A 72,089-nucleotide genomic window follows, 5' to 3' on the forward strand; every position below is an offset into this window, starting at 1 on the left:
GGGCCAGCTTCTGATGAAAAAGCAAAAGCGTTTAAGATGCGCTCCCTGTATTCAGTGCCTACGCTATCTATCACATAACTGTCCTCAAGACCCCTACGAGGACTGCAACTTCCCATGAAAGTCACATTAAAAATGTCTAAAATCCCCAGATCAACTTGAGTGTCGCGTCCCTGTTGACCTTGGAGAAGAAGGGACGTCATCATTGGGGTTCAATGAAGAAGGGTTCAGTCCCCTTCTTCAGGCAGAGAGGCGGCCGGGCAGGTGGAGAGAATCTGGCCAGTATTTTGAGCACCGGGATGTGTGCTTTCAAAGCTCTTAGACTCTGAGGAACTCAGGGTCCATACCTCAGTTTCCTCCTATGCAATACGGAAATTAGAAATAGCTACCTCATAGGACTTTGGTGAGGTTTAAGTGCGAATAGCAACGCTTTTCATTAACTCTGAGATGCACAAATGTCTGGAAGTTCAGCCTCAGACATTTCATAGGAAAATTCACTTTATGGAAGAATTCACCATCATTTCCCTGAGTTGGAGTTCAGAGATATGATGCAATTGGTTGTACTGACATAAATATCTGCACCTCTCTGGAGCTCTTGTCATCATACTCATATATGGATTTAAGGAAAAGCTTTGAAATTGAAGGTTTTGTAGAGTTGAGTCTTTTTTGCAAAATTAGAATAGCAAGAATTAGATAATCACTTAGGGCTACTTGGAAGTAGATCTTAGGAAAAGTATCATATATTTACCAGTAATCAAAATTTTATAAACAACCAGAGAACACAAGAGAATGTCCCCCCATATCAACTTCAGTATCTGGTATTTAGACTGCACTGTCTAAGTTTGCCAGGTCATTAATTACTTACTGGGCTTCTCTGGTGGCTCAGCTGGTAAAGAATCTGCCTGCAATGAGGGAGACCTGGGTTTGATCCCTGGGTTTGGAAGATTCTCCTGGAGAAGGGAAAGGCTACCCACTCCAGTGTTCTGGCCTGGAGAATTCCACGGGGTCTCAAAGAGTCAGACACGACTGAGTGACTTTCACTTTTAATTACTTATGAAGGAACTGTTATGAGAGAGAGAGACCAGAGTGAGACAGAGCATGCACGAGTATGTCTGCTTTTTAATCTGATGGTGGAGTATCAATAATAAATAATAATTGACAGTGAGGGGTATTCACAAAATAGTCACTGTTTCAGCACGTTCTGAACAAAACTTTGAGTGTATTCCATTTGATTATTCTGTATTACTGATGCACGAGCGAAACAAATCATTAGTCCTGCATATTTCTTTCTTTCTTTTGGCTACTCTTTCCCTCGTGAGAGCTTGGGTTCAGCTTTTACTCAGCCACTGTTAATCCACCGACAGCTCCAGGGTTTCTGGGGGCAGCTCAGAGTGGCGTTATCTTCAGACCGTGATGGTCCTTTTCTGCCTCGTTTGTAAATGATAATTCCCAAATGACAATAATAATGACTGAAATAGGCCAGGTGATTTCATAAACAACAGAATGGCAAGTTAGCACACAAACAGTGAAATGCTATTTTCCTCCAATATTTCAAGCAAGACTTCCTCGTCCTGCTCAGGAAGTCATTTGAACAGTGTTTATGTGACAGAATAGGAGGATTGCATTCTGGTTTGTGAATGTACCACCCGGGTCACGCTTCAGCATAAGCAGTGTTGACAGCATGTGTACACTGGAGGGCAGGTGAGCGTTCACCTGCTCACCTCCTGCAGCACCATTTAGCCTTCCCCTCTTTAGCCGAGTCAGCACCTACCGACACACATCCTCCGAGCACCTCAGCCAGCTGTGCTCATTGGGTTGCCTGCCAGGAGAGGGCTCATTTCCTCAGTCCCTAAAATTGACTCCCAGAACTGGACTCTGGTTTGGATGTCGCTTGTCAAGCCTGGCGTGCTGCAGTCCATGGGGGTCGCAAAGAGTCGGACTCGACTGAGCAACTGAACTGAGCTGAACTGGTCAGGTGTAGAATATTATTACCTTTCTCCCCACCAAACAATGACATTCTCATTGGGACAGGCTGAAATTGCATCTGTTGCTTTTGCACAACACATTATCGATTCCTAGGGTGATTGAAATTGTCCCCCGGATGTATATACCCTTGTTCCCTGTTTTGCATAAAAGTGACAAAATATTTGGACATGTGAATTGCTCATTACTTTGGAAAACGACAAGGTGAACTGCTTTGGTCACGAGGTAATGTCATTTTTTTTTCTTTCTTTCTGCGAAATTTTCATTGTTTCTTTGATTAGTGATATAGAACACTGGGTGTTAAATTTAGTCAGATTAGGATTTGATTCTTGGTTTATCCATTTACTTGGAGAAGGAAATGGCAACCCACTCCAGTATTCTTGCCTGGAAAATCCCATGGACGGAGGAGCCTGGTAGGCCACAGAGAGTCGGACACGACTGAACGACTTCGACTTTCATCCACTTACTAGATAAATATGGCTAATTTAAAAACAGGCTTCCCTGATGGGTCAAACAGTAAAGAATCTGCCTGCAATTGCAGGGGACCTGGGCTCAATCCCTGGGTCAGAAAGATCCGTTGGAGAAGGAAATGGCAACCCACTCCAGTATTCCTATCTGGAAAATCCCATGGACAGAGGAGCCTGGTGGGTTACAGTCCATGGGGTCACAAAAGAGTCGGACATGACTGAGCAACTTTCTTCTTTATGGCTAATTTACACATTTCCCATAACACATTTTTCATTTGCAAAGCAGAGATATTTTATTAGTGTCTCAAAGGGTTGTTGTAAGGAAGAAAGTGATAACAGATGGAAAGTGCTTACATAATAATTACTTAATGCAAGTTGTAAACGCTTCTTTTTTTGATGATCTTCATGGCTTCCTTGAGAATATCAATTCCTTTTCACTGAGTCTCTATTTCTATCTTCTGTGCTGTTATTATTATTTTTTTTAATCTACCTCTTATTTCTGTTCCTTTTCTCTGAATTCTGAGAGTATCTCGTTTGTTTCATACATCCTTGACTTGGGTTTTTCTCCCTGTTGGTTTTGATCTTCTGCTCCGGCTCCTTTGCACGTCTTCCTCATCGACTTTTCATTTTCACTTGTTCTCTCTTTGTGGACTTCTCTCCTCTTTTGCACAGAAGCCATGTCTTCTCAATGGCAACATCAGAGGCAGAGTCTTCTTTTTCCCCCAGTTCCTACAGGGAATACTTTTTCTCCCAGAAGTCCCCATATTTGAAGGCTTCCTGTTCATCCTCTCGTATTCTTGAGAAGCAGTTCACATCCAGCTTTGGTTAACTGCTCACCATACCAAAGACTGGAGTCCCCGAGGTTTTACTGCCTTGCTGTGCAAAGGTCTGTACCACGGGTGAGCATGCCTCTTAAAATAAGGGACCAGGAAGTAAATACTGTCGACTTTGTGGGCCACACGGTCAGCTCTGCCCTCATTGTGCAGAAGCAGCTGTAGCCTGTGTCAACATATGGCCACAAAACTGAAAGTGTGAGTCGCTCAGTCATGTCTGACTCTTTTCAACCCCATGGATTGTAGCCCCCCAGGCTCCTCTGTCCATGGGATTTTCCAGGCAAGAGTACTGGAGTGGGTAGCCATGTCTTCCTCCAAGGGATCGTCCTGACCCAGAAATCAAACCTGGGTCTCCTGCATTGCAGGCAGACTCTGAGTCACCAGGTAAGACAGTATGTCAACATATGGGCATGCTGTGTTTCAATAAAACTTTATTTACAAAAGTAGGAGGCAGACCAGACAGGGCTTTAGTGTGCTGACCCCTAGTCTTGACTGTCAGTCCTAGGAGGGCAAGGATCATTTCTGTTTGGTTCCTGTCTGTGTCCATAGCCCTCAGCATGGTGCGTAGCTGAGTAAACATTTGATCAGGAGCTGCCGCAAGAAAGGAGCCTGTTGGGGTTCCTTGGTGGCTCAGATGGGAAAGATTCCGCCTACAATATGGGAGACCTGAGTTTGATCCCTGGGGTCGGGAAGATCCCCTGGAGAAGGAAATGGCAACCCACTCCAGTATTCTTGCCTGGAGATTCCCACGGACAGAGGAGCCTGGCGGGCTATAGTCCATGGGGTCACAAGAGTCAGACATGACTTAGTGACTTAAACCACCACCTCTACCCCACAGCTCCTACCCAATCTCCTGCCCTACACAGTTCCACCTTTCTGGCCACCACAGTTACCTCCCTGGTGGCTCAGATGTTGAAAGAATCCGCCTACAGTGCAGGAGACATGGGTTCAATCCCTGCATCAGGAAGATCTCCTGGAGAAGTGAATAGCAACCCACTCCAGTACTCTTGCCTGGGAAATCCCATGGACAGAGGAGCCTGGTGGGCTACTGTCCATGATGTCACAAAAGAGTCAGGCACGACTGAACACGCATAAACACACACACAAAGGGTAAGATCTCCTAACATTTACGGAAGCCTTCTGTGCTGTTTTCATCTGCAATCTGGTATAAGCTTGTGTACTTTTCTGTAATAGTCCTTATCACAGTCAGTGCAGCACCCGCTAACCAGAACACTCCTTCAGAGGGACAGCTTCCCTAGGAGTCCTTCTATGTACCGTGCGTCTGCAGTAGTGACCGGCTTGGGTGGTAGCAGTGTAAGCAGTTGCTGAATGAATGGATGGATGGTTGGATAGGCGAATACTTCTACAAGGATTTTTTTCTCTAGTAACTTAGTAAGCGAGGACGTTTGCATTCTTTCTTTAAAAATAGCTGATCGGGAATGAGTGTGATGCTAAAAAAATCAGGTGGTTGAATATACCCGTAATTCCTCTTTAGAAAACTGCAGTGTTTGCCTAAAGTCTGAAACTGGACCCGTTCTCTGTCATCCTCAGACTGTGATGCTGGTATTTCCGTGCTCTGGTCTTTACGTCTTCTCAGTAGCTGGGATATAGTTTGTGCAGGTGTGGACATAACGGATTCTAAACCAGCAAGCATTCTCTTAATCACAGTGGCCCTGGGTTTCCTGTGAGTCATGGTTTCCTACATATCCACTCTGAAAGCTTCTGAGCTGCACGCTCAAGACACAGTGATAAAGAACTCAAGCTCTCCTTCTGCTTGGTCACTGCTTGCCTCATAGCCGCAAGCTCTAGGTCTGTGCTTCCTTCGCTCCACTGCGTGCTGGGCTAAGTCGCTTCAGTCTTGTCTGACTCTTTGCAGCCTCATGGACTACAGCCCACCAGTCTCCTCTGTCTGTGGGATTCTCCAGGCCAGAGTACTGGAGCGGGTGGCCATGCCTTCCTCCAGGGGACCTTCCCAGCCCCAGGGATTGAACCCGGGTCTCCCACATTGAAGGTGGATTCTTTACCCCTGAGACACTGGGAAAGTCCCCCCCTTTGCACCACATTTTCCTGCAAATCTAACTTTCAAAACAGTTACGGCCCCTGACCTTTTACCACATCTGTCAGCTGACTCCTAGAATTTACCATTCGGCACATTATTTGTAGATAGAAGCAAAGAGATGGACATTGTGACCATGTGTGATTTGATGATGATTTGGGATACAAGGCAAAAACACCCTTCACGTCTCCTCCATCCCTAGTGATGTCGAGTTCCCTTTCACAGCTCTCTCTGCTGGAGGAAAAAGTGAAAGAAAGTGAAAGTCCCTCAGTTGTGTCCGACTCTTTGCCACCCCACCGACTATACAGTATCCATGGAATTCTCCAGGCCAGAATACTGGAGTGGGTAGCTCTTCCCTTCTCCAGGGGATCTTCCCCACTCAGGGATCAAACCCAGGTCTCCTGCATTGCAGAAAGATTCTTTGCCAACTGAGCCTATCTGCTGGAGAGAAGTGCTGAGTTAGGTATGGAAATAGGGGAGAGAAAGACATACACGCTGCCCCCCCCACCCCACAACCACTCCTATCAGAGTTCTTCCAAAGGCAGCTTGAAGAGGCAGCATTACCCATCCGACAACAAGCTTCTGACTCAACTCATGTCATTTGTTGGAAAACCTATACGAAGGCAGGTTTACCCTGAAGCCAGTTCCTCTTTAAATCACCTGTAAGAACTTCATTGGGGATGGGTGGTGGGGCGGAATCTGGAAATTTCCATGTGAAATGGGCTTGACTTCATTAGCATTTCCTAGACTTGCCTCTTCTTGGCAGCGGAGAGAGCAGAGAGTGGAGAGAGAGAGAACTTATCAGCTGAAGTGGAAATCACGCTCTCTATTTGCAGTCTGAGAATGAGCAGCCTTCTTTACTCCCTCCACATGGCTCTCTTTCTGTTGCAGGAAGGGGGTCCCCTTCCAGGGCCCGGAAACTGGGCTGTTGTCTAACACTTAGAAATGAATTGTCTGAGGAGGCACTTGTGCTAACAAAGTGAAAGATTTTAATGGGAAAAGGTGCCCGGGTGGAGAGCCCTAGGGTAAGGGAACCCAGGAGAACTGCTCTGCCACGTGGCTCACGGTCTTGGGTTTTATGGTGATGGGATTAGTTTCCAGGTTGTCTTTAGCCAGCCTTCTGACTCAGAGTCCTTCCTGGTGATGCACGTCTTGTTCAGGGAGAGGGGTTCTGGGAGGCGGTTGGACATGCGGTGTCTCCTTTTGACCTTTCTGGGACTCTTCCGGTTGGTGGTGGCTTATTAGTTCCATGTTCCTTACCAGGACCTCCTGTCGTAAAACAACTCATGCAAATGGTTGCTATGGTGCCTGGCCAGGGTGGGCGGTTTCTGTCAGTGTGCTTCCCCTGACACGTCTTTGGCAGAAAGTCGTGCTCAGTGGGGTTTGCTAATGGGGTGAAAAAGAAGTGCTTTTGAAACGAGGGAAATCTCTGCTTTTCTCTCCAGGGGAATTGTAGAGGCAGCTCTTTGTTGGGTTCAGTACTGTGTGTGGGATGTGGGAGGTCTAATCTACTAAAACCCCAGGCACATTTGGGGGTGTGCCTCCCAGAGGCATGACTTGTTCAAGCTCTTCTTGGCTGACAAATAACCAACATGCTGCAAATGGCAATTTCAGGGGGCAGAGAAATCGAATCATATCATAAATTAACCATATTTGGCGCCATGTTTCCAGAATAAGGGAATGAACCTTTTTCTGAACACTTAGTGATTGAAAGGTCACGTGCAAGATACTTCCAGATAAGCTGACTCATACCATCTTTACAAATCTCCTCATGTGGTATGGCTACCACTGTATCTGGTGCAGAGACAGTAAAAATGCTTTTCATGCGAGGTGTAGACATCAAATGGTACATTAGGATGTAAACCAGCTCTTAAGATTCCAAGTCCTGCCTCGTTGACCAGGCCTTTAGAGATTCTCAGATCTGTTTTGAGAGATGGCTTCTCAGATGGTGCAGAGGTAAAGAATCTGCCTGCCGATGCAGGAGATGCAAGAGACGTGGGTTCAATCCCTGGGTTGGGAAGATTCCCCTGGAGTAAGGCATGGCAGCCCATTCCAGTGTTCTTGCCTGGGAAACCCCATGCAAAGAGGAGCATGGTGGGCTATAGTCCATGGGGTCATGAAGAGTCGACAGGACTGAACACTTGAGCACATGCTGGAGAGACAGAACCCTCCTTTCCTGAAAGATGGGTAATTCCATGAGTCCGTCATTGTGCACAAGATCCAGAGAGTGAGAGAGACCACAGGGAGATGACAGGGCAGGAAGCCAGTGGTTCAGACAGGGTGCAGTGCACCTCCCTGCTACCTGGGCTGGTCTAGCATCTAAGGGAACACATCAGCATCCCCTTACGTGGGGAGACTGGAGGCAACATTTATTCTGCCAAAATGGAACTCTTCCAGCTTCTCGTTCTCCTGAGACCACACCTTCTTTTCATTTAGAAAGCATCCCCCTTGCTCTGTAGCACACTTAAGGTTATAAACTATGAATAACATAGTTGACTTTCACTTGTTTAGCTAGCTGAGGAATGCTTTTCTGCAATGTGGTGGATTTATTTTCTCTTGCTGCATAACCTACGACCACCAACTTAGCAGCTTGCAAGCACACAAGTGACTATTTCCCAGTGTCCATGAGTCAGGAACCCAGGCATAGATGAGGCTCTCTCTCCTCTGCTCAGGTCTTAACCAGGTAGAAATCATGGTGTTGGCCGGGCTCTGTTCCATTCTCATACACAAGGTCTTCTTCTAAGCTCAGAGGGTTGTTGAGAGAGTGGATTTCCTTGCAGCTGTGCGCTTGAGGTCCTTGTTTTCCTGCTGGCCACCATCCAGGGCTGCTGCCAGCTTTAGCAGTGTGAGTCGCTCAGTCGTGTCCAACTCTTTACGACGCCATGGAATGGAACACCCGCCTGCCCAGACGCCTCTGTCTGTGGGGTTCTCCAGGCAAGAAGACTGGAGTGGGTGGTCATTTCCTTCTCCAAGACAAAGCTTTGGGAAGCTGCCTGCAGTTCCTTCCACATGGGCCCTGTGTGTACGTCACAACGTGGCTTTTGCGTCCCTCTCTGACCAGGACCATGTCTGCTGCTGCTCCTTGTCACTCTTTTCAAGGCCAGCACAGATGGTCTCCCGTTAGATTAACACAGAGTTATTTTGATTAGGGACTTAGGGGACTGATGTCCTCCACAGTTATTGGTTCTGCCCGTAGTCTTAGGGAGTGGATGACGTAAGATGCACGCACGTTGTATGTGGCAGTAGGGGTGGGAAGGGGGTGGGAATCTTGGAGTCCCTGCTAGACTTCTGCACATCATGGGTGGAAAATGAGAATTGAAAAAGGTATATGTCACTGATGGGGCTGGAGACAACTTCCACTTTGTGTGTCTAGATGGGGCTGCCTGGAGAAGGGTGGTGAGACTGAGTCCAGGCTTCATGGGAAATACTGCAGCCAGGACTGAAGGGAGTTGTTTTCATATCCACTCTTGCCTATTGGTCACAGCAAATAGCATATTCAAAAGCAGAGACATTACTTTGCCAACAAAGGTCCATCTAGTCAAGGCTATGATTTTTCCTGTGGTCATGTATGGATGCAAGAGTTGGACTGTGAAGAAAGCTGAGCACCGAAGAATTGATGCTTTTGAACTGTGGTGTTGGAGAAGACTCTTGAGAGTCCCTTGGACTGCAAGGAGATCCAACCAGTCCATTCTGAAGGAGATCAGCCCTGGGATTTCTTTGGAAGGAATGATGCTAAAGCTGAAACTCCAGTACTTTGGCCACCTCATGCAAAGAGTTGACTCACTGAAAAAGACTGTGATGCTGGGAGGGATTGGGGGCAGGAGGAGAAGGGAATGACAGAGGATGAGATGGCTGGATGGCATCACTGATTTGATGGACATGATTCTGAGTGAACTCTGGGAGTTGGTGATGGACAGGGAGGCCTGGCATGCTGCGATTCATCGGGTCGCAGAGAGTCGGACACGACTGAGCGACTGAACTCAACTGAACTGACAGCAGATATCATAGACTATGGCTCTGTAGGTACCACAGAGTTACTGCCAGGACATGAAGTGATATAAGCATTGACCAGTCCATCCTAAAGGAAATCAGTGTTGAATATTCATTGGAAGGACTGGTGCTGAAGCTGAAACGCCAGCGCTTTGGCCACCTGATGCGAAGAACCGACTCACTGGAAAAGACTCTGATGCTTGGAAAGAAAGGCAGGAGGAGAAGGGGTCAACAGAGGATGAGATGTTTGGAGGGCATCACCGACGTGATGGACACAAGTGTGAGTAAGCTCTGGGAGTTTGATGATGGACAGGGAAGCCTGGCGTGCTGCCATCCATGGGGTTGCAAAGAGTTGGACATGACTGAGCAACTGAACTGAACTGAGCTGAAGCATTGAACGTGTGTAGATTGAATAATCACACTAAATTTGCCCATGAACCTTTCACGTGTATCAGGTAAATTAGTCTTCTCGTATACGGACGACCACGTGTAAAACAGATAGCTAGTGAGAAGCTGCTCTATAGCTCAGGGAGCTCAGGTCAGTCCTTTATGATGACTTCAAGGTGCGGGATGGGGGTGGGAAGGCAGGCTAAAGAGGGAGGGGCTACATGTAAACTTACGGCTTATTCACATTGCTGTGCAGCAGAAACCAGCAGAGCCTTGTAAAGCTTTTATTCTCCAATTAAAAAAAAAAGTTCATGGACATTGAAATCTCAACATCATATAATTTTCATGAGTCATGAAATACTATTCTTATTTTTTTTACTTTAAAGACATTAAAAAAAAAGTATAGTAGTCTCCTATGTCTGCTATAACAAATTACCACAAACTTAGTGGCGTGAAGCAACATCACTGTATTGCCTTCCAGTCCTTGGGATCAGAAGTCCACAGTGATCCTCACTGGGGTCACCCCAAGGTATTGGCAGGGCTGATTCCTTGCTCCTGGCTTGAAGCTTTTAGGAAGTGAAAGTCGCTCAGTCGTGCCCGACTCTTTGTGACCCCATGGGCTGTACATGGACCCCATAGAATTCTGTGGGTCAGAATACTGGAGTGAGTAGCCTTTCCCGTCTCCAGGGGACCTTCCCAACCCAGAGAATGAACCCAGGTCTCCTGCATTGCAGGCGGATTCTTTACCAGCTGAGCCACCAGGGAAGCCCAAGAATCCTGGAGTGGGTAGCCTATCCTTTCTCCAGGGGATCTTCCCCACCCAGGAACCAAACTGGGGTCTCCTGAGTTGCAGGCGGATTCTTTAGCAACAGAGCTATCAGGGAAGCCCTAGCTTTTAGAGGCCACCCACATTCCTGGGCTCTTGGCCCCTTCCTCCATTTTTCACAGTGAAACATTTCAAACTCGGCCTCTGTCTTCATCTTCTCTTTTCTCACTTTGGTTCTCTCGCCTTCACCGTATAAAGACGCTTGTGGTTACATCAGCTCGACTCAGACAACCCCAGAAAATCTCCCTCACTTCACATCAACTGATTATGGACTTTAATCACATCTGCTGAACACTGTCACCAAAACGTGCGGATCAGTGTTTGACTGGATAGCTAGGGATTGTAGTCCAGTGAAGTTGACACATAAAAGTGACCTTTACAGATGGGATGAATAAAATACAGATGGATTAAAAAGTGTTCCTGAACTATTAAAAGGATAATGTACGTCATCAGACATGACTCACGCGTATTGTCTCAGGGAGGAGGGTCTTTTGAAGCTGTGCAGTTGCCTTTGTGCAGCTAAGATTTGGACACTGATTGGTAAGGAAGGGCATCTCTTAGGCAGGGGGTGCTCCTGGGATCCTCAGGGCACTGGGTACTCCGCCTCCCACCCCAGAAACAAGTAGAAGAGAGAAGGGAAAATACACACGAGAGGACGCTTGGACAAACTTCACCCTTGACAGTCATACATCCCAAGGAGTTAGTCTCCGCTTCTGTAGACTTGACCTCCTTTGCAGGTATTCTTTTTGTTTGCTTTGGTCTTGGCGCAAAATGAAACAGGAGGCTGTCATAAGAAATTTAGTGGATCAGCATTCTGTGTCTTCAGAAATCTACTGCCTGAAAATCACAAGGAGGACCATAAGAACAATGATTTTTTTTTCCTCCCATTTATTGAGCAATTAAATGTGATGAATGTTACACACGATGGTGAATGCTGGGATTAATAAGCTGAAATGTCAATGCATGACTATTTGTATACTTGACAGCTAATAATTGCATCATTTATCATTTAAAAAATCTGGCAGTCTTAAGCAGGGAACATTTATAATGAATTTTCTCGCCCCGGAAAGTCCAATTCATCCCACAGTCTAAAGGAATCAGTGTTAATTTCTTTTTCTATCAGCCGCGGGCCACAAGTTAATGTATTAAAATCAAGAACATTTACAATAACAGACTAATTAAATTATTTCCTCTACTGTAGTAGAAAAATGCATGGCTGTTGTGCTGATAATCAGTCACCACAAGAAACTGCATTTAATTCTCCTGGAAAGTCAGATTCCTCCCAGTGGCAATTTTAAACAACCAAGCGACCTGAGCAACTCAGTTTGCTAGAGTCATGGAGACTATTGACTTTTGCTTATTGTTATTGTTTTTAAATGAGACTGATAAGGAACTAACTCCTTAAGTGTTTTTCAGTCAATGAGATAGAGTCATCAGCAGATGTGTGAAGCAGAGAAAAAGTATCTTAATCTCATGGAATGTGCAGAGATTTTGAAACGTTTGTTCGGATCCACTTTCTATTATAACTGTAATTCAGCAAATGAGATGCGTATTTTTAAAAGAAAAATAGAGGGCATCTCATCACAGCTTTCCACTTGAGGTCAGGACCCAGACCACTAAGAGCAACAGAAGAAATGGGAGGTTATCCGTTGTGTTTTTTTCCCTTTTTATTTCGCTCCACCAGGTCTTGCTGCACTCTCAGGCTCTGCGGTTGTAGCATGCAGGCTCTAGAGTGCGTGGACTCTGTAATTACGCACAGGCTTAGCTGTTCCTCCACTTGAGGGTTCTTGGATCCCCGACCAGAGATGGAACTGTGTCCCCTGCATTGGAAGGCGAATTGTCAACCGCTGGACCACCAGGGAAGTCCTAGGATATCAGTTAGTTTTGAATTTCAGAAATAGGATGAAAGAAAATAAGTTGTCCAGGGTAGTTAGTTGTTCAGAAGCCATAAGCAAAAAATGGCACAGGTAGCATCTATGCATTCTAAAATCTATGTGTTCTAAAAGTGTAAGAGAATTTCTGTGTTCTCAGAGTGTCGGAAAGGAGTGAGTCTGCAAACAGGCTGATGTCATGAATGGCATGACAATAATGCTGCTGCTAAGTCGCTTCAGTCGTGTCCGACTCTGTGCGACCTCATAGACAGCAGCCCACCAGGCTCCGCTGTCCCCGGGATTCTCCAGGCAAGAACACTGGAGTGGGTTGCCATTTCCTTATCCAATGCGTGGAAGTGAAAAGTGAAAGTGAAGTCGCTCAGTCGTGCCCGACTCTGTGCGACCTCATAGACGGCAGCCCACCAGGCTCCGCCGTCCCCGGGATTCTCCAGGCAAGAACACTGCAGTGGGTTGCCATTTCCTTCTCCAATGCATGAAAGTGAAGTGTGAAAGTGAAGTCACTCAGTCGTGTCCAACTCATAGTGACCCCATGGACTGCAGCCTACCAGGCTCCTCCATCCATGGGATTTTCCAGGCAATAATGAGACCAATCTATTTCAGGGTCCCCCAAACGAAAGAGAAAATAATGATCTTTGCTATCCTTAGGTAAAGATTTCAAAGACTATATCGTCTCGCCTACTGTCCGGTAAAAACAGGAGTTTTCCAGAGAACTTCGTGACCACAAGGGGTGGGATGGGGAGGGAGATGGGAGGGAGGTTCAAAAGGGAGGGGATATATGTATATCTATGGCTGATTCCTGCTGACGTTTGACAGAAAATGGCAAAATTCTGTAAAGCAGTTATCCTTCAATTAAAAAATAAATTAATTAACAACTAAAAAAATAAAATAAAATTTCAAGCCTAAAAAAAAAAAGAGAAAACACTTCCTCAGTAAGAATCCCAGAGGCTCATCCCGGGATGACGACCTTCTTGATATGCACAGCGCTTCCCGAAATGCCTGGCATATGACTGGTGCTTGATATATGTCAGCGGCATAATTCTGATTTCTTCCTCAATTCATTATTTATCAGTGTCATGGGGTGGGCCAGCTAATTTTTCATATGACACCCTTCTTTGCAACAGCTCTGCGAAGCTGGCATTGCCATGAGACTATTACAGACACAGTGGGTGACATTTGAAGACCTTCAGGAGGGTCAAGTAAGCTGGCACTTGGCAAGGCAAGGATGTGAGTCCATCCGCTTGTCTCCAGTGTGAGACGTGGCAGCACCCAGTTGTCAGCTGTGTGTGAAGGATACAGTGATGGGGAAGTCATTCACACAGTCAAGGGAGGTTTAGCAAAGACTAAGAGGTCGCTTACTTTGCTTATAGTTGATGAGGAATCTGTATATACCCATAAGGAATACGGAGGAGGGAGGAAAAAGAGGGGAAAGAGAAGGGAACATTGCAGAAAGCTGAAGACAGAAACAAACTTAGAATTAGTAGAAGGAGGAGTGTGAGGGCTTTAACTCATGGCAAGAGAGACCCGATTAAAACTCAGAAACAATAGTTTACTTTCAGTGATGACAAAGGGCCTGGAAAAGCTCACAAAGGAAGGTGTGCAAAGCACAGTGTGTAATCTGAAACCTGACTCGAAGCTTTGCTGGCAATAGAAGATAAAGCTCGTCCTTCATTTTCCACCATGCAACTGTGCAACATATGTGGAATCTTGCGAGGCATACACACGAAACAATCACACACACCTGGTAAGTCAGAATTCGTGCGATGACTAGCTCAAGAATCTTCATTGATTTTGTGTCATCAGACGTGACTTTGGAGCGTGAAATTTAATAACAAAACTAGCATTGCAGAAAAAGCAATTGATTTATCTTCAGAAGACTTTTCTTGCTTCAGAATGTGCAATAACTGTTCACCTTTTGCTTATTTTGACCTAACGAATGTTTGGGATATGTGTGTAGAGCGCTATAGAATACAATTAAGTTTCTATATTTTTTTAGAAACTCAAACTAAAATGAAACCTTAATCAGTTGATATTTCAAAATCTAGTTGTGGAAGATCTGACTTTGAAGAAGAAATGAAATGGTTCCTGGCAACTCTTGCTAAAATGAAGAAATAAGTTATATACTACATTTTATGCCAGAACTGTAACCAGTACATTTGTACCAAAAAAAAAAAAAAAAGCTACTGTGCCAGACTCAAATCATTATAAATCTTAATTTGGAGAAGTACTTCTTGTCATGAAGGATCATTCCTTTCAATAGATTTGAAGTTTTTTTTTTTTTTTAATTCAGTTCAGTTTAGTCGGTCAGTCGTGTCCGACTCTTCACGACCCCATGAACTGCAGGACACCAGGCCTCCCTGTCCATCACCAACTTCTGGAGTCCACCCAAACCCATGTCCATTGGGTCTGTGATTTTTTTAATTTTTTATTTGGATTGGCCAAAAAGTTCACTTGTGTAAGATGTGATGGAAAAGCTAGATAAACTTTCTGGCCTACCGAGTGGAATGTGTTAAGACTTTTTAAGGTCGCACACATTCTTTGAACTATCTTTACAGACAGATGAACACTCTTTCATGATCTTTTCATTAAAGGATTGGCCTAAAATCTGTAGCTCCTCTCTGGGTCAGCCAAGTGTAGTAAAATTCTAAACTCTAATACTCTCTGCCATTGTTTTGGAAATGGAACATCATTTCCACTTTATGGATCATACTGCGGATTTAATGAGCTGTCTTCCTGGTTCTTTCAGTACTGGCACCATGAATGGCCCTCCTTGGGATGGAATAGTGACTTTAAAGGCCATCCTATGACTCCATAAGAAACACAGAACATGGGAAATAAAACACGTATTCCATCAGGGCAGGAATTGACCTCTTTGGGGAGGATTCCTGAGTTGCAGATTTCCAGCCATAGCTAACTATGTGACTACGCGCTAGAAATCTGAAAGCACCTTTATAACCCCGATTGCAAACAGGATACATTCTTTTACACAGGCTGATCAGTAACATGAGTGAGTCAGATAATGCCTCCTCAAGTGGAAGATCTCATATAAGTGGCTACAACCGCTTCTAGAAAACCTGTATGTGTTGAAACGTAAACCCTCTTTTTCACCATTTAACCCTAGGAATATTGAATGCCGAGTCTTCAGTTCTGCAAATGAGTATTTCAAAAGACAAGCTGTGATTTTCAGAGGAAATAATATTGGATAAGAGGCCGAAAGTAAGAAAATTGTGCCTTGCAACGCTTTCCCAATCTTGAAAGTCAGTAAAAGAGGATTTTTACAGGACCAAAAATGGTGTTATTTACATTATGCAGCTTAAAAAGTGCAACAGTAGACCTTTTCTTTCCCCACATGAAGAAACGTTAAGCGCAGACAACTGTATTTCCATCAATAACATGACTTTTGATCCAGTAACAGCATCGCATACTCAACAGGAGTGCAGTGATAAAAATGCCCGGCGTCTGCTTTGGGGAAATACGACTCCCGAGTCCTTCAGATGAAAGATAATCAATCCTGGCACCCACTTGATTGCATCTGAATATGCACTGCGTATCTCTCTGAATTTAAACTAGGTCTCAGTTCCCTGTGTGATTTCCCTCTGCCCACAGTTAGAGAAACACACTTTCGTTTCAACACTTTTCTGGCCCTAATTTCTCCAGATGATGGCTCCCTGTGATGGACCCCTTTCCCCAGCTTCCCCAGGCAGGACCTTCCTTTACCCTTACAGCAAACTGGGTTCAAGCCTGGATCCCGACGCCCTTTGCTCTTCCTTGTTTGTGGTTGGTATTGAACGATGACCTGCAGATAACGGATAAGGAGACCTCTTTCAAGTGTGGTCATTGTGAATAGGTTGCTCCACCGCAGCTCTGCCGTGTGCCCCTTCCCCAATAGTCTCCTCCAAAGACCTTTTGTCACAGCTGCCTCCCCACACACACCTAAACTGGGGGCCACAGGAAAATGCCTCGTTTAGTGCCCATCAGTCGATTCCACCATGTGCACTAACCTCAGTGATGAGACGAGGGAGCCTGGGAGGCTGCAGCTAGGTGAGCATAGGGCCGCAGCTTACGGAGATGGAGCACTGGAAGAGACGATGCTCGGGAGCTGGGTGATGGGCTGGATGGTGGTACTTGTTCCTGGGCTACGGATTACACAGCCCGTGAGATTCTCCAGGCCGTAATACTGGAGTGCGTAGCCTTTCCCTTCTCCAGGGGATCTTCCCCACCCAGGGATCGAACCCAGGTCTCCCACACTGCAGGTTGATTCTTTACTAGCTGAGCCACCAGGGAACCCTACAACGTTGTGGATGGAAGAGCAAGTCAGGAAGAAGATGGGAAATGCAGCTGGATACATTGGGCTTCAGAGGTGAGTGTCATCATATTCGTGTGTGGGATTCCAATACATTGTTGGCTTTCTGAGTCTGAAGAATGGCGGACAGGTGATGTGAAAAGGCTCTGAATGTTGGGAGAGCAGCTGGAAGACTGTAAACTGGGGAGGTTGGCATACTTTTTCTATGAAAGGCCAGAGAGTGAATGTTTTAAGCTTTGTGCACCATAGAGTCTCCATTGCAACTCTTCAACTCAGCTGCAGCAGCTCAAAAGCAGCCGTAGACAGTATGCCAACCAGTGGGTGTGGCTCTGTTCCAATAAAACTTTATTTACAAAAATGAGTGGTGGGCCTGAGTCCTTGGGCTGTCTTTTACCAACTTCTGCTATAAATGGTGAACTGAAGACGTGGAGCAGTCCTCTGAGGAATATACGTACATATCACTGTGTTTCTGAAAGCTTAGAGTAAAGGAAATCTCCTGGGAGCTATTTGACAGGCAGAGGTTTCCAAGCCGCAAAGGAGTTTCACTTGCAATAGCGATCCAAGCTTGGCTTTAAGTGATGGACAATGATAATGAGCATAAAGAAGAAAGGGTGAGGGCCGTTTCCTGCAGGCTGGTGGAAGGGGCTGTAGTCAGCATCCTTAAGAAATTGAGAGTAATTAGGACCACTGCTCATACATTGCAGCCCAAAAGTTTCATTTTATGGTGGGGGCAGAAGTCTGCCCACGGTAGGTGAAGAGGCACAGGGAAATAAAAACAAAGCCACAGTGGCTCTACATAGCTTTTATGTATGTGTGTGTATATGTATATGTACATATACACAGCTTTTATGTACATACACAGGTACATATACATAGAATTTTACGTGTACATGTCTGTGTACTGAACCCTGGTCTCCTGCACTGCAGGCAGACTCCTTACTGTCTGAGCCACCAGGGAAGCCCTGAATATATATCATATATATATATGCGCACACGCATGCTCACACGTGTGTATGTATGTATGTATATGTATATGTATGTTTGGCTGCGATGGGTCTTAGTTGCAGCATACAGGATCTTTTGTTGTGGCGTGTGGGTTTCTCCAGTTGTGGTGTGTGAGCTCCGGAGTGTGGTTTCTAGAGCAAGCTGTTTAGTTGCCCGACAGAAATCGAACCCACGTGCTCTGCATTGCAAGGTAGATTCTTAGCTATCAGACCCCCTAGACCTATACCCCCCAGCTTGTTCATGAAAAGGAAAGCAAAGGTGGTTTTTAATTGGAAGAAGAGGTTCCAGGGAAATAGTTCTTTGTTTTAAGGTAGGAGAGACATCACCATATTTGAGTACTGGTGACAAGGAGCCAGTGGAGAAGGGAAGAAAGGAACTCAGGAGAGAGAGGGCGGCTAATGTTCACATCCCAGTTATTGGAGAAGCAGTTGTTTGGCAACTAGGGTTTCATGGGAACTGTTGCTGAGTCGCTCAGTCATGTCCGATTCTTTGCAGCCCCATGGACTGCAGCACGCCAGGCTTCCCTGTCCTTCACTGTCTCCTGGAGTTGGCTCAAACTCATGCCCATTGAGTCAGTGAGGTCATCCAACCATCTCATCCTCTGTCGTCCCCTTCTCCTCCCACCTTCAATCTTTCCCAGCATCAGGGTCTCTTCAATGAGTCAGTTCTTCACAACAGGTAGCCACAGTATTGGAGTTTCAGCTTCAATATCAGTCCTTCCAGGGAATATTCAGGACTGACTTCCTTTAGGATGGACGGGTTGGATCTCCTTGCAGTCCAAGGGACTCTCAAGACTCTTCTCCAATACCACAGTTCAAAAGCATCAGTTTGGTCCTCAGCCTTCACTATGGTTCAAATCTCACCTATGTACAAGATCACCAGAAAAACCATAGCTCTGACTATATGCACCTTTGTCAGCAAAGTGATGTCTCAGCTTTTTAATACGCTGTCTAGGTTGGTCATAGCTTTTTTTTGTTTGTTTGTTTAAAGAAGGAATCATCTTTTAACTTCATGGTTACAGTCCACAGTGATTTTGGAGCCCAAGAAAATAAAGTCTGTCACTGTTTCCATTTTTTTCCCCATCTATTTGCCATGAAGTGATGAGATCAGATGCAGTGATCTTAGTTTTTTGATTGTTGAGTTTTAAGCCACTTTTTCACTCTCTTCTCTCACCTTCGTCAAGATGCTCCTTAGTTTCTCTTTGCTTTCTGCCATTCGAGTGGTATCATCTGCACAACTGAGGTTGTTATTTTTCCCAGCAGTCTTGATTCCAGCTTGTGATTCATCCAGCCAAGCATTTTGCATGATGTACTCTGCCTAGAAGTTAAATAAGCAGAGTGACAGTGTATAGCCTTGACATACTCCTTTCCCAATTTTGAACAAGTTGGCTTTCCCATGTCTGTGGTTCATGGAAACAGGCATTTATGAACAGAGAATAAAAGCAAAGTGTCAGCTGCAGCTCAGTTCAGAGGCAAGGAGATGAAGCGATTCCCACTGACGGCCTCTTTGGTTTTGCTGAGCTGGGCCTTAGGCCATCTGCTCAAGGTGAGGTGGGAGGTCCTGTGGCTGGTTGGCTGGAACGGGTGCAGAAGATGAGAGGGAGAAGCAGGCAGGAGATGGAAGGGCTGTGCGTGGACTCTGCATCAGAACTCAAGTCCAGTTTCTCCCACGAGCCTTCAACATCCCTCCTGGGTGGCGTTCGCCACTGTTGACTAAAAAAAGATAAGCAACAACCTGAAAGCAGAGAGTTGTTTTATTCGGTGGAAATTCTTAGGACTTTAAGCCTGGCAGGCAGCATCAAGTGCCCTTGGGAGAACAGTTGTTGAGGGGTTGGGGGGAGCCAAGTTATATAGGAGTTTGCAACAAAGGGGGACAGGTCATCTGAACATCAAAGATTATTGTTACTTAAGGAGAAGCAGACATCTCAAGTTAAGGTATTTAGCATTCTTCTGTGTATGAGAAGGAGGCTTTCCTGGTAGCTCAGCTGGTAAAGAATCCGTCTGCAATGCAGGAGACCCCAGTTTGATCCCTGGGTTTGGGAAGATCCCCTGGAGGAGGGCCTGGCGACCCATTGCAGGATTGTCTCCTGGAGAAGGCCCACGGACAGAAGAGCCTGGTGGGGTGCAGTCCCTGGGGTCACAAAGAGTCGGACAGGACTGAAATGTCTAAGCGCATGTATGGGAAAATGCAAGCATCTGGGGGGTCCCTGAAATCGTTCTTTCACATGCATCTCAGCTATCGCGGACCTGTGTTTTCACATCCAGGGGAGTGGCTGCAGTCTGATGGCTGTTAGATAGCAGGGATTCTTCTCCTTCCTGAATTCCCTTAGGGCTCACCGTTGGATGCGAGGTCAGTGAAATGTCATCCTTGTTTTCTGGGAGGCACGTGTCTATAGGTGGTGTCTATAGGAAGAGGTAGCCAAGAGCTCTCCACAGAGGCAATGCTTCATTCTCTCTTTCTGTTTCAGACACACACACAGGCCCAGACACACACAGGAGGTCAGATGCTCTGTGACTCTTGCACAGCAGCCTTGTATGCCCAGCCAGTAGCCTTGTTGCCATTCCCCAAGTCTGCCAACTCTCTCCCTCTCCAGGTATTCAAACTTGTATCCATCTCCAGGAGCCTAACTCTAACCCTAACCCTACCCCCGACATATCTTCTCCCCCCACAACCCCTTAAACGCTTAGGATATTGTACCTCAATAAAGCACCCTTTTCACAAGGGAGATGAGGCAAGAAGTGCTGGAGGAGAGCCTGCTTTCCAAGGCGAGCAAAAACCCAACAAAGGAAGTCATCTAGGCAAACTGCTGTATCGTTCAGACGCTCAGTCCTGTCTTGACGCTTTGCGGCCCCATGGACTGCAGCACGCCAGGCTTCCCTGTCCTGAACTATCTCCCGGAGTTTGTTCAAATTCTGCTTAGAAGTCACCATTCCTGCGTGAACAATTTCTTATCAGAAAGGAATGATCCAGAATTTGTTACGATAACAAAAGCAGCAAGAAGTGTCAGAAAACGCGATACTGACTCTCTCCTGAAAACAGTCACCTCATTCTCACATCCTCCTGCCAAAGAACTTTCAGCATTTCTACATTCGTTCTCGAAAAAAAAAAAAAAAACACCCAAGGCTGTCAAATCAGTTGAGTGAATTGATCGCCCCTTTCAGGTACTATGTTTCATGAATAATGGAACCGTGTCTTAAGTCAAAAGACTGTTTTCTATTCCGGACTTGTAAGGTAAAAAAACCATTATACATAATAGATCAAATTAATTGAGTTATAACCTGTAAAGTTACCAGTAATGGCTTGCACAGAGTTAGATATAATCATTGCACGTGGGATTTATTATACTGAGTCTATGTTCATTTTCCAAAAAAAGCTATAAAGCGTCGCGTCTTGGGCTGCTCAGCAAATGCAATAAGGAATCAAAACCATCTACTTGGCAGGTCATTTAAAACTCTCTCCTAAGCAATTATTCAAAAATTCATATACAACAACTGAAGCTTTTGCCCTTTACCAGTTGAAGAGAAGCGTCCAAAGTCATATTCTTATAAATCTTATATATACAGTAGCTTCATCTTAATATTTTAGTACTTGTTGTGATTCAGTCTCTGGGAGGCGCAGGAGGGAACTTTCTGAGGGATCAAACTGTTCTTTTCGATTTGGGGGGTTGTTTATGGTTATTTGCAAATGGAAAAGTCATGAAGCTGTGAATAGTTAGGTTTGAGGGCTTCCCAGATGGTGCTTTTTAGTTAGTGTTAGTCGCCCAGTCATTTCTGACTCTTTGCGACCCCATGAGCTATAGCCCACCCGGCTCCTCTCTCCATGGGATTCCCCAGACAAGAACACTGGAGTGGGTTGCCATTTCTGTCTCCAGGGGATCTTTCCGACCCAGGGATAGAACCTGGGTCTTTTGCATTGCAGACGAATTTTTTTACCATCTGAGCTACTAGGGAAGCTTGCCAATGGTAAGCAATCCGGGAAGCTTGCTGATGGTAAGCAATCCACCCACCAACACAGGAGAGGCAAGAGACACAGGTTCAGTATCTGGGTCAGGAAGATCTCCTGAAGAAGGAAATGGCGACCCTCTCCAGTATTCTTGCCTTGGAAATATCACAGATGGAGGAGCCTGCCGAGCTGCAGTCCATGGGGTCACAAAGAATCAGACACAACTGAGAGACTGACCCATGTGTACACTGTAGGCTTACATGGTAGGATGAATCGTCTCTGATTTAGAGACCTTCTGTCAGATGTTTCCATAGATAAGCATGCTGCTACTGCTGCTGCTAAGTCGCTTCAGTCATGTCCGACTCTGCGCGACCCCAGAGACGGCAGCCCACCAGGCTCCCTCATCCCTGGGATTCTCCAGGCAAGAACACTGGAGTGGGTGGCCATTTCCTTCTCCAGTGCAGGAAAGTGAAAAGTGAAAGTAAAGTCACTCAGTCGTGTCCAACTCTTAGCGACCCCGTGGACTGCAGCTCACCAGGCTCCTCTGCCCACAGGATTTTCCAGGCAAGAGTACTGGAGTGGGTTGCCATTGCCTTCTCCAAGATAAGCATGCGTTAGTAGAAGAACCATTTCTTTGCCAAATTCTAATGTGATTATTGACAGACACCCACCAAGTCCTGGCTTGCAAGCTGTAAATAAGCCATGTCCTGATCCTGCAGCCAGAAGACCTCATTCTCCCACAGGAGAGGGAGCATCCTCTATTATCTTGAGTGACCCCTGTCTGCACAAATGGTGTGGCATCTTACAAAGAAGCCAAGATAAGACTGTTTTTCGTAATGCTCACTTCTCCAAAGTCTATATTCCATTCCCAGTATTTAAAAATGGAACCATTTGACCATTGTTTTTTTTTTGTTGTTGTTGTTTTTTAAACCTGAGACATAGTTCCATTGTCAGATTCAAGGTTAAGGGCAGTCATCTCATGACAAAGGCTGGGACAAATCCCTACTTTCACGATCTCATTCTTTAGACAATTTGTGTTGCATATGAACGATGCCAGTTTGTATTTTCTGTGTTCCTCTTGTATCTGATCACGTGCTTTTATTGAAACTTTAGAGTTGAGGTTTGTCTGTGCTGACTTGGCCCAGGGAGCAAGGAGGTACTGTAACAAGACAGCAACGGAGGGTGGATTTTTCTGTGTTCTCAGAAATACTCTGTGATTTCTTTTTCCTCCTTGTGATCACTGTCAGTTTCATCTTCTTATCTGCAGATGCTTATCACAACTGTCCTTTTGTGCAAAGTAGAAAATTGTCAATATTTCCCTCATCTGTTCGTTTGAATGGGAAAAGGTCTTTTAATATTCTGAAACTGTTTTAACCCTCTTGTGCCCTTGGCTGGTTTGAAACGTGGATATTATTGAGACCGAATGTGCCGAGGTCTTGAGTCAAATCCCAGTGATGACTTTAAATGTCACTCTTCCCCCCCGGCCTTCTTCCTTCTTCCCTATGGAGCCTCAAATTGGGAACTTAATTTGCTGAGTTTGGTATTTAATCAAAGAGGTTGAATGTGAATTAAATTCAGGCCTCTAGAGACAAGAGTTTATTCACCCTTTGCCAAAGAATTCGGACTTCCCTGGTGGCTCAGACAGTAAAGCATCTGCCTATGACGTGGGAGACCCGGGTTCAATGACTGCGTCAGGAAGATCCCCTGGAGAAAGAAATGGCACCCCACCCCAGTACTCTTGCCTGGAAAATCCCATGGACGGAGGAGCCTGGTGGACTACAGTCCCTGGCGTCTCAAACAGTCTGACATGATGGAGCGACTTCACTCACTTTGCCAAAAAATAATTTTTTCTGTCAACAGAAAGGGATACTGAGTATTTGTTGGCCTCCAATAGTGTATGCAGGATTTCTCGTATATAATCCCCAAAGGGGAAACTTTAACAGAAGTGAGTTATGATGGACAATATGGATGCATTTTACAGGTCTTTGGAACAATTATCTTGTAAAGTCTGTACTCCTTATGCTTTCAGAGTATGCATTGGTTTTTAGAAATGCTTTGAAATTTTCACAAAGGCGACTGTACCCTAAAGGGGGAGGTGTTGAGGGGAGACAAGAGAATTTGTTTCTGTGGGCATTTGATGTTTCCTGGAACCGTTGTCCCCAAAAGAAACATTGTTTGGAAGATCATAAGTGAGGGAAGAATGTCTCTTATTAGCCTTACCAGTCAAAATTAACCTGGCTTGGGAAGAATAGCATCATGTATAATGAAAATCATATTTGTTCATCAAGAAAGGAAGGCAAAAATTGAATCATTAGATTATTGTCTATTCCAGTTAGTCATGTATGGATGTGAGAGTTGGACCGTAAAAAAGTCTGAGCACCAAAGATTTGATGGTTTTGAACTGTGGTGTTGGAGGAGACTCTTGACAGTCCCTTGGACTGCAAGGAGATCAAATCAGTCCATCCTAAAGGAAATCAGCCCTGAATATTCATTGGAAGGACTGATGCTGAAGCTGAAGCTCCAGTACTTTGGCCACTTGATGCAAAGAACTTGACTCGTTGGAAAAGACCCTGATTCTAAAGAAAATTGAAGGTGGGAGGAGAAGGGGATGACAGAGGATGAGATGGTTGGATGGCATCACTGACTCGATGGAGTTTGAGTAAACTCTGGGAGTTAGTAATGGACAGGGAGGCCTGGCGTGCTGCAGTCCATGGGGTCACAAAGAGTCAGACTGAGCTGAACTGAACTGATGTCCTGGCTAGCTATTGTAAATAGTGCCTCTGAGCAGCGTTGCCGAGTGCGTCTATCTTTTGGAATTATAGTTGTTACCAGAGAGGACACTTTTGAAGCCTAGCATGGCCAGGTGATTGCTAGGCTAGATGCCGTGAATACAGACTTTAGTCATCTGAGAAATCCGTGTGCACAGAGGAGGAGCTATGAGACAGTGCCCAGACGGAAGCATGCAGGCACGTTTTCCTGACGTGTTGATATGCTTGCCGTGGTCATTCTTGTCCTCGCCTCTGAAATGGGTGAAGGTTTCCCAGTAAAGACAATGGAAGGAAGGTACTGCGTTATATATCTACGGATTTCTTGCAGATTTGCCTGTGCACACTTGCTCAGGAAATTATAATACAGAGCAGCAAATCCATTTGCATGCGTACAGCGGCTCAGTGAGTTATGAAAATGCATCAAACAGCAGACGCTAGAGGATTCAAAATGTTGCTCCTTTCCCCCCCCCTTCCCCTGCCCTCCCCACCAACCGAAGCTATATTGATGGTCTTACGGACTCTTACTGTTTATCCTGAAATGGAATAAATGAAAGGAAAAACATCACACATTTATTCTGGTCTTTTCCCGAATGGCTTCTGCTTCGAGATAACCAGATCGTCCATGACGGAAAGCTATTCCTTGTAGAGAATCACATGAAGACAGGACGGAGGGGTAATAGAATCAGCGTATCACGCTTGCTACCCCGTAATGGTGTCATACATCAGAGCTGTGACTACCGGTGACTTCCAGAATCTTTATGTGAAAGGTTGATGGGGGCTTTCAGACGGTTCCATCAGGGTGACCCCTCCAGAACCACAGGTCAATCTTACCGGTATGATCGGTGCCACTCCCCTCCCCTGCCAAATCAACTCTGAAGCTAATCAAGTTTCTAGAGCTAAATGGCTCTTTGTATATCTATGTGTATACCTATGGCTGATTCATGTTGAGGTCTGACAGAAAACAGCAAAATTCTGTAAAGCAATTATCCTTCAGTAAAAAATAAACTAATTTTTTAAATGCATGCACTAAAGAAGTATATTAAAAAAAAAAAAAGCTACCACAAGAATGTAACGTGTAATATACCTAGATTGTGGGAAAGCTTACAGGAACATGGACTCGAGTTTTTAAAGACATAAATGGCACAGGAGAAAAATGCTGGGGAACTGAAAGAAGTTTTAGCTGACATATCAGTTATAGGAGTCCTGACTCAGATTACCTACTGACACTTTCTCTTTCTGCAGGAAGTGAAAAATAAATGAATAAGTGAACATGGCCGGTAATGAAATGATGCTTAGGAATACATACTAAATTTGTTCCTGGTATTATGATTGAGTTTTTAAAAGCCTGAACTAGAGATAGTTGGTGAAGAAAGTTTTAGGTAAAGGATGCTATTTTGACTCAGGATAGCCAATCTTAGCGGTTTGCCTGGGACTGAGTGGATTCCTGAGGTACGGGACTTTCAGTGCTAAGATTGGGATGCTGTCTTACTCCTTGTTGGGAAAGTTATGGCCAACCTAGACAGCAGATTAAAAAGCAGAGACATTACTTTGCCAACAAATGTCCATCTAGTCAAGGCTATGGTTTTTCCAGTAGTCGTGTATGGATGTGAGAGTTGGACTATAAAGAAAGCTGAGAGCTGAAGAATGGATGCCTTTGAACTGTGGTGTTGGAGAAGACTCTTGAGAGTCCCTGGGACAGCAAGGAGATCCAACCTGTCAGTCCTAAAGAAAATCAGTCCTGAATATTCATTGGAAGGACTGGTGCTGAAGCTGAAACTCCAATACTTTGGCCACCTGGTGCAAAGAACTGACTCACTGGAAGAGACCCCAGTGTTGGGAAAGAATGAAGGCAGGAGAAGAAGGGGATGACAGAAGATGAGATGGTTGGATGGCATCACCGACTCAATGAACATGCATTTGGTTAAACTCTAGGAGTTGGTGATGGACAGGTAGGCCTGGCATGCTGCAGTCCATGGGGGTCACAAAGAGTCAGACATGACTGAGTGACTGAACTGAACTGAACCGATTGTTATTCAGTCATTAAGCTGTGTCCGACTCTGTGACCCCCACGGATTGCAACACGCCAGGCTCATCTGTCGTCCACTGGCTCCTGGAGCTGGCTCAAATTCATGTCCATGGAGCTGGTGATGCCATCCAACCATCTCATCCTCTGCTACCTCCCTTCTCCTTTTGGAAAAGGAAATGGCAATCCACTCCAGTATTCTAGTCTGGAGAACCCCATGGACAGTATGAAAAGGTGAAAAGATTGGAATAGTCCAGGGCAGATATGGACAGTGGGTCTTTCCATCTGAGGTTTGCTTTGACATGGATGGTGCTTTGGAAAATATTGATGGTGAAATTGAGCAGCAGGTACCCAAAGGTTTATGACTCTATTCTACTTGGGGCTAGGTTTAAGAATTTCTGTTATAATAAAAAAATTAATAAGAGAGTAAAGATAAAGCAATCTCTGCTTTCAATATTGTTTCTGAATGGAAAGGGTGTCTTCTCCTTTTTGTCATCTCTGGAGAATCAAGGGGTCAAAATAAGGGATCTTAGGGAACCTATGGGCCTGGTGAAGGCCACTCAAACTTTGTGTTACAGGGAGAACTTTTGGCAAAGATGTGAAGCTGGAGACAGATTTCCTTCTAAGTAGACCATGTGTGTTTCCACTGAACATGTCATACAGGGGTTTAGTTACCAGTTAGACAATGGCAAACTCAGGAAATGATTTATTTGCAGAGAACATTGTTTATATCTGAGACTTGATGTGAGGTCTTGTTGGAAATACAGGACCACCACACTCACAGAACATCTTTCTCCAGGGAGTGGGCGTCAGCAACAAGTTAGTTCTGCGGTGCTGAACCTGAGGTCCACAGGAAACAGATATTTCTGAGAACTGGATATTTTAAGCTCACGTGGCAGTTTAACGTCACGAGGGAATACGCGCGAAGGAAGCAGAGACCCTGTGTCACGTAATCTAATATTTGACAAGTTTTAGACAAACGTTTTGACAGCTTTCAGGTCACAGTGTTTAGATTATCCGTCCTGAAAGAGGCAGCTAAATACCACGTGACCTGAGTAATGTTTAAGAGGTAAAGGAAAACGGTGTCAGGAGATGACGGTCGGCCCCAAATATTTTCACTTTCTCCTTGGATACAAGTTGAGCTTATTCCGTAAAACGCTTTTCGGCTTAAGTCAATAAAGAGACTGTGAGAAATAGCAAGGATGTCCCTGGTGGCTCAGATGGTAAAGAATCTGCCTGCAAAGCAAGAGACCTGGGTTCCATGCCCGGTTCGGAAAGATCCCCTGGAGAAGGAAACGGCAACCCACTCCGGTATTCTTGCCTGGGAAAACCCATGGACAGAGGAGCCTGGTGGGCTGCAGTCCACGGGGTTGCAAGGAGTTGGACCCAGCTGAGCGAAGGTGCCTGAGAATGGCAGAATCTGGTAGAACAAGCCTGGTAGAGACCCGCTGCCCACCTGACCTCAGAGCTTCCACGGCGCCATGTGAGTTCTATACGAATGCGTATGGACTTGTGCCCCTGACAAGCCCCTTGCCCAGTGAGCGTGCTTATGCACAGCGATGCCCAACTGGAGAGTGGAGACAGCTGGCCGCACGCTGGTCTCTGCAGACCGAACCTCTTGGAACTGGGTCTCTACCTCGCTGGACGGCTGTGTGTGGTCTGGTACACAGGATACACGTGTATGTACTTCTCTGCTCAGTCGTGTCCCACTCCTTTGCAACCCCAGTGGCTGTAGCCCGCCAGGCTCCTCTGTCCATGGGATTTCCCAGGCAAGAGGACTGGAGTGGGTTGCCATTTCCTCCTCTAAGAGAGTATGTGTGTTCATCCCGAAACCTAGACATGAACTAGGGTGAAGTGAAGTGAAAGTTGCTCAGTCGTGTCTGACTCTTTGCGACCCCGTGGACTATACAGTCCTTGAGAATTCTCCAGAATACTGGAGTGGGTAGCCTTTCCCTTCTCCTGGGGTTCTTCCCAACCCAGGAATTGGACCCAGGTCTCCCACCTTGCAGGAAGATTCTTTACCAACTGAGCCACCAGGGATGCCCACGAATACTGGAGTGGATAGGCTATCCCTTCTCCAGCGGATTTTCCTGACCCAGGAATTGAACCAGAGTCTCCTGCATTGCAGGTGGAGTCTTTACCAACTGAGCTATCAGGGAAGCTCAACTAGGGTAACAGCCCCATATCCAGGGCAGGAAACCACAAAACCTGACATCAGAACCAGGGGCCTAGCAGAGAAGGGCCTAGACGTTTTCATTTGAAGTTGCCGACAGCGCCCTGGGGGAGGAAGACCTGGGATTCCAGGTTCTTTATTGCAAACAGCCAGCTCTGCTTTATTTTACTGACTGCGGACTCCTTGAAAGTCCAATGAATGGGATAAAATACGACCTTTTTCCTATGATGCTGTTCGGGTGAGAGCAGCTGGGTTTTGTGGCTCCTGGGAGCTCTGCCGTCAAGACTCCGCGTTTAATAGAAAATATCATTCGTTTGGAAGGCTTAGGAAGCACCCTGTGCCTCCGGGAAAGATTGGTTTGAGGGTTTCCATGTGCACAGCGCCATCATCAGGGCAACCTGGGACATGTGTGATTTCCACAGCGAGTCAGCAGCGGGGAGGAAGCCTGCGGGAAGGAATGTGCGCTCAGCTGCCCTCTCAAACCTTTTGGGACTCCTTGGACTGTAGCCCGCCAGGCTCCTCTGTCCATGAGGTTCTCCATGGGTTGTCATTTCCTCCTCCAGGGGATCTTCCCGAAGTGGGGATCGAACTCCTGTCTCCTGCGTTGGCAGGCAGATTCTTTACCACTGATCCAGCTGGACAGCCCCATGTTGTGGTCACAGTCATCATTAATGGGATGAGGAGAAGTCAGTGTCTGTACGTTCCACGCTGGCACGGCAGGTAAATAGGGTGCTATGGACATGAGTTTGAGTGGACTCCGGGAGTTGGCAATGGACAGAGAGGCCTGGTGCGCTGCAGTCCATGGGATCGCAAAGAGTCAGACATGACTGAACGACTGAACTGAACTAAACAGTCTAAAGAGTTCTGCCTGCCTTGGAGTGTGTGAGTGTGCCCTGCGGAGGCTCGGGTCAGCAGTGTCCTGCCGCAGGGCCATGGGCTCTGAGTGCAGCAGACCTGGGTCGCATGGCCTATAGTATCAGCCCTCTTGGAGAAGGTCACCATTAACCCCACCATAGAGCCCCCGAGCAGATGACCCACAAAACTACAGAGCAATTATACCAAATAAGCTCTTGCACTGTTAAGAAAGTTCCAGGACCCACAACAGATTTCTTGCCTTATGGCAGAAAGCAAAGAGCCTCTTGAGGAAAGGGAAAGAGGAGAGTGGAAAAGCTGGCTTAAAGCTCAACAGTCAAAAAACAAAGATCATGGCATCTGGTCCCATCACTTCATGGCAAATAGAAGGGGGAACAGTGGAAATAGTGACAGACTTTATTTTGGGGGGCTCCAGAATCACTGCAGGTGGGGACTACAGCCATGAAATTAAAAGACGCTTACTCCTTGGAAGAAAAGTTATGACCAACCTAGACAGCATATTAAAAAGCAGAGACATTACTTTGCCAACAAAGGCCCGAATAGTCAAAGCTATAGCTTTTCCAGTGGTCATGCATGGGTGTGAGAGTTGGACTGTGAAGAAAGCTGAGAGCCAAAGAATTGATGCTTTTGAACTGTGGTGTTGGAGAAGGCTCTTGCGAGTCCCTTGGACTGCAAAGGGATCCAACCAGTCCATCCTAAAGGAGATCAGTCCTGAATATTCATTGGAAAGACTGATGCTGAAGCTGAAGCTCCTATACCTTGGACATCTGATGCAAAGAACTGGCTCACTGGAAAAGACCCTGATGCTGGGAAAGATTGAGGGCAGGAGGAGAAAGGGACAAAAGAGGAGGAGATGATTGGATGGCATCACCGGCTCAATGGACATGAGTTTGAGCAAGCTCCAGGACTTGGTGATGGACAGGGAGGCCTGGAGTGCTGCAGTCCATGGGGTCGAAAAGAGTTGGGCCCAATTGAGTGACTGAACTGACTGACTGACTTGAGAAAACTCTTATTTCTTGTAAGAACTAAGAGCATGCTCTGAGCAGAGGCAGTGATGTAGGTTTGGAGGCAGAACAGATGGAGGAGCCCAGAAAAGGAGACTAGTCCAAGAGGATGATGGTTGGGACATTTCCTTGGTGACCCCTGGGGTAGGCTTTGCTCTTGAGTTCAGGAGCAAGCCTTCCTTGCAAATGATAAGCCCTAACTCCTAGTAGCCTTCTCCAAAACATCTCTGCTCAGCTGACCTTTATGTTTTCTTTAAGAAAGATGAAAAAATACTCAAGAGCAGTGTGGCGGATTAGATAGTGCAGCGTGAATTGGGAAAAGACTGACGTTTGCTGAAATCTCAGGGATCCCCCCTGGACTTGCACTGTGGCCTAAGTCACAACTGTTGCTCTCGGTTTGCATTGTAGAATCACCACCAGTTCAGTCCAGTCACTCAGTTGCTCAAGTATTAGTCACCTATGCGATTATATTAGACTTGAGTAAAGTTACCTGAGTTGTTAACCCAAAGAAAAAAAGAATGTTGGAATTAAGCCATAATTTGCTGATATTGTCTGCTAGCTCGGCAATTTCACTTTCTGTCTTTTCTTCATTTTTCCTTTTGAGTCTTTGTCAGTGTTAATATAGGTAATCTATCTGTATGGTGCTGCCTTAATAGATAAGAAAAAGATCGGTAATTGTGAGATGCTTTTTAAGTGAAGTCTATGAGAAAATTCGTCATGTCTATAGCGTAAAGAGAAATCACTGACTTAAATGTCTGTCCCTAATGGCAATGCTGATTTTAGAAGTATGCCCCTCCCCATTTTCATCACCATAGAAACACCGACTCTTTCTCTTTCTCTTGAGTATGTAACAGAATTAAAGGATGGAATGACTGCCATCTTGTGTTGCATTTGTTAAGCGTTATTCAACTGCCTTCGAGAAAAATAGAAATAAAATCTTTATATTTCTAGCTCCTGGGTTTCGCTAAGTAGGGAAAGCTCTTCATCTCTTATAAATAGCTTTTTTTCTTCATCAGGGAGTGAGTATGATATATATATTTTAAATACCTGTAATGAATATTTAAATTTAAAATCCAGCAAAGCATCTGAGTCATCCTTTCCCTCCATATAGAAGAATCACTATTGACATCTAGCAATGCAGAATTTTTTTTATCTTGATCTCATTGCATCAAAATATTATTTAGCTATGTGTAATAACTTCATTTAAGTGATAAGGTTGCTTGTATTGTTTAAAACCTAGTAGGGTTATGATTGACTAGTATAGGTGTATCTTGTTTTATTGCTCTTTGTACCACTTGGCTGCACTGCAGGATACCTCAGATTTTACAAATTGAAAATTGAGTTATCTCTAGGATGGACAGGGAGGCCTGGTGTGCTGCGATTCATAGGGTTGCACAGAGTTGGACACGACTGAGCAAGTGAACTGAACTGAACTGAACTGAATAACTTAAAGCCATGACGTTGCCTGTATTGTTTAAAAGCTGGTGGGGTTATGATCGACTAAGACAGACAAAACTCATTTCGTTGCACTTTTATCACTCTGCTGGACTGCAGGATCCTTCAGAGTTCGCGCATTGAAAATGTGGGTCAAGCCTGGGTTGTTCGCTGACGGTTAGCCCTTTTAAGCAATGACGTACTTTAAGATCTATACATTGCTTTTCAAGTGTAATGTTACTGTGCCCTTGACAGGTGACAATATAGCGTAAGCATTCCTTTCATAATGCACTAGGAAACCAAAAAATCTGTACCACTTGCTTTATTGCAATATCAGCTTTCTTGCAGTGGCCTGGAGCCAAACATGTAGTAGCTCCAAGATATGCTTATATTTTGTTGTAGAAACTTGAACAGACTAAGACATCTGAAGCAAAACTATAAATTATTTTAAATGTTACCTTTATCTATTTATTTTTTAAAGTCTTTATTGAATTTGTCACATTATAGTTTTCTATTTTGGTTTTCCCGCTGAGAGGCATGTGGGATCTTTGCTCCCCAACCAGGGGGTCAAACTCACATCCCCTGCACTGGAAGGTAGAGTTTTAAACAGCTAGACCACCAGGGAACTCCCTAAATGTTAGTTTTAAAAAGTGTCTTGTAAATAAGACAGAAGAGTTAAAAAAATTTTTTTTCCAGCTCTTGTTGTCATTGAATTTATTATCATTACCTAGTTAAAGCCACATAAACAGACATTGTTTAAGTAAAGCATGAGCATTCATGATGATTAAATGAAATTTCTTCAAGTGAATCTTTCATTGACATAAATAGAAGGGGAACCTCATTTTAAATTTATTTATATTTTTCCGCATATAAGAGTATCTCAGCTTGGATACTGTTGACTTCAGGGCAGGATAGTTCCTTTCGGGGGATGGACCTGTCCTATGCGTTGTGGGATTTTTAGTGATGTCTCTGGTCTCTTCCACTAGATGTCAGTTGAGTCGTCCAAAAATGCCTACAGACTCTGCCAGGTCTCCCCTGGGGAGCATATTTCCCCTTCCCTCCAAAATGACCTTGCCGGCTAATCCGTTGGGTCGCCCTTCAGTTCTCTGAGAATAAACACTTGGAAATAATGACCTTCAAAAGGACTTACGACCCATCACTAAGTTCATTTTTTTCTCAAATTCTCATAATTAAGCCAAAAAGAGTTATAACACGACTCGTAAAATGATGGTTAATTTTATAATTTTTCCTTTGAAAGTGGAAGTGTTAGTCCCTCTGCTGCTGCTGCTGCTGCTGCTGCTGCTAAGTCGCTTCAGTCGAGTCCGACTCTGTGCGACCCCTATGGACTGCAGTCTAGTTGTGTCCAACTCTTTGCGGCCCCGTTGACTGTAGCCCACCAGCCTCCTCTGTCCATAGAATTCTCCAGGCAAGGATGCTGGAGTGAGTAGCTGTTTCCTTCTCCAGGGGATCTTCCCGACCCAGGGATCAAACCCAGGTCTCTTGCATTGCAAACAGGTTCTTTACCGTCTGAGTCAACAGGGAAGCCCCCATAAACAGAGTGGATGACAATCGAAAATATTGTTAAATTATAATAAACCAAGGCTATGGTTTTTCCTGTGGTCATGTGTGGATGCGAGAGTTGGACTGTGAAGAAGGCTGAGCACCGAAGAATTGATGCTTTTGAACTGTGGTGTTGGAGAAGACTCTTGAGAGTCCCTTGGACTGCAAGGAGATCCAACCAGTCCATTCTGAAGGGGATCAGCCCTGGGATTTCTTTGGAGGGAATGATGCTAAAGCTGAAGCTCCAGTACTCTGGCCACCTCATGCAAAGAGTTGACTCATTGGACTCTGATGCTGGGAGGGATTGGGGGCAGGAGGAGAAGGGGATGACTGAGGATGAGATGGCTGAATGGCATCATGGACTCGATGGATGTGAGTCTGAGTGAACTCCAGGAGATGGTGCTGGACAGGGAGGCCTGGCGTGCTGCGATTCATGGGGTCACAAAGAGTCAGACATGACTGAGCAACTGAACTGAACTGAACACATTTTAAAAAAAAATAAAAATGTGCCCTACACATCCTTTGCTCAAAACCTTGCATCTAGGTATATTCCTTTCTCAGTAAATGAGAAATTTGTACCGTGAAACTAATTAGCAAATGAGTCTTTCCCCCCCCCCCCAAAGTAATCAACCATATCAGATTTCCTTTCCACCAAAACATTCAGATGAAGTAGTTCAAGTGAGTTGAATGAGTTAATTCGTGTTTCAAAGAACACTATAAGCCCTGCTAGGGAATAAATTTACAGTAGACATTTTTAAGACTGATTATGAAAAGGAGAAAAGAGCTAATATAATGAATTTATCCATTTTTATAGTACATTGTACAAACAAGAATAAGTCTGCAATTCTGCTGCTCATTATTTAATTTGCAGTAATGCAATGGGATGTGTTGTCTAAAATGGCAAGGGAGTTTTACTAAGCAAGGGATGTGATTAAAAGACGCTTACCATGATATTTTCTGTATCAATTATCTCTGTTTTTTGAAAAAAATCAGGATCTATAATTTATCTTTAAATGAGTCTGTGCATGTATTATACATATACACATATGTGTGTCTATGTATACACAGTTAACATATTGGTTGAACCTTTTTATAACGTTGGAATTACTTTTACTTCACTCTGTGAACAGAAAGTGATATTCACACTTAGGAAGTTAACAAAGTGTCAAGAATATTGGTATCATTATCACATGATGAAATATATTTGTGAGCTTAACCACTGAAGGATATTGTATTACCTAACCTGTGTCACAAATCTGGTGAAAAACTTTCCGATTAGAAAAGCGTAATGATTCTGTTCATTCTGTTCATTCCATGGGATTGATACTGAGTCATAGAAAACAAAGATCAAACACATATGTTTTGCTCCATGTCCCCCCCAAAGCCTTCATTGTCGTATTATTACTGTTTAGTAGGTATTCATTAACAATTATCTGCTTGTCTTCAGGTGTTATAAATGAGACCCTACTGCTAAAGATAGATAATGCAAGAACATGATCGATTTGACACATGTAGAAAGAACTGAAGTTCAAATGGAAATAATTCAGGGCCTGCCAGTATGTAACTAAAATGATGCTCAATAATTTTGCCCAGCCAGTTTGCTAGAGTTGGTCTCTGAACTTTCTACCCCGCTTCCCAGGAGACAAATTGGCTGAACTTATTATTATTTTAAAGAGCTAAGGATAACCTTACTAATGTATTTAGTATCATTTTTCATTATCTTTAAGAAGAAACTGATGAAGCATGCTAAAGTTTCCTTGGGGAAAGCTCACAGGAGATTTGTAAATGTACTCTGGGCTACAATTATTGGGTACCAATAAGAATACTTTGGTCATCTGATGCGAGGAACTAACTCACTGGAAAAGACCCTGATCGGGAAAAGATTGAAGGCAGGAGAAGAAGGGAATAGCAGAGGATGAATTGGTTGGATGTATCACTGACTCAACGGATATGAGTTTGAGCAGACTCCAAGAGCTCATGATGGACAGATAGGGAAGCCCGGTGTGCTGCAGTCCATGGGGTTGCAAAGAGTCAGACACAATTGAACAACTTAACTGAACTGAACTGAATAAGAAGCAAGTTTTTCATTGAACATTGAAAAATTGTGCATTTAATCTGGTTCTGCAACCTTCTAGCTATGTTACTTTGGGCAAATCATTTGATGCTCCTGTTTTATCAGCAAAACTGAAATAATAATACCAAGATCATATAACTATTCATCTGTTTATTCAGCATCAATACATGTTTGTTGAATGCCTCTTGTGTGTCACAGGTGTTTTGATAAGTCTTGGAAATGCAGAAAGGGTTAAGAAAATCTTGATAGATCAAGAAAATCTATCTTCATGAAGCTTTTATCTTAGTTAACAAAGTAGACATTATACAAATAATTGGTTTTGTGAAAAATGTAACATAGATATATAACGTATTATGAGCTTTATGTCGTGAGGAACACACAATTAACATAAAAATATGTAATTTCTTGTACATGTTTGGTGCTTAAAAGGTATGAATACCATCTACCATTACCATTCAGGTGTTTATTTATTGAGTTTACAGTTATTGGCGTCTTCTATTTGGCAATTGGACTTCTTTTCAGTGGTAAAGAATCCACCTGCCATGAAGGAGACGCAGGAGACCCGGGTTTAATCCCTGAGTTGGGAGGCTTCCCTGGAGGAGGAAATGGCAACCCCCTCCAGGATTGCTGCCTGGAGAATTCCATGGACTGAGGACCGTGGTGGGCTACAGTCCAAACGGTCGCAAAGAGTGAACACAGCTGATCATGAGCACACACATACATTTGGCAGTGTAATGTGTATGAGCAGGCACCATGTGTATTTGTTACAATTGATATCCCAAACCCATAGCTTACCTTATAGTTTACTCCTGGTGTTGTAATAGAATGTGAGCTTAAATAAAGGTATAATGACATGTATCCACACACAAAAAAAAAATAAATAAAATAAAATAAAATAAAAGACGCTTACTCCTTGGAAGAAAAGTTATGACCAACCTAGATAGTATATTCAAAAGCAGAGACATTACTTTGCCAACTAACGTCCATCTAAGTCAAGGCTATGGTTTTTCCAGTGGTCATGTATGGATGTGAGAGTTGGACTGTGAAGAAGGCTGAGCGCCGAAGAATTGATGCTTTTGAACTGTGGTGTTGGAGAAGACTCTTGAGAGTCCCTTGGACTGCAAGGAGATCCAACCAGTCCATTCTGAAGGGGATCAGCCCTGGGATTTCTTTGGAGGGAATGATGCTAAAGCTGAAACTCCAGTACTTTGGCCACCTCATGCAAAGAGTTGACTCATTGGAAAAGACTCTGATGCTGGGAGGGATTGGGGGCAGGAGGAGAAGGGGATGACCGAGGATGAGATGGCTGCATGGCATCACCGACTCGATGGATGTGAGTCTGAGTGAACTCCAGGAGATGGTGATGGACAGGGAGGGCTGGCGTGCTGCGATTCATGGGGTTGCAGATAGTCGGACACGACTGAGCAACTGAACTGAACTGAACTGAACTGAAGGGATGTGATAAATGACATAATATTCTTTGGGGAAATACCTGTGCAGATATTAGGCTTTGGGCAATCAGTAATTAAGAATCATCTATAAAATTCAGACATAACTATATGAATTCTGTGAGACATCATGGTCTTGTTTTTTCCTCTTTATTTAATGAAAAAGAAAAGATAGCAAACTAAAAATCATCCCAGGAGCCTGTGTGTTTTATGTCTTATTATTTGAGAAATACTGTTCATGGGGTTCTCAAGGCAGGAATCCTGAAGTGCTTTGCCATTCCCTTCTCCAGTGAACCACGTTTTGTCAGAACCCTCCACCATGACCCATCCGTCTTGCGTGACCCTGCACGGCATGGCTTATATTTTCACTGAGTTAGACAAGGCTGTGGCCCATGTGATCAGATTGGTTAGTTTTCTGTGACTGTGGTTTTCACTCTGTCTGCCCTGCGATGGAAAAGGATAAAAGGCTTATGGAAGCTTCCTGATGGGAGAGACTGACCAAGGGGGAAACTAGGTCTTGTTCTGATGGGCGGGGCCGTGCTCAGTAAAACTTTAATACAATTTTCTCTTGATGGGTGGGGCTGTGTTCCCTCCCTGCTATTTACCTGGGGCCAAACTATGACGGAGATAATGAAGATAATGGTGACTTTCCTCAAAAGACCCCAGGCAGGTACTGCCACAGTCCATCTAGGCTATGGTTTTTCCAGTGGTCATGTATGGATATGAGACTTGGACTATAAAGAAAGCTCAGTGCCAAAGAATTGATGCTTTTGAACTGTGATGTTGGAGAAGACTCTTGAGAGTCCCTTAGACTGCAAGGAGATCAAACCAGTCCATTCTAAAAGGAAATCAGTCTTGAATGTTCATTGGAAGGACTGATGTCGAAGCTGAAACTCCAATACTTTGGCCAGCTGATGTGAAGAGCTGACTCATTTGAAAAGACCCTGATGCTGGGAAAGATTGAAGGCAGGAAGAGAAGGGGACAACCGAAGATAAGATGGTTGGATGACATCACCGACTCAATGGACATGAGTTTAAGTAAACTCTGGGAGTTGGTGATGGACAGGGAGGCCTGGTGTGCTGCGGTTCATGGGGTTGAAAAGAGTCAGATACGACTGAGCAACTGAACTGAACTGAATGAGAAATAAAATATTAAACATTTTAAATGATGAAATAAGGTAGGATTGACTCTAATTTAAATAAATAAGGTACTGCTCATTTTGGTAAAGTATATTTCCATTGTTATTGGGAAAACTGAAAGTGTTAGTTGCTCAGTCATGTCGAGCTCTTTGCAGCTCCATGGACTGTAGCACACCAGGCTCCTCTGTCCATAGGATCCTCCAGGCAAGAATCCTGGAGTGGGTTGCCAATTCCTTCTCCAGGGGATCTTCCTGGCCCAGGGATCGAACCTGGGTCTCCCACATTGCAGGCAGATTCTTTACCGTTGAAGCTAACACACCAAATCCCAAAAAAATCTCATCAGATTTTTTTCTTCTAAATGTTTACATCGAAAAGTCATGTGAAAATTGGTAGATTCTGATGCTGTCAGTCGCGTTTAATAAAATCAAGGTTACTAACCTGTATTGATTTAGCTGTTGGAAGATGTTTCTCTTTCAAACTCATGACACGCCATCGGACTATGTGTTGAGACTGAGAATTGTTTGCATTGAGCTATATGGGAACAATAACTTTTCTTATTCAACATTTTAATATCATGCTCTTTTTACTTTATTACCAGCAAAGGATGTCTCTTGAAAGAGAACCTTATCTTTGGAGAAAACTGAGATTGAGGTTTTGGTTAAGAAAAACCGATGTCAACGTCACACTGCCTACCCTCTACAGCGCGTCTCAGGTCAGAACATGTCAGGAAGAGCCCAGAGTCCTCATTTCAGAGCCCACCCCTCTCCTGAAATGGGAACAGAGTGTGTGAGCAGAGCTCGAATCTGTAATTCTACTGGCTTTTCTAATCAATTCCTGACTAGGCTTCCCTGGTGGCTCAGACAGTAAAAGCATATGCCCACAGTGTGGGAGATCCAGGTTCAATCCCTGGGTCAGGAAGATCCCCCTGAAGAAGGAAATGGCAACCCACTCCAGTACTCTTGCCTGGAAAATCCCATGGACTGACAGAGGAGCCTGGTGGACTACAGTCCATGTGGTTGCAAAGAATCGAACAGGACTGAGTGACTTCACTTCACTTCACTTCTAATCAATGAACATGTTGCATTCACTTCCCAATTTCCAAAATGTGTTGAAATCTCTTCACCTTCAGTCTCCTTTTCCCCATTCTGTCTGTCCTGATGAGTTAGTGAAAGGGAAAGTTGCTCAGTCGTGTCTGACTCTCTGCGACCCCATGGACTATACAGTCCATGGAATTCTCCAGGCCAGAATATTGGAGTGGGTAGCCTTTCCCTTCTCCAGGGGATCTTCCCAACCCAGGGATCGAACCTAGGTCTCCCATGTCTCCCACATTGCAGGTGGTTTCTTTACCAGCTGAGCCACCAGGGAATCCCAAGAACACATGAGTGGGTAGCCCTATCCCTTCTCCAGCAGATCTTCCTGACTCAGGAATCGAACCAGGATCTCCTGCGTTGCAGGCAGACTCTACCAGCTGCGCCACCAGGGAAGCCCAATGTATGAGATAGTACATTGATTTAAATGCCATTATTGTGAGCTTTGCTTATTTATTTGGCCTTGCTGGGTCTTCCTTGCTGCACGGGCTTTTCTCTAGTTGCGGAAAGCAGGAGCTACTCTCCAGCTGGGGTGTTCGGGGCTTCTCATTGCAGTGGCTTCTCATGTTGCAAAGCCTGGGCTCTAGGCTAGCGGGCTCAGCAGTTGGGGTGCAAGGGTTTAGCTGCTCGTAGCATGTGGGGTCTTCCTGGACTGGGGATCTAACTTGTGTACCCTGCATTGGTAGGCGGATTCTTAACCACTGGACCAGCAGGGGAGCCCTGCCATGAGCTTTGAAAAGGAGAGAGGGTGTGTGTTCTTAATCAACCCGTGGCTCAGACGGTAAAGAGTCTGCCTGCAATGCAGGAGACCCGGCTTCAATCCCTGGCTCGGAAGGATCCCCTGGAGAAGGAAATGGCAACCCACTCCAGAACTCTTGCCTGGAGAATCCCATGGATGGAGAATCCCATGGATGGAGAATCCTGGTGCAGGCTACAATCCATGGGGTCACCAAGAGTCAGACACGACTGAGTGACTTCACTTTCTTTCTTTCTAATCCACCATGGGTATGCAGACCTCTTCATCTTTCCAAAACTCAAACTCAGGCCTTATTTAACAAGCGAGTTGACTTCGTTAACAAGAAAAACTAACTCCTCTTAGCCATAATGGAGACTTTTTTATAATATCACCAAACCAAAAGCCTTTTTAAAATTCCTGGGTATTGTATTAGAATAGATTGTCAGCATTCAATAATTCTTGCAATTGATTTTCCTTCCTCTGATAAGTAAAAAGCTTATCATGGATAAAAGTAGGCCCTTTCAGACTCTCTCTTTGCCTTAGATTGGGGGGGGATGGCAGACTAGAACCCAGGGGTCAAATCCCCCCAGCCCCCTGTTTGTATAAATAACGTTTTATTGGGACACAGTCACCTGTTTGTGTAAATAAAGTTTTATTGGGACACAGTCATGCCCATTCCTTTCTGTGCTGTCTGTGGCTGCATTGGAGTTACAGTGAAGGAGGCGGGTAGCTGGGACAGATGATAGATTTCTACATAGGAAATCAGGGGTCCCCTGGCACTGGCTTGCTCTGTGCCAAGCTGTATTAATTATTTGTGGGCGATTCCAGATGCTTCAGTTACAGATGTTTCTGACTAATATATTTACCATGCTCTATTCTTGCCATGCACAGTAACATATGTCTGGCACATGCAAGCAGGTCTTCCATTTCACAGCTAATCAAAGGTTTGCTTTGATCGAGGGATTTTCCACCCCCAGTCTTCCTTGGGTTACCACCAATAGGATTATTGACTGGTACCCTCCTTGTGTTTTGTATTTATATCATGCAGGAATGAAAACAGATATTAATTCATTCTCTTCTAATGCTGGCTCTCTTGTGAACATGTCCAATTTGCATTTATGGCTGGCTTTGCTAGATTCAGCAAATAGAAATACAAGATGCCTGGTTAAAGTTGAACTTCCTATAAACATCAGATCGATGTTTAGAAGTACGTCCCAAGAAAATATAATTCAAATTTAATAGGGCATCTTGGGTTTTTATCTAGTGACTCTGTTTATGATTTAAATTTATAGCATGTTCATTTTCCACGGTGGTAGAGCTCTAGGGAATGTACCCCAACAATGACAAATAGACTTGAAATAAGGAACCAAAAACTCCACTTCTAGAAATGCATGCCATTGTGTTGATTGATGACGGCCATTGAAGAAACAGATTTATGCAGACAGTAGTTGATGCCTTGTTGCAAAGTAATTATGCCATAACCTAGACTGATGAAATATTCTACACACTTGGGAGAAACAAGGAAAAAAAAAAAAATCCATCTTCCACAGGTAAGAAATTTGCATAGAGTCTGCTGCTGCTGCTGCTAAGTTGCTTCAGTCGTGTCTGACTCTGTGCAACCCCATAGATGGCAGCCCGCCAGGCTACCCCATCCCTGGGATTCTCCAGGCAAGAACACTGGAGTGGGTTGCCATTTCCTTCTCCAATGCATGAAAGTGAAAAGTGAAAGTGAAGTCACTCAATCGTGTCTGACTTGTCGTGACCCCATGGACTGCAGCCTACCAGGCTCCTCCATCCATGGGATTTTCCAGGCAAGAGTACTGGAGTGGGGTGCCATTGCCTTCTCCAACATAGAGGGTAGCACTTCATAAATATTTATTGCATCATCTCTGGATGGTAGGTACAGATGGCAGCAAAAATGAGAGATTTCGGAAGGTGCCGAAATTGCCACAGAGTGAAAACAACTGCTGAGTGACAGCTTCAGTGATCTCACGCACACTCGTGATGGCCTAACTCTGCTCCATATCTCCCTGAGTTTTGTCTTCATCTTCCTAAATCTGAGTGTTCTACACCACTTCCCATAGATCACTCTCCAAGAACTACGAAGGGAATACCACCGCCCCCCTCAGATTTCGTCATGAAAATATTTTAGAAAATAGAGACAGTAAGGGAATGAGTGGATGAATGAGCCATCCGTGTACGTTGATGAAGGCTGAGTGACGGACTTCGGGGAGGAATCCTGGTCTGAGAAGGGCATCCGGATGTTGTCCTCACCTGAGCACTCATCTTGTCCTGGAACCTGATATACTGAGACTGCGGGTTTCAAATTGATATTTGCAAACAATGGTTTTGACTATATTTTATCTCACCCATTAATGGCAGCAGCTTTAAAGTCCCGCTCATGAAAATACACTTGGGGTTGTACGGTCGCTCAGTCATGTCTGACTCTTTGTGACGCTATGGATTGCAGCACACCAGGCTTCCCTGTCCTTCACTCTCTCTTAGAATTTGCTCAGAAACTCATGTTCATTAAAGTTCGTGACACCATCCAACTATGGCATTCTCTGTCACCCTTTCTTCTCCTGGCCTCAGTTGTTCCCAGCATCAGAGTCTTTTCCAGTATGTTGGCTCTTCACATCAGGTGGCCAAAGTATTGGCGCTTCAGCATCAGTCCTTCCAATGAATATTCAGGGTTGATTTCCTTTAGGATGGACTGATTGTGTCTCCTTGCAGTCCAAGGGACTCTCAAGAGTCTTCTCCAACACCACAGTTCAAAACCATTGGTTCTTCAATGCCAGCCTTCTTTATGGTCCAGCTCTCACATCCAACATGACTACTGGAAAAATCATAGCTTTGACTAGACGAAACTTTGTCCGCAAAGTAATGTCTCTGCTTTTTAATATGCTCTCTGGGTTTATCCCAGCTTTTCTTCCAAGGAGATACTCTTACATTCTGTATATCCGACTCTGAAACATTTACCATCAGGCTCAGCTTAACCACTTGACATGAAATTCACATCTACATCTATTCATTAGGTACACAGCTGATTGAACTTACAAGTACAGAGGAAACAAGAGTGTCCTTGACCTCCCACACCTTTAGATGGTCCCTGGTTTTGAAGTTGCATTCCTTGGGAGCAAACTTTCGTTTTTGAACAGTGGAAGTGGGATTGTGACCGAGGACCTGATGCTGTGTAGATGTCTCGGGGGGGAACGCGAGCTGACCACTGGTCATACTCCTCTTCTGAGGCCTCAGTCTCCCAGCTATCTGCTCTTCTGGCTTGCGGGCTACAGTTATCTTTCCTAACTGAGACCCTCATCTTTATCCTGATCCTTTGCTATCACAAATTACAGGTTCTGGCTTTATTAAATTATCCTTCAAGTCAAAAATGAATGCTTCTGGATGTTTATAATTAGTGGTTCCTCGTGGAATTAGCTCAGTAACGGAGGACTGTGTGTGTTTCACTGATGCTCTGGTTTATTTATATCAGGATGATTTTCTATGCACAGAAATACATAGGATGCTCCCTAGGGTGATTTTAGGAAATTTTGGCCAAAAGCTCTCCCAGGGGTTTGCATACAGTTTTAATAATATTCAACCAAACGCGTAATCACATGTTTCTTATATATTTTCAAAAGCCCCATATGGCAAGAAGTGCCTGCCAGATTTTTCTGTTTTGATAAACAGAATGACTTTTATTTAAACAGTTCTGAAAAAATATATATCTTCTTTCTCTGCTTTGTACTCAGCAGAGTTAATTCCACATTGCCTGGACCTCCCTCCTGATGACTCTTGTTTTTCCCTCACGTGTCATTCCAGAGAGATCCCCAAGGACACCAGGCCTCAAAGATTTAAGGGTTTTAAACCAAGGACAGATGATGGCAAATGTCTGACCTCAGTGAACTGCTTGGCGTTGAGTCTTTGAAAAAAAAAAAAAAAAAGATTGGTTGTCTGTGGCCCATGAAAACTGGATCTTTTCTCTAAAAGAGGTTGTTACTTTCACCCTACGGCATTCAATGTATTTATCATCAATTCCAGTAATAGAAATTCAAGCGGAATGGGCTGAAGCGAGGCAGATAGGAAAAGGAGTAAATTCTTTGGACGCTGTTGTGTTGATGTATTTTCTCCTCTGGCTGGATGGGTCACTGCAGCCCATTATTTAGACAGCGAGGAAATATAATTGAACTGGAAGTCCCCGAGTCCTTGAAAAAAAAGCGGGGCTGTTTTGTGTGGCTTTTCTCCCTGTCAGCCTTCCCCCCATCTCCGAGGTCTGCTTTGACAGCCCTGAAGGCCGCATTATATACAGTAACATACACAAAGGAAGGGAATCATTAGGTCATATGGTATGTTTTTCCTCGTGAGAAACCAACTGCTTTAAAGTCTTCCTATTGTCTTTTTTGATGCCCGCTGATAGTTAAACACAGCCTCATGGGGCTGGTGGGGGTGGGGGGCGGTCGCAAACTTGTGTTCATAGGCACAGCTCAGCTTCTCCTGCAGTTCCGAGGAGGGACTCTGTGTGCGCTGGACCAAGTACAGTTCTGTGGAAGTTCCATCCCCAGTGCCATCAGCAAACTAGAAAGAGGGGCTTGAATTCCAAACAGAGCCCTGAATAATTACGAGACTTGCCTGCTGTTGCTGATGGTTGAAGAAAGTCCCTACGTCATTTACCGTCAAAGAAGTGTGGGCAAGACATGGGATCAGCATACTCAGGATTTGCAAAAAAGTGGGTTCATCCTGCAGAAACCAAGGGCACTCAGAGATGGAACTTTGGTTGCCATCCCACAGAATGTATTTCAATGTTGGGTTATGTGCCGGGCGTTTCCGAGGTGTTCAGAGGGTATTCTGCATTCTATTCAGCTTCCCTGTGGTGGGACTGGGTTCTCACAGCTCAGTTGTAGGATTCGACTTCTCTCCTTTCTTTATTTTCATCTGTATCATTTCCGTGTCTTTGGACGATCTTGTTGAAGCAATGCTGCTAAGTCGTTATGAGAAGCTTTATGATAATGATGATGCTGAAGCTCCAGTACTTTGGCCAACTGATGCGAAGAGCTGACTCATTGGAAAAGACCCTGATGATGGAAAGAGTTGAGGGCAAAAGAAGAAGGGGGCAGCAGAGGATGAGATGGTTGGATAGCATCACTGACTCAGTGGACATGAATTTGAGCCAACTCCAGGAGTTAATGGAAGACAGAGGAACCTGGCGTACTGCAGTCCATGGGGTCTCAAAGCGTTGGACAGACTTATAGGCTGAACAACAGTGATAATACTTTATCTTATACCAATATTTATTCTGGGAAAGATTGAAGGCAGGAGGAGAAGGGGACAGCAGAGGATGAGATGGTTGGATGGCATCACTGACAAAATGGACATGAGTTTGAGTAAGCTCCAGGAGTTGGTGAGGGACAGGGAGGCCTGGTGTGCTGCAGTTCCCGGGGTTGCAAAGAGCCAGACATGAGTGAGCGACTGAACTGAACTGACTGATGCAAGCTTACACCGATCCATTCTTTGCCATCTTTTTATAAATCCCAGAGATTATGGTGGAGCTTTATTCTTCAACACTCAAATACCTTCTTAAAAACATCAATGTGTGTTTTGATGAGGAGTCTGCATTAGATAGCTTTTGGTAATTACTAAAATTAACACTTGTCTCACTGAGGTGGCTTCCACATTCATACAATGAGGCAAGTTGGAAAATAGAGCGATAGATATTTTCATATAAATTCAGGCAAGTCCATCTGCCACTAGAGATTGAAATTTTCTATTTTAAAGCTGTGGAATAAAGTGCTATTTTCGTTTGAGATGAGGGAGAGAAAAGACATGCTGATATTGCTTGCATTAGAGGAGTTTTGGAGGCTAGAAATTTTTAATGGAAAGCCTTGGTCTCTGACTCAACAACGTCGCTGCTGAAGAATCAGAAAGAGACTTCTATCTGAGAGTGGGTTGGGTGAGTGTACTGCCTTTTTGATCTCTGGGTTGGGAAGATCCCCTGGAGAAGGGAATGGCTACCCACTCCAGGATTCTGGCCTGGAGAATTTCAAGGACTGTACAGTCCATAGGGTTACCAAGAGTTGGACAGGACTGAGCAACTTTCACTGCTTTTTCTGAAATGAATTCACAGAAGGGGCTTTGGCGTGATGTCTGTTAGTCAACCTTGTACCTCTCCGACAGGTGTATCATCGTTGCTTGCAATCCCGCTATTTCTTTCAGTTTCCCAAGTGCCGGAATGCTGTCATGCTGTTGGAGAGAAATGAATAATTCACCCTAAATTTAAAAAAAATGTTGATTGTCCATATTTTGGAGAATTAGAAAAGTAGTGTGGAGTAATCTCGTAAGAAGACCAAATCTGTAGAAAGGGAGCCTTTATTATAAAAACACAACTCTCAGCAGCAAATGAAAAAATAACAATGTGAAATAACAAGTTAAAGGAAAAGGCAGGAAATAATTCAGGTAATCTCTGTGTATGAACACATATTTTTAAGTAATAGAACATCTGACCACTTTACTAAATTCAAAGTATCTGAATAAGTTGTACAGTACGGTATTTTGCAAGGCATATGAAGAAGAGTAGCCAGACAGAACTTTCTGCTCACAGTCATGTCTGGCTTATCTTTGTATTAATTTTTGTTTCGTACCATGAATAGCAAACCCATTATTCATGTTGTCAAAGGCAGTCAACTTGTTAAAAGTCTTCCCGATACTGATGAGACATTGATGCAGTTTTACTACTGTCTACCAAAGACTGGTGACTGCAGCCATGAAATTAAAAGACACTCACTCCTTGGAAGAAAAGTTATGACCAACCTAGATAGCATATTCAAAAGCAGAGACATTACTTTGCCGACTAAGGTCCATGTAGTCAAGGGTGTGGTTTTTCCAGTGGTCATGTATGGATGTGAGAGTTGGACTGTAAAGAAAGCTGAGCGCTGAAGAATTGATGCTTTTGAACTGTGGTGTTGGTGAAGACTCTTGGGAGTCCCTTGGACTGCAAGGAGATCCAACAGTTAGTCCATTCTGAAGGAGATCAGCCCTGGGATTTCTTTGGAAGGAATGATGCTAACGCTGAAACTCCAATACTTTGGCTACCTCATGTGAAGAGTTGACTCACTGGAAAAGACTCTGATGCTGGGAGGGGTTGGGGGCAAGAGGAGAAGGGGACTGCAGAGGATGAGATGGCTGGATGGCATCATGGACTCGATGGATGTGAGTCTGAGTCAACTCCGGTAGTTGGTGATGGGCAGGGAGGCCTGGCGCGCTGCGATTCATGGGGTCGCAAAGAGTCAGACATGACTGAGCAACTGAACTGGACTGAACTGACCAAAGACTGATTCTTCTTTGTGCCTAAAGCACTGCAACAGAGCTCCCAAAGATTCAAACATGAAAGACGTACAATGAGGTAACACACCTTGCACATTCCAAAAATTTTCAGTGACAAAATATTTACGAGCAGAATTGCACTTTAAAACAAGCCAAGCAAAGGGAGAGAGAAATAAAAATACATGAATTGTAATTACCTCTTCAGATAGTCTTGCATGGAATGACCATCAATCCACGGCATGTGGACCATGTTGATCCTGAAAAACACCTTGACTTAGGTGCATCCCAAGTTGCAGGAAGGGGCACCCCATCTAGGGCCCAAAAGGGGACTCTTGTCCAACACTGGGGGTGGGAAATGAGTTTCCGAGGAGACATACATGCTGACAAAGCAAGAGATTTCATTGTATTTGGGGGTGATGCCCAGGTGGAGACAGCAAGGTAGCTGGAACCCAGGAGGACTACTCTGCCACATGGCTCACAGTCCTGCATTTTATGGTGATGGGGTCAGTTTCTGGGTTGTCTTTGGCCAATCATTCTGACCCAGGGTCCTTCTTGGTGGCTCATGCATTTCTCCACCAAGATGGAGGCCAGCAAGAAGGCTTCCGGGACGTGGTAGGATACGTGACATCTCCTTTTGGCCTTCCCCTGTTCTTCCAGTTGATGGTAGTAGCTTGTGAGTTCCGTATTTCTCACCAGGACATCCTGCCGTAAAATAACTCATGCAAGTGGTAACTAGGGTGCCCTGCAGGGTCAGCAGCTTCAATCTGTGTTTCCTCTAACAATCTTGACCATCAGCACGTCAGCTATAAGGCATGGAGAAGGAAGACCCAGGTTGCTCTGCGTTCCTATGGCCAGCTTTCAATGGGAAGGATAAGCCTGGAACTAGCTGAGGTTTATTGAGGAAGAAATGGCAGAGGTTCTTCCATGTGGTATCTTGTAGTCATCGTTGCTCTGAAATAACAATCAATCATGTGCTTGTAGGGAGGAAAATAAATCCAATGTGTGCTTGGTAAGAGAGCCAGGCAGTTGCCAAGTGGCTGTGCTAGTCCCTAGAATACGTACAGTCTTTGTACTGGGCAGCTTTTTGACAGAAGCCTAGGATGTAACCCACATCAGACAGAGGAAGGCGGTTGACCAGGTATCTCTCCTCTAGGCAAACCCATCACTCCTCAGTGGAACTCCTTAAAAACACCTCCTCTCTGCCTGCTGGGTTATCAGAGTCTTTGCATCCTTGTAATACATTGTCCTCCTGTTACTAGTGATGGATGTTGCGCATAGTAAGGTCTGAAGACGACTTTGACTTTCTTAATTAAAAATAGTAGGCATGTTATGTAAATTAATTGCCTCTTTTGCATGTAAACGTCTCCGGTAATAGTCCTTGAAGAGGAAGAACTTGAGAAGAATGATAATTGAGTCTTTTTGCAGCCAAAAGGATTTTCATCATATTCCTTGACATTCTGTTGGCTTGTAACTGAACTGTGTCCCAGAATGCAATGCACACAAAGACATTTATTTCTCATAGCGTCTCTGACAAGTGAAATTCCCCCATTAGGCTATAAATAAAAACAGCTGTGCAGCCTCCAACATGTTACATAAACCGAAGATGTGTCAAATTTCAAAAATAAAACAGCTATTGTGGAATTAAACCCCTCTAGCTTTTAAATATCATTACCGACAACTTAATAATGCATTTCAGAATAACCGTGACTTTTCAAAAATAAAACCAGAGGCTTTCAACTTTAATCTAACAGAACTGATTTTGTTGGAGATTCCTCCTTATTATACTCATAAAACAAAAAAGCAAAACCAAAAATATTCATTAAAAATTGTCTATGGATAAGATTATAAAATTACATATTTCATTAGAGATATTTTTAAAAGTAAGATCCCAAGTCAAGTGAGATTGAGAATATTTTACACCTATTGAGAAAGCCAAGTTGAAAATGTTAAATAGCCTATCATCATTTAAACAGAAGAGATTTATTATTCACAGCGTTCTACGAGATGCTGTAAATATTTTATAAATGATGCCTGCCAGCCTAATCTCCTGAGAGTTTTAGCAATGCTCTCTTAAAAATCTGGGTGAGTGGAGTGTCATTCAAATACAAAACAGAGATAGAGAGAAGTCATGAGAACAGTTTAAAATATAGTATGTGGTCGAGGAAAGAGAAATCCTTTAACCTGGTAAAGGAATCCTGCAAATTGATATGTAGGTTCCTAATAAAGACCAGAAGCCTAGAGTCCATGACCTCATCATTTCTTGGGACTCTGAAGGTTAAATTAGTCAGTCCAGGCACCTGCACGTCACAGAAGCTTTTGAACTTGACTATCTTACCCAAAGTCGCACATCGAGTTAGAAGCAGGGTCAAAGCTACTCTAGTTGGTCTGCATTTAATCTCTTTCACTGTAATATCAGAACACTTACATTTTTTCATTTTTAAAAAAATTTTTACTCTATACTGCAGTATGGTTGATTAACACTATCCAGGTATAGAGCAAAATGATTCAGTTATACCTGTATCTGTCCTTTTCAAGTTCTTTTCCCATGTAGGTTAGTATAGCATATTGAGCAGAGATCCTTGTGCTATACAGTAGGTCCTTGTTGGTTATGCATTTTAAATATAGCAATGCTAAGTCACTTCAGTCGTGTCCGACTCTGTGCGACCCCATAGACGGCAGCCCACCAGGCTCCCCCGTCCCTGGGATTCTCCAGGCAAGAACACTGCAGTGTGTTGCCATTTCCTTCTCCAATGCATGAAAGTGAAAAGTGAAAGTGAAGTCACACAGTCGCGCCCGACATGTACATGTAAATTCAAAATTGTCAATCTAACCCTACCCTCCAGCCTCCCCCCCACCACCCCGCCCCGCTGGTAACCATAGCTTTGTTCTCTACGTCTGTGAATCTGCTTCTGTTTTGTAAACAAGTTCATTTACATAGTTTTTATTCGAGTCTACATGTAAGTGATGTCATGAGACTTGTCTTTCTCTGTCTGACTTACTTCACTTAGGATGGTCATCTCCATGGTGCTGCAAATGTGGCGGGAAGCGGGGGACCCCTTCCAGCCAGTGAGTGGGCTCTTTCTAACACTCGGAAATGACTTGTCCAAGGAGACATATGTGCTTACAAAGCAAGAGACTTTATTGGGAAAGGGGCGCCCGAAGGGGAAAGCAGGCGGGAACGCAGGAGAACTTCTCTGCCATGTGGCTCACAGTCTCAGTTGTGGTTAGTTTCTAGGTTGTCTGTCTCTGGCCCGTCGTTCTGACTCAGGGTCCTTCCTGGTGGCACACCACTCGTTCTGGGAGGCTAGTAGGATGTCTGGACTGGCCTCTCTCCTTTTGACGACCGTTTTCGTCTGTGGTGGCTCATCAGTGCTGCATTCCACACCAGGACCTCTTGTAAGCCAGCTCGTGCAAGTGGTTACTCTTGTGCCTGGCCCGGGCAGGTGGTTTCAGTTGATGGCTTCCCAGCACAAATGGCATCATTTCATTCTTTTTAATGGCCGAGCAGTATTCCACTGGGGGCTTCCCTGGTGGCTCAGTTGGTAAAGAGTCTGCCTGCAATGCAGGAGACCTCGGTTCAGTTCCTGGATGGGGAAGATCCCATGGAGAAGGGATAGGCTACCCACTCCAGGATTCTTGGGCTTGCCTGGTAGCTCAGCTTGTAAAGAATCTGCCTGCAATGCGGGAGACCTGGGTTTGATCCCTGGATGGGGAAGATCCCCTGGAGAAGGGAAAGGCTACCCACGTCAGTATTCTAGCCTGGAGAATTCCACGGACTGTATAGTGCATGGGGTCACAAAGAGTCGGACACGGCTGAGCAACTTTCACTTTTAATATTCCACTGTATATACGAACTACATCTTTCCACATATACGTGATATCATATGGTATTTGTCTTTCTCTGCCTGACTGACTTCACTAAGTACGATAATCTCACATTAATCTGAAAAGGAGCAAGGGGGAAAAAAACCTGTTCATTTTTTTCAGTAGGCATTTCTGTCTTTAAGAATTTGTTTTTTTGAGGAAACATTGATTCATAGCACTATATAAGTTTCATGTGTACAATATTATATTTCTTCCTTCTTTGCGCCTTACAGTGTGCTTACCACACACATTTAGTTTCTGTCTGTCACCATACCGTTGACCTCGTTTACCCATTTTGCTCTTGGCCCACTCCTCCCCTTTTATTGAAAAGCAGAGACATTACTTTGCCAACAAAGGTCCGTCTAGTCAAGGCTATGGTTTTTCCAGTGGTCGTGTATGGATGTGAGAGCTGGACTGTGAAGAAAGCTGAGCACCGAAGAATTGATGCTTTTGAACTGTGGTGTCGGAGAAGACTCTTGAGAGTCCCTTGGACTGCAAGGAGATCCAACCAGTCCATCCTAAAGGAGATCAGCCCTGGGTGTTCATTGGAAGGACTGATGCTAAAACTGAAACTCCAATACTTTGGCCACCTGATACGAAGAGCTGACTCATTGGAAAAGACTCTGATGCTGGGAGGGATTGGGGGCAGGAGGAAAAGGGGGCGACAGAGGATGAGATGGCTGGATGGCATCACCGACTCGATGGATGTGAGTCTGAGTGAACTCCAGGAGTTGGTGATGGACAGGGAGGCCTGGTGTGCTGTGACTCATGGGGTCGCAAAGAGTCGGACACGACTGAGCGACTGAACTGAACTGAATGATGTGTTTTTGCTTTGTTTTTTTTTTTTTTTGGTGGGGATGGGGTATATCACATCTAATTAGTCCACTCATCCATTGATGTGCACTTTGCTTCCATATCTCAACTGTTGCAAATACTGTCATGTGAACATGAGGATGGATTTGTCTTTTTAGTGTTTTCATATTGTTTGAATAAATACCCAGAAGTGGGATAGCTGGGTCATATGATAGTTCTCTTCTTAATTATTTGTCACTCAGCAATTCTTAAAGTAACAGGCCCAGTGAAACCTAATTTTGAATAATGTTTACTAATATCTAGAGGCAGTAGCATTAAAGTGGCCAAAACCTCTTGGGCTGAAGTGGGGAGACTTCCAGAATGTTTGCATGATGGGCTTAGCAAACCATCTCCCCCAAAAGCCTTGACAAAACTGGAAAAGATTATCAAAAATAGCACATCAATTCTGGAAACTCCGACCACAGGATATGCAAGATCCAGCAAAGCATTTTCGATTCTCCTGCCATTTCTGGATTGTCCTGCCAGAAATTCGAGATCTCGCATTGCCTTCCTGTTCTGGCCATTTTGCCAAGCCCAGCCCTACACTGAAACAGCCATCTGCTCTTTCCAATCCAGCATCAGACAACTGTGCCCTGCCGTGGGAATAAATACAAGGAACCAAGCAGAGCGCCCCAGCGGGTGCCGATGGGCTCTGCTGTGAATTCCAGTTTCACCCTGGCTCTGGGAGAAGGCAATGGCAGTACTCTTGCCTAGAAAATCCCATGGATGGAGGAGCCTGGTGGGCTGCAGTCCATGGGGTCGCTACGAGTCGGACGCGACTGAGCGACTTCACTTTTCACTTTTCACTTTCATGCAATGGAGAAGGAAATGGCAACCCACTCCAGTGTTCTTGCCTGGAGAATCCCAAGGACGGGGGAGCCTGGTGGGCTGCTGTCTATGGGGTCGCACAGAGTCGGACACGACTGAAGTGACTTAGCAGCAGCAGCAGCTGGGTACCACTGAGAGATGCTCCTACTTTTTTCTTGACAGTTTCCTCTGACAGTACCCAAGGTGGTTTTAAGCACCATTTTTACTGCTCACTTCGGCATCCTTTTCAATTCTTGCTTCCCTGGATTCTCAGATAACTGCTACTGCTACTGCTAAGTCGCTTCAGTCGTGTCCGACTCTATGCGACCCCACAGACGGCAGCCTACCAGGCTCTTCCATCCATGGGATTTTCCAGGCAAGAGTACTGGAGTGGGTTGCCGTTGCCTTCTCTGATAACTAGTTTCCTTTTTATTCTAGAGGGAGAAACAATCAAGTCAGAACTCCCTGACTGGGCCTGCTTATTTAGCCCTTTCTGTCTCTTGCCTGTCAAGGTCATCTCCCTGCCTGAGCCCAGAGCCCTGTTCTCAGCGCCCACTCTCAGTTCTTCCAGCTCCAGTATCTCTGCTGCTTCAAGCTATGAAAGCCTATGACAGTGAAAGTGCTTAGCTGCTCAGTCATGTCCGACTCCTTGCAACCCCACAAACTGTATGTAGCCCACCAGGCTCTCTGTCCATGGGATTCTCCAGGCAAGAATCCTGGAGTGGGTTGCCATTTCCTCCTCCAGGGGATCTTCCCGACCCAGGGGTAGAACCTGGGTCTCCTGCATTGCAGACAACTTCTTCACCATCTGAGCCACCAGGGAAACCCTATACAAACGGACAATTATCTCCCTCCTCGGGAAACAAGCAAACAAATGTGTTCCCATCACCTCACATCTGTCTCTCCTTTCATAATCGAATTTTAGTGTGTAGTGAAACACATACCACATAAAATAACCATTTTAACAGTTCGAAAATGGCATTCGACCTTTTTTTTTTTTTTCAAGTGGAAGACTCTCCTTTTAATTATTCTTTTAGGCATGATTTATTACTGGTTTTTAAAAGTCATTTAAATGTTTTCTTTATCAGGTTATTTTAGACATTTCAGTATTCAAATCTAAAGCTCTTTTACAGAAATTTTGTTCTTGGAGTATAACTGATGTGTTAGTTTCTACTGTACAGTAAAGTGATTCAGTTAGACGCATACACGTATCCACTCTTTTTCAGATTCTTTTCCCGTATAGGTTGTTACAGAGGATTGAGCAGAGTTCCCTGTGCTGTCCAGCACGTCCTTGTCGGTTCTGCATGTTAAATCCAGCAGTGTGTTCATGTCCATCCCAGACTCCCTAACTGTCTCTTCCCCCATCCTTCCCCCTGGGAACCATAAGTTTATTCTAGAGGACTGAGCAGAGTTCCCTGTGCTGGACAGCCAGTCCTTGCTGGTTCTCCATGTTAAATACAACAGTAGGTCCATGTCCATCCCAGACTCCCTGACTGTCCCTTCCCCCATCCTTCCCCCTGGGAACCACAAGGTTATTCCAGAGGACTGAGCAGAGTTCCCTGTGTTGTACGGTAGGTCCGTATTCCTTACCTAATTGGTATATAGCAGCGTGTGCATAGCCCAGTCTTCAACCATTTTGAAGTGCATGGTTCTGTGGCATTTATTTAGTCCAGGCATAGCGTTTAGCAATCAGAATATCCTGTCAAGTTCCAGAATATTTTCATTACTCCAGAAGGAACCCCTGTAACCATGAGTGGTCACTGTGTCCGCTGGCCAACCCCTGGCCTGGCAAGCCCCAGTTTGCTTTCTCCCTCTCTTCTGATTCTGGGTGTGTTGTATACATCCACAGCCAGAGGTCTCGCAAAGATGATTAAAGCTGCTTGCATCCACGAGCTCACGTCTCCTGTCCTTCTCATGCCGCTGTAACCTAAACTAGCTCTTGTCCTCTGCTTTCCTCTCCAGACCTGCTCACGTGTCTGAACTACTGGAAATGGATCAGGAGCTTATTTGGGGCTTTCGTTGCAATCTATGTTTCTTCATTTCTCAAGCAGTAAAAGATATCCACAGCAAGGCGGGAGTTCCTCATGACATCTTGTCCAGTGGTGGAAAATTAAAACTATTGCAGCGCTGATGAGTTATCCCCTGGTGTTAGAAAACACCATCTCGGCTGTGTTTGCATTTTAGAATTTTCATATACATTTTGATTTCATGGGTTACACCACAGTGGCCTTTTCACATTTTCCTATTTTCTCCGAAGCTTGTAGTTTTTGCATATGTGAATGCTTTTTGAAGGTTTAGCATGTACTCACATGTTGACTTAGCTTTGGTGTTGTTCTCGCTCAGTTATGTCTGATTCTTTGTGACCCTGTGGAGCACACCAGGCTTCCCCGTCCTTCACCTTCTCCCAGAGTTTGTTCAGACTCATGTCCATTGAGTCCATGATGCTTAGACTTTCAGTACTTAGTAAGAATTGTGAGATCTCGTGAAGCTTGAACAGAAAGACTAACTCTAAGAATATAGATCCTATTTTATCATTTATCTTAAAAAAAAATACAATTTAAAATGTACCTGTCCTCATATGGAAAGCATTTTGGGGCCACCACATACAGAAAAGGGAAAATGTTTAAAAGTAATTTTAAAAGAAAAACTACAGTATAATAGTAATATGGAAAATGGAGTTGGGGATGGGAAATGGATTTATTTTTGCACTTTAAAAAGATTTTTGTTTCCTAAAATAAGAGGGATTGCCACTGCTTGTCTGAAGGCTAATGCCAGAAGTCATTAGGAGGCTTCCAGGGACTTTGCTCTTGCAAGAAGCTGACATGTATAAATTTGGTGAAGGTCATTTTTTCCCTGAGCAGAACATTTATTTCCCTGTATCATAAAATCAACCAAAGGGACTCGTGATCCAGGATGTTTGCCTAAAAATGATCCCCCGGTTTGGAAGAGTAATGGAGCAAACAAGGGAACGCTGCTTTGTAATGTCAGTGAATAATAAGGCTGGGGTTCTCTTCTCACAGGTCATTATCTAACTATACACCAGGCTGTGATTTTTCTAGCATTGAGCTAATCAGCTTATGCCAAAGTCAATAGACCAGGTTAAAAACACTCCTTCATTTTAACATGCTGCCTGTTATTTTCATGATCAGGGTTTTTTGAAATACTCCTTATATGTGGAATGAAATTCACAATTTTTTTAAAAAAGTCTCTGCTGTATGACAGAAGTATTTTGATTGTTCAAAGGTTTTGGACCACAAGTAGCTTTCAAAGTTCTTTCTCATTATTAAGGAGACCAAGTGTCTTTTTTTTTTTTTTTCTCACCTATCTAAACCACATTTTAAAATTTTTTATTAATTCATAATGAAGTGGTGACTGTCTGTCACTTCTAAACCTGCAACGGCCTCTGTACTTTATAAATGAAAGGGGTCAAGATGTTTGTTTGTTTCTTTCGTGTGTGTGCTTGTGTGAGAGAGAATTACTTATTTGAGACAGCATTTGTGCAATGCCATCCACCAGGGAAGTTCATTAAAGAATCATGGGCTAATCACATAGGTACCCTCTGCCTCATGCTCAGTTGTTCAGTCATTTCCAACTCTTTTTTGACCCGACGGACTATAGCCCGCCAGGCTCCTCTGTCCATGAGATTCTCCAGGCAAGAATACTGGAGTGGGTTGCCATGCCCTCCTCCAGGGGATCTTCCTGACCCAAGGATCTAACCTGGGTCTCCTGAGTCTCCAGCATTAGCAGGTGGGTTCTTTACCATTGCACCACCTGGGAAGCCCACACCCTCTGTGTCCGCAGCTCCTACCAATATTCCAGACTCTCAGGGGAGCAGATATTAAACCACGTGTAGCTCACTGAGCCCTTCTGAACAAGATTGACAGCAAACTTTCTGAGCTCCACGTTCCCAGCTGCCAGCCAAGGGCTGACCTTGCAGGTGAGGTTTTCTCGGCGAGCTTCTGAGGTCTCCTATGTAATATTCTTTTATTTATTTTCTTCAGTTCAGTTCAGTCACTCAGTCATGTCCGACTCTTTGTGACCCCATGGACTGCAGCACGCCAGGCCTCCCTGTCCATCACCAGCTCCTGGAATTTACTCAAGCTCATGGCCATTGAGTCGGTGATGCCATCCAACCATCTCATTCTCTGTCGTCCCCTTCTCCTCCTGCCCTCAATCTTTCCCAGCATCAGGGTCTTTTCAAATGAGTCAGTTCTTCGCTTCAGGTGGCCAAAGTATTGGAGTTTCAGCATCAGTCCTTCCAATGAACACCCAGGACTGATTTCCTTCAGGATGGACTGGTTGGATCTCCTTGCAGTCCAAGGGACTCTCAAGCGTCTTCTTGCTCAAGGGTATGTTTTTCCTTAAATTGTGTACCAGTGATTAAATAACAACAATATATTCTGCGTGAAGACATGTTTCACCTTCCTAAGAACCTTCTGACTAATTCTAATTTAAATTGTGGGAGTGGGTCTATAAGACCTTTACAACCTTGAGACATTCTTTTGATTTAACTGTAATAACCAGTTGAACAAGTATGTAGCTCCCTTGCTAAGACTATTGAGGGGGGCACCCTGTGTCCCCCTTCCAATGTCTGTCAGAAGCTTTCTCTGTCCCTTTGTATACTTTAATAAAACTCTGCTACACCAAAGCTCTTGAGTGATCCAGCCTGGTTCCTGGTCCTGAAGCTAAATCTCCAGAGATCACAAATCTGACATCATTCACCTATCACTGAAAGCTATTGCTATGACATGAATGACCCTCAAAGATGTGCTGCTCACTGAAAGAAGCAGGCATGAAACATTACTTGTTGGATCACTTGATTAGGATTGTATTTCCAGAACTGGCAAATCCATAGAGACAGAAAGGAGATTTTTGGTGGCTGGGAGCTGGGCGGAAAGGAGAGTAGAGAGTGGCTTCTAATTGGTATGGGCTTCTTTCGGGAGCCAGTTCAGTGGACGTGTTGGCTGCACTGTCTTGTGAATACTGTACACATTAGCAATTAGCCTCCAATTAAAATAAATAAATTAATTAAAAAAATCCCTGGCCTGTACACTTTACAATGGTGGATTTTGTGTATGGAGGTTATATCTCAATAAAACAGAAAAAAAAAAAAAACCTCATTAATTTCAATTTGAAGACAAGGGAAAAAAGTATTTTAATTTTCTCTGTGAAGCACTTAAAAGAACTTTATGACAGAGGACATAATGGAAACTTTTAAGGGAAATGAGAACTGAGAACCAATAGTGATCCTACTTAATTTCATAGCTATGTGACTTTTTTGGGGGGCTTCACTGGGTCTTGGATGCTAATTTAGCAATTTGCAGAGTTTTATTAAAGTGTAAAAAGGAACAGAGAAAGCTTCTGACATAGACATCAGAAGGGGGATGGAGAGTGGTCTCCTTGCTATTAAACTGTTTACCACAGTCCCTGTTTACCAGGGACTTCAACCCAGCCAAAACCTTGCTTGGGACTTGAACCCATGTAGCTGGGACTCAAACCCAGCCAAAATCCATGGTACCTGGTTTCAGGACCTGATGAAGCTCAGGTTCTTGATGCCTCATCACAGAATGAATTCAGTGAGAGAAAAAGTGGTAGGTGAGAAGTGGATTTATTCCGATTCAGAGAGAAGCACCCTCCATACACAGCGTGTGGGCCATCGCAGAGGGCGAGTGCGGCTGCAGAATGTGGTGTGGTTCGTTTTCATAGGCTGGGTACTTTCACATGCTAATGAGTGGGAGGATTATTCCAACTATTTTTGTGAAGGGGAGGACATTGCCAGGATCTGGGCCACTGCTCACTCCTTGGTCTTTTAACAGTGTCTTGAAACTGTCATTACTTTGCCAACAAAGGTCCATCTAGTCAAAGCTTTGGTTTTTCCAGTAGTCTTGTATGGATGTGAGAGTTGGACTATAAAGAAAGCTGAGTGCTGAAGAATTGATGCTTTGGAACTGTGGTGTTGGAGAAGACTCTCAAGAGTCCCTTGGACTGCAAGGAGATCCAACCAGTCCATCCTAAAGGAGATCAGTCCTGAATATTCATTGGAAGGACCAACGTTGAAGCTGAAACTCCAATACTCTGGCCACCTGATGCGAAGAGCTGGCTCATTTGAAAAGACCCTGATGCTGGGAAAGATTGAGGGCAGGAGGAGAAGGGGACGACAGAGGATGAGATGGTTGGATGGCATCACCAACTTGATGGACATGAGTTTGGGTGGAGTCCAGGAGTTGGTGATGGACAGGGAGGCCTGGCGTGCTGCAGTCCACGGGTTACAGAGTCGGACAGGACTGAGCGGCTGAACTGAAGTGGAACTGCCATGGACCCTGAGAGTGTGTCCTTTCACTTGCTGATTGAGGATCAAGGTCTAGGCTCGTCTGCCATCTTGGTCCCATTGGATTCTAATTGGCTTATGTTGCGTCCTTGGGCTATGTCATTCTTTCAGAAGTTGTGCCCCGCCCCTTTCCCTTCTGTTACAGCTAGTCCTAGCAGGGGAGCTATATACTGTTTTGGGGACTTCCCTGGTGGCTCAGACAGTAAAGCGTCTGCCTACAACGTGGGAGACCCGGGTTTAATCTCTGGGTCAGGATGATCCTCTGGAGAAGGGAATGGCAACCCATTCCGGTATTCTTGCTTGGAGAATCCCATGGATGGAGGAGCCTGGTAGGCTAGAGTCGAACATGACTGAGCAACTTCACTTCACATAAATACTTTTTCAAGTGCGTTTTCTCTAGTTACAGTGTGGGGACTTCTCTCTAGTTGTAGTGAGCTGGCTTCTCTTATTAAGGAGCATGGGCTCTACAACCCCACGACATGTGGAATCTCAGTTCCCCGAGCGGGAATTGAACCCGAGTCCCCTGCATTGCAAGGCGAACTCTTAACCACTGGACCACCAGGGAAGTCCAAGCTGTGTGATTGTTTTGGAAGAATCATCTAATCCAGCAATTTTCATTTCATTTGTCAGAGTCCCCAGTCACAGCTAATAATGCGTCATGATATACAGTTAGGGATCCCAGTTAAGTAAATAGCTTTCTTCATGTAAGTCTTCACTCTGGTTCCAATGTTTTTAAATATTGCAGATTTTTTTTCACACATACATGAATAGCGTGAGGCAAAGACATATTGAGGGCATTTGGAAAACCTCAATTTCTCCTATCACTCCGTCACCAGTAAAAGTTAAAAAAAAAAAGTGTCTGATGATATACGCACAAAGCTCCTGTCTTTCCTTTCAACTCCCTTGAAATGCTGCTACATTTTTCATTCTGGCTGCCTTTGGTAGCTTGTGTTTGGGCTAAAAACCCTTGGACAAGAAGAGGAAATTACTTTAAGCAATGCCACAGTTAATATTTCATTTCTCGCTTCTGGCTTTTCAAGTCTAATGATGTTGTTAGACCATGAGATAGTTTCTCAGCACGTTTGGCTACTTGAAGAACTATAATCATACTTTCATATTTTTTTCGGTGTTTGAGCTTTTTTTTTTTTTAACTTGGAACTCATGCTTATGATACTTTCGTCTTTGTGCTGCGGTAAGTACTTCACTGATAACAGGGAGCAGTTGGAATACCTTCACTCTGTCAACAGAGGACCGGTTGCTGTGCAGTCACACAGTCGCGTCTGACTCTTTGCGACCCCATGGACTGCAGCACACCGGGCTTCCCTGTCCGTCACCATCTCCTGGAGCTTGCTCAGACTCATGCCCATCCAGTCTGTGATGCCGTCCAACCCTCTCATCCTCTGTCGTCCCCTTCTCCTCCTGCCCTCAAACCTGCCAGAGGACTGGTAGAATACATTAAATGTCCAAAAACGATGACAGTTGTCAAAAGATCCTTTTACTTTTGGTTTCTGATTCTGTTAAGATGTTATAAAATTAGGCATGGCTCCTTGCAGGAGATTCAGAATAAATATTCACTTACTTACGGATTATTACTGTGTAGGTACCATGGGTCAGACTTGGGTACTAGGAGGGTGACTAACACACAGAGCGCCTCTTCCATCTGCCAGGGAACCAGGAGGAGCGTCCGATGGCCAGCTGGTGCAACTGGTGCGTCCCACTTCCCCAGGAGAGACGACCACGGGCAGGCCCTCACTTTTGTTGTATCTATGTGGTTGCTTCGGGTCATAGTTGTACTGTGTGGATTCTTATCGTGTCATGCAAATCTTTTTTTGCAGGGTACAGACTCTCTGGTTGTGGCATGCAGGCGCACTAGTTGTGGCTTGTAGGCTTAGTTGCTCTGCGGCATGTGAGAGTTTGGGCTTCCCTGGTGGCTAAGCTGGTAAAGAATCAGCCTACAATGCAAGAGACCCAGGTTCGATCCCTGGGTCAGGAAGATTCGCCTGGAGGAGGAAGTGGCAACCCACTCCAGTATCCTTGCCTGGAGAATCCCATGAACAGAGGAGCCTGGGGGGCTATAGTCCATGGGGTCACAGAGAGACAGACATGACTGATGGACTAAACACATGTGGGGCCTCTGCTCCTGGACCAGGGATCAAACCCCAGTCCCCTGCACTACGAGGCGGATTCCTAACCCCTGGATGGCCAGGGTCATCCCTTTTTCATTTTCTTTCTACATCTCAAAGGGCCAACAACATCCCTTGAACCAAGGATGAACCCAGAGGGAAGCCACACACAAGTGTCAGGAGTGTAAGTAAGTGTTAGTCACTCAGTTGTGCCCGACTCTTTGCGACCCCATGGATTGCAGCCCACCAGGCTCCTTTGTCCGTGGGATTCTCCAGGCAAGATTACTGGAGTGGGTTGCCATTTCCTTCTCCTTGGTATCTTCGCAACCCAGGGATCGAACCCGGGTCTCCTGCACTGCAGGCAGATTCTTTACCAACAGAGCTACAAGGGAAGCCCCTTGTAGGAGGGAGTAGAAACTGCAGAAAGCCAGTGATTGTATATGGTTCCCCTTCGCTAATTTTAATCCCATAAGATAATAAATCAGTGACCAAACTACCAGGAAATACGAAGTATACAGGAACTGGAACTACTTCAAGAGAAATCTGAGTCCAAGCGTACAGCAGCAAAAATGTTGGTCCCTAAAGAGGGATGGGATCTGACCACAGTTCGACCTCATGTGAAATCTTTTGCCCGTAAGAGATGGTGTAGAAAAATCAATTCTAAAATGAGAAGAACTTCTGGGATAGAAAAATTGGAGATACGAGAGACAGTAAAATGCAGGGAGCCACTGAAGATAGCTTTGAATTGATTCTCCTAAACAAGAACAGAACTTTTGATTTCCTGCTCTGTGCTGCCTTCAAAGTTGCCTGTATCCTTCTAGGGGAGAAGAGAGGAGAACCTTTAGGAAGGGGTGGTGACCTAATTGGAATGCACCATAAGATCACCCTTTCCTGGCCAAGGGCTAAGCTTTTCAAGGCTTATTATCTCAATTGATCCGTTAATAGCCGGTAAATTAGGTATTATTAGTATCTCTATTTTACGGGCATAAAGACAGAGAATAGAATGCTAAGTATTTTGCCTCGGAATAAATAGTGAGTAATTGGTAAAGATGGATGTAATTGATGTTTCACCGTCATAACTGGCTATACAGACATCATAGTCTCTCTCTATAGCGACTTCTTTCTTTCACTTCCTGTTTCATTCGAAATCACTTTATCCTTCACCTTTTCTAGCACCTTTGTCTGTTGGTTCTCAAACAAAATGGAATTTGTTCTCTCTGTACTGGTTCCATAGCTCTCAGGCCACATATTATGGCTGTTATTTACTTAACAGGAGAAACTTTTATTGCATCCATAGTTTTATTCTTGGAATCCAGGCGTAGAGAGGAGCGCAATAAACATTTGCTAAATGAATCATTGATCATCGAAGGAGTAAATTGGATAATGTTGACCAAACATCAATTCTCCTTTCTCCGTGTGTTCAGCTCATGCTAGAATTAACTGCCCCCTAGTGAAAACGTTGTCTTGAAATGTGTGCAAACTTCCCGTTTTCTGTGAATTACGCAGAAATGCTCTGTTTGGAGATTTTCAAGAGTTAACAAGTTACGCCTCTTTTGACTTACATCATTTTAAAATATCAAGGGGGATACGATCAGGCAGTTCAAATAGTTCACGTCTCTTTCAGGAGCCCGGGTCACCCGGCCGTCTGCCTCCCTGTCTGAGTGTTCAGACAAGACTTGCCTTGATGAGTGTTTATGCACATTAAATCACATCTCCTTCCCTGAACTCCGAGGGTGCCTTGTTCAACAGGTCACTTGGTTATTATTATCTTCCACCCAGGATCAAGATAAAATATGTGCCAGAGAGAGATGTCTTATAGGATGTCTCGAAATGGGCTATTTATATACACAAACAAATAAATTACCAGGCCCAGTGAGCCTACCTTTTCAGAAGACAAGATTTGTTCCAGGGGTTGAGAGTGGAAGAAAATCGAACCGTGTTGAACTGATAAATGTCCCTTCTAGATACTACATGTTGCCTTTAAGGCATAAAGTTGCCATTTTCCTTTTATCTGTCAGCTACTTATTTCCTATATGAGCTATTCAGGCTTTCTAAATCATACCTGTTGGTTTCTTGCCAAATGCTTGCTGCTGGGTGCACATGGAATAAATTATCCAGTGAAAAACATCTCAATCTTCTAGCTGTTTGATCAAATGCCTCTGTAAGTGTTGAAATGCTGTTCATGTCTAAGGAGCACCTTGGCCACAAGATACAAAAGTCTCATAGAGGACAGATAACTAAATTATGGAATGTTCACTTGACTTAGGAAATTTTAATAGTTAGGAAAAAAGAAAAACCCACATCAAGTGTCGAAATTCCAGTAGAAGGTAACCACTACTTTACACACACTGTGATTGCTCTTGGTATTCAGGAAAATGATGCAGAAATGGATGGTGGTATTTCCTTTTCAGGAGAGGAGGGGGACTTCCGCAATAATGGAGAAACACCCAGGAGAAATGGAGCCGTCTCTCAATGCCCCTCTTTCCCCAGCCGTGGATTAGGGTCTCAGCTCTGAGCTTGGCTACCCTGTGTTGCTTGCTCTCCTGTAGAATTTGTCAAGGCCACCTGCTTGGTGAGAGCTGGGGCCTCCTGCCCAATGTTCCAGAAGGGTATTCATTCTCACTGCATAAATGTAGGTCATTGCTTCAGCTTCGGCATCAGTCTTTCCAATAAATATTCAAGGTTGATTTCCTTTAAGATTGACTCTTAAAGGTAGGGGCTTCCCTGGTGACTCAGAGGGTAAAGTGTCTGCTTGCAATGCGGGAGACCTGAGTTCGATCCCTGGGTCAGGAAGATCCCCTGGAGAAGGAAATGGCAACCCACTCCAGTACTCTTGGGTGGAAAAGAGTCAAGACACGACTGAGCGGCTTCACTTTAACCTTTAACCCTTAAAGGTTTGATCTCCTTGCAGTCTAAGGGACTCTCAAGAGTCTTCTCCAACACCACAGTCCGGAAGCATCAATTCTCCAGTGTTCAGCCTCCTTTATGGTCCAACTCTCACATCCATACCTGACTACTGGAAAAATCAGAGCACTTTTTGCAAAGTGATGTCTCTGCTTTTTAATACACTGTCTAGGTAGGTCATAGCTTTCCTTCCAAGGAGCAAGCATCTTAATTTAATGGCTGAGTCCTTGTCCACAGTTATTTCAGAGCCCAAGGAAATATAATCCGTCACTGCTTCCAATTTTTCCCATGAAGTGATGGGACCAGATTCTGTGATCTTCATTTTTTGAATGTTGAGTTTTAAGCCAGCTTTTTCAGCCTCCTCTCTTACACTTATCAAGAGCCTTTTTAAGTGCTCTTCACTCTCTGCCATCAGAGTGGCATCATTTGCATATCTGAGGTTGTTGATACTTCTCCTGGCAATCCTGATTCCAGCTTGTGACTCTTTCATCTCAGCATTTCGCATGATGTACTCTACCTATAAGTAAGCAGGGTGAAAATATACAGCCTTGATGCACTCCTTCACCAACTGTGAATCAGCCCATTGTTCCGTGTCCAGTTCTAACTATTGCCTCATGACCTGCATACGGGTTTCTCAAGAGGCAGGTAATGTGGTCTGGTATTCCTATCCCTTTAAGAATTTTCCACAGTTTGTTGTGATCCACATAGTCAAAGGCTTTAGCTTAATCAGTGAAGCAGAAGTAGATGTTTTTCTTGAATCCTCTTGCTTTTTCTGTGATCCAGCAGAGGTTGGCAATTTGATCTCTGATTCCTCTGCCTTTCCTAAATCCAGCTTGAACATCTGGAAGTTCTCAGTTCACATACTGTTGAAGCCTAGCTTGAAGGAATTTTGAGCATTACCTTGCTAACATGTGAAATGAGTGCAATTGTGTGGTAGTTTGAACAGACGGTAAAGCGTCTGCCTACAATGCGGGAGACCCGGGTTCAATCCCTGGGTCAGGAAGATCTCCTGGAGAAGGAAATGGCAACCCACTCCAGTATTCTTGCCTGGAAAATTCCATGGACAGAGAAGCCTGGTAGTCTACAGTCCATGGGGTCGCAAAGAGTCGGACACGACTGAGCAACTTCACTTTCACTTGAACATTCTTTGGCATTGCCTTTCTTTGGAATTGAAATTAAAACTGACCTTTTCCAGCTCTGTGTCCACTGTTGATTTTTCCAAATTTGCTGGCACTTTAACAGCATCATCTTTTAACATTTGAAATAACTCACCACCTCCACTAGCTTTGTTTGTAGTGATGTTTCCTAAGGCATGCTTGACTTGGCACTCCAAGATGTCTGGCTGTAGATGAGTGATCACACCATCGTGGTCATCCAGGTCATTAGTCAAGTCACAAGTCACAAGTGTTAGTCCTTCAGTCGTGCCCGACTCTTTGCGACCCCATGGACTGCAGCCCACCAGGCTCCTCTGTCCGTGGGATTTTCCAGGTAAGGATCCTAGATTGGGTTGCCATTTCCTTCTCCAGGGGATCTTCCTGACCCAGGGATTGAACCCATGTCTCCTGCACTGCAGGCAGATTCTTTACCATCTGAGCTATGAGGGAAGCCATCCAGGTCATTAAGACATTTTTAATATAGTTCTTCTGTGTATTCCTGCCACCTTTTCTTAATATCTTCTGCTTCTGTTAGGTCCATACCACTTCTGTCCTTTATTGTGCCCATCTTTGCATGAAATGTTCCCTTGGTATCTCTAATTTTCTTGATGAGATCTCTAGTCTTTCCCACTCTATTGTTTTCCTGTATTTCTTTGCACTGATCCGTTAGGAATGCTTTCTTATCTCTCCTTGCTATTCTTTGAAACTTTGCATACAAATGGGTGTATCTTTCCTTTTCTTCGTTGCCTTTCATTTATCTTTTTCTCTCAACTATTTGTAAGACCTCCTCAGACAGGCATTTTGCCTTTTTGCATTTCTTTTTCTTGGGGATGATTTTGATAATCGTTTCCTGTACAATGTCACGAACCTTCGTCCATAGTTCTTCAGGCATGCTGTCTATCAGATCTAATCTCTTGAATCTATTTTTCACTTCCACTCTATAATCACAAGGGATTTGAGTTAGGTCATACCTGAGTGGTCTAGCTGTTTTCCCTACTTTCTTTAATTTAAGTCTGAATTTGGCAGTAAGGAGTTCATTATCTGAGCCACAGTCAGCTCCCGGTCTTTTTTTTGCTGACTGTGTAGAGTTTCTCCATCTTCGGCTGCAAAGAACATAATCAATCTGATTTCAGTGTTGACCATCTGGTTATGTCCATAAGTAGAGTCGTCTCTTGTGTTATTGGAAGAGGGTGTTTGCTATGACAAGTGTGTTGCCTTGGCAAAACTCTGTTAGCCTTTGCCCTGCATCATTTTGTACTCCAAGGCCAAACTTGCCTGTAACTCCAGGCATCTCTTGATTTCCTACTTTTGCATTCCAGTTCCCTAAGATGAAAGTGAAAGTGAAAGTTGCTCGGTCATGTCTGACTCTTTGCGACCCCATGGACTATTCAGTCCATGGAATTCTCCAGGCAAGAATACTGGGGTAGGTAGCCTTTCCCTTCTCAAGGGAGTCTTCCCAACCCAGGGATCAAACCCTGGTCTCCTGCATTGCAGGCAGATTCTTTACCAGCTGAGCCACTAGGGAAGCCCAAGAATACAGGAGTGGGTAGCCTATCCCTTCACCAGGGGATCTTCCCAACCCAGGAATCGAACTGGGGTCTCCTGCATTGCAGGCGGATTCTTCACCAACTGGGCTATGATGAAAAGGATGTCTTTTATTTTTTTTCCTGATGTTTGTTCTAGAAGGTCTTATAGGTCATCATAGAACTGTTCAACTTCTCTGGGGGAGAATGGGTGTGTGTGTGTGTGGCTGAGTGCTGTTGCTGTGCTCCTGAAACTGCCACAATATTGTTAATTGTACTCCAATGCAAAACAAAAAGTTTAAGGAGTTTGTTAACAGAGGGTGCAGAGGAGATGAACCACGCCTCGAAGTTCTCCATTGCTACGCATTGGCCTGCAGTGTCTACTGGTTGGTCAGTGCTGGCCACTGCTCCATGGATTTGGCCACTGAGGACATCAGGCACCCAGATAGATGCAGAGAGCTGTGACTTACACAGGCAGCAAGCGCACAGTCAGCTTGGCATCAGCGCCCTGTGAATCGGGTCCCAGCCGGTAGCAGAGAACTCAGGCAGGCAGATGGCAGAGGTCTGGAGCTCCCCATGAAATAGCAGGACATCTCACCATGATGTGGGTCACAGCGTGGTCAAGCTCTGCGTGTTTGGCCCCTAGGCAGGACACGCAGGATGCTCAGGTACCACCATGTAGCGTTTCCTACTAAGAATCGCTCGGCGTTAGAGGGAAGGAATCTGTGTACTCCACCACTCCACAGCCAGGGTCCCCTTGAATCTCTCAGCAGCTCTTATGGTAGTAACAGGAGTCGTAACTCTTTTTTAAAAAAATTATTTATTTTAATTGGGGGCTAATGACTTTACAATATTGTAGTGGTTTTTTGCCATACATTGACATGAATCAGCCATGAGTGTACGTGTGTTCTCCATCCTGAACGCCCCGTCCCACCTCCCTCCCCATCCCATCCCTCAGGGTCATCCCAGTGCACCGGCCCCAAGCCCCCTGTCTCATGCATAGGAGTCATAGCTCTTAACGGCAGGAACTCTCCAAGGAGTCTCTGCAGCCAGCCTTGTCTCAGGAGTGTTGATGATTACGCAAGAGTGTGTGCTCGTGAAACCAAGACCAGAACTTAGTGAATCTGCGTTCTCTCTCGCGGCTACTGATTTAGAAAAGGGGATAACGCCCAAGACAACTGGATAAACTAGCTTCCCCTGTGCGGAGTCCCCCCACCTCCTGGTCTATGTCCTGCATTGATTTCAGCGTCTGTCCATGACAGCCCAGTGCCCTGAAACGTGCCTGGAATGCCCGCACGTGGGAGTGACCTTCCCCCTACGGGTCTGGTTTCTGAGGACTCCCATCTCCATCGTGGATGTCAGTCAGTCTCCGCGGCTGGTTCCAAGGTGCCCAGGGACCGTGGAGAAGGCAGTGACCAGCGGTGTGGTTATTACAGATCTTCCCCACCTGCGGTCAGTCACTCAGTCGTGTCCGACTGTTTGCGACCTCATGGACTGTAGCCCGCCAGGCTCCTCTGTCCATGGGATTTCCCAGACAAGAATACTGGAGTGGGTTGTCGTTCCCTTCTCCAGGGGATCTTCCCAACCCAGGGATCGAACCCGCATCTCCTGCATTGCAGGCAGATTTTTTACTGTCTGAACCACCAGGGAAGCCCATTTGCCAGGTAGGTGCCCCCTGAGATCCTTCCTCTTGTGATTCCCACGCGTCAGCACAAGCATTTGCCCTCAGCTGCTCCTGCTTCAAACTCCGGAAGGATTTTTCCTCATTCATATACTCGTCGCTTATTAGAATTCTTGTGTCGTCTTATACGAAAATGTGAAAAGCGCAGCGTGCGGAATTTGGAATATTTTCCGTTCATCCATTTCACCATTAAATGAGCATTTATCAGATATCTGTTAACATTTCAGGCATTGAAGTGGATGATGAGGACGCAGAGATGAATCCAATGTGTCTCTTCACTTAATTAAAATCACATGATGAATGACTTTGCCGTATATTGCCGTAGATTGCGATTCTACGGTACATGGGGTTATAGCTCTTGTCTACAGCGGTGATTTATAGAGCATCTCTCTTGTGATAATGGAGGAAACCTATTAAGCCAGAGCTTATCTGCTAAACCCATTGAGCAGCTAAGTCGCTTGGTTTTGGTCTGCAGTGAGTCATGAGCGTGTCGGCAACCACTGCCTCGCTTCACTTTCTCTGACCTGACTTCTGGGAAGGTGTTAAAAGCCAGGAGAAATGTGAGTGTGTATTTCAAGAGTCTTCCAGGAAAACGAAAACTACTCTGAGTATTTAAAACAGAGGAAACACAATTCAGGAACGTGATGGGCAACATAGGGTGGGAAGAGAAAGCAGAGAGCAATCTCCAGGAAGACTTGTCGAAGCTTGCCTTTTAGCGAGACCTGCTAAACCATCAGCCTTTTATATTACTCATAATTACATTGTCCAGAATTATTATAGTCTACGTAATGATAACTACTTTGTTCTTCAGTCACTGAGTCATGTCCGACTCTTTGAGACCCCATGGACTGCAGCACACCAGGCTTCCCTGACCTTCACCATCTCCCAGAGCTTGCTCAAACTCATGTCCGTTGATGCTATCTAACCATCTCATCCTCTGCCACCCTCTTCTCCTTTTGCCTTCAGTCTTCCCCAGCAGCAGGGTCTTTTCCAATGAGTCTTCTTTTCCTATCAGGTGGCCAAAGTATTGGAGTTTCAGCTTCAGCATCAGTCCCTCCAATGAACACCCAGGACTGATCTCCTTTAGGATGGACTGGTTGAATCTCCTTGCAGTCCAAGGGACTCTCAAGAGTCCTCTCCGCAGTTCAAAAGCATCAGTTCTTTGGCGCTCAGCCTTCTTTATGGTCCGGCTCTCACATGACTAACTGGAAAAAACCATAGCTTTGACTATACGGACCTCCTTTGTCAGCAAAGTGACATCGCTGGTGAATATTTATTTTTATTTATTAATTTGGCTAGGTTGGGTCTTCGTGGTGGCACAGGGGATCATCAGTCTTTGTCACGGCAGGAGGGAATTTTAGTTGCAAGTCCCATGAGCTCTCACTTGTGGCCCTTGAGATCCTGTTCCCTGAGTGGGGCTCAGGGAAGGAAGGTAGGAAGGAAGCAGTGATTTCCAGACCCAGGGGCTGTGCCGCTTGCTGGGAGCCGGAGCCACGGAGATGCTGGGATCTCATGAAAGACACAGCCTCTTGGGGGTCACCTGCTGTGGGCTCCTTGGAGAGCCTGGGGACACTCCCTGGTGTCAGGAAGTGAGAACAGTGCAACGCAGGGACTGTTTGTGCCCCCTCCCCCTGCCAGAGTCATCTGCTGAAATGCTTTCCCCCCATTGTGGTGCTCTTAGGACGTGGAGCCCTTGGGGGTGATTCGGTCATGAGGCTGCAGCCTTCATGAGTGGATTAGTGCCTAATCTGAATCCGCCCCTACTTGGCCTTGACTTATAGTCTCCCAGCTGCCTGTTATAAAGTACTATTTTATCCGACATCACGGACAGGTCACTTAATATTTTATTTTTTTAAAAAATATATTTGTTTTTGAGTATACTGGGTCATCGTTGTTACAAGTTGCTGGCGCTTCTCTAGTTGCTCCAACTAGTAGTGGAAGCTGCTCTCTAGTTGTGGTACAGGGCTTCCCGTCTCAGTGGCTTCTCTTGCTGTGGAGCAAAAGCTCTGGAGTGCACAGGCTTTAGTAGGTGTGGCATGTGGCCTCAGTAGTTGTGGGGCAGAAGCTTAGAAGACCCCGAGGCATGTGGGGTCTTCCCAGACCAGGGATAGAACCAGCGTCCCCTGCATTGGTGGATGGACTCGTAGCCAGTGGACTACCAGGGAAGTCCCACCCAATATTTTATAAATATTGAGTTCTTATTATGTGTCAAGGACGGTAAGTTTGATACACATCAAACCCTGCTTCCATGAAAGTTATATTCTGATTGGAGACAAAGAGCAAGCAAGTAAGTTAATTAACTAGTTGTACTAATTTCCTGTGGTCATGTATGGATGTGAGAGTTGGACTGTGAAGAAGGCTGAGCACCGAAGAATTGATGCTTTTGAACTGTGGTGTTGGAGAAGACTCTTGAGAGTCCCTTGGACTGCAAGGAGATCCAACCAGTCCATTCTGAAGAAGATCAGCCCTGGGATTTCTTTGGAAGGAATGATGCTGAAGCTGAAGCTCCAGTACTTTGGCCACCTCATGCGAAGAGTTAACTCAATGGAAAAGACTCTGATGCTGGGAGGGATTGGGGGCAGGAGGAGAACGGGACGACAGAGGGTGAGATGGCTGGATGGCATCACTGACTCGATGAACGTGAGTCTGAGTGAACTCCTGGAGTTGGTGATGGACAGGGAGGCCTGGGGTCACAAAGAGTTGGACACGACTGAGCGACTGAACTGAACTGAATAAAAAGAAAAATGGGCTTCCCTAGTGTCTCAGATGGTAAAGATCCACTTGCAATGCAGGAGAGCCTGGTTTGATCCCTGGATCGGGAAGATCCCCTGGAGAAGGGAATGACAACCTGCTCCAGTATTCTTGCCTGGGAAATCCCATGAACAGAGGAGCTCGGCAGGCTACAGTCCTTGGGGGGGGTCACAAAGAGTTGGACATGACTGAGAGATTAACACTTGCACTTTCACAAATAAATAGAATTTCAGGCAGAGATAAATGTCAGGAAAAAAAGTAAAACAGGGTCTAGTGAGTGATGGGATTAAGTGTATATACATGACTGCTGCTGCTGCTACTGCTAAGTCGCTTCAGTCATGTCCACCTCTGTGCGACCCCATAGACGGCAGCCCACAAGGCTCCACCATCCCTGGGATTCTCCAGGCAAGAACACTTGAGTGGGTTGCCGTTTCCTTCTCCGATGCATGAAAGTGAAAAATGAAAGTGAAGTCGCTCAGTTGTGTCCGACTCTTAGCGACCCCATGGACTGCAGCCCACCAGGCTCCTCCGTCCATGGGATTTTGCAGGCAAGAGTACTGGAGTGGGCTGCCATTGCCTTCTCTGATATACAGGACTAGAGATGGACAAATGAGTACTCAACAAAAACATATTTTTCTTGGCTTATTACAAGCGAGTTTACAACTTTTTTATTTTGTATAGTTATGATAGGGAAACAAAAATCGACTGATATGCCATGCTCTCTTTTCCTTTTTCTTTTTATATGCCATGGTTTACGTATCGAGAATTTTGAGGATATTTGCCATTTCT

This window comes from Ovis aries, chromosome X (assembly GCF_016772045.2).
Source record: "Ovis aries strain OAR_USU_Benz2616 breed Rambouillet chromosome X, ARS-UI_Ramb_v3.0, whole genome shotgun sequence".
NCBI lineage: Eukaryota > Metazoa > Chordata > Mammalia > Artiodactyla > Bovidae > Ovis > Ovis aries.